The sequence below is a fragment of the Durio zibethinus genome, chromosome 14 (genome assembly GCF_047325235.1).
Source record: "Durio zibethinus cultivar Kanyao isolate XHJ-2024 chromosome 14, ASM4732523v1, whole genome shotgun sequence".
In the NCBI taxonomy this organism is placed as follows: Eukaryota; Viridiplantae; Streptophyta; class Magnoliopsida; order Malvales; family Malvaceae; genus Durio; species Durio zibethinus.
The window spans coordinates 15583200-15655288 of NC_143175.1; the positions used below are offsets into that span (position 1 = coordinate 15583200).

General features: G+C 30.4%; 1 protein-coding gene, 1 long non-coding RNA gene and 2 pseudogenes across 4 annotated transcripts; 1 reads left to right on the plus strand and 3 right to left on the minus strand.

Moving 5' to 3' along the window:
- Window positions 1-15124: 15124 nt before the first annotated feature.
- On the plus strand, window positions 15125-17493 carry LOC111294456 (uncharacterized). The gene is made up of 3 exons (XM_022887763.2): window positions 15125-15626; window positions 15718-16083; window positions 16647-17493. Exons 1-3 carry the CDS (start codon window positions 15324-15326, stop codon window positions 17265-17267), a joined length of 1290 nt encoding a protein of 429 aa, XP_022743498.2. The 5' UTR covers window positions 15125-15323; the 3' UTR covers window positions 17268-17493.
- Window positions 17494-18224: 731 nt separating this feature from the next.
- LOC149515082 (uncharacterized) lies at window positions 18225-20694 on the minus strand (annotated as a pseudogene).
- A 10652-nt stretch (window positions 20695-31346) lies between these two features.
- LOC111294826 (transcription factor MYB1-like) lies at window positions 31347-33432 on the minus strand (annotated as a pseudogene).
- Window positions 33433-33606: 174 nt separating this feature from the next.
- LOC111294917 (uncharacterized) lies at window positions 33607-39712 on the minus strand. 3 transcript variants are annotated; one of them, XR_016327613.1, is made up of 4 exons: window positions 39457-39712; window positions 39239-39388; window positions 38062-38178; window positions 33607-33912 (listed from the first exon to the last, which is right to left on the minus strand). It is a non-coding gene; the product is annotated as an uncharacterized LOC111294917 (long non-coding RNA). The 3 variants fall into 3 exon arrangements; XR_016327612.1 differs by lacking the exon at window positions 39239-39388 and having other exon boundaries at window positions 38062-38184; window positions 39457-39708; XR_002690751.2 differs by lacking the exon at window positions 39239-39388 and having other exon boundaries at window positions 39457-39706.
- Between the last annotated feature and the right edge of the window lie 32377 nt (window positions 39713-72089).

A 72089-nucleotide genomic window follows, 5' to 3' on the forward strand; every position in this document is an offset into this window, starting at 1 on the left:
TCATTACCTCATCCAAGTAGAATATTCACGAAACATTCATAAAACCATGCTAGAATGTCATTTTAATCATGTAAAAACATTTAACAAACATGTGACAAAGTAAAAAATGAAAAAAAAAACCATGAAAGTATAAACACAAGCCAAACACTATTCATAACTTACCAAAACTAACATTAAATGTGTACTAAACAAATAAACCAACATTCAAAGCTTCCATGTACATGATTTAAAGCAAGAGCACATTCAGAACAAGCCAATAAGATGTTCAGCCATGGTGGGAAAATGCTTGATTGAACCTCTAACTTGGTTTCAGTGGTGCATTTGTTTTTGTTAATTTATTCTTTTGATTTCTAGCCCAACTATTATTGAGTTGGTTGAATTTTGAACCAAGATTGCAATATATATATATATATATATAAACTTTCAAGAAAACAAAAAAAAAAAGAAAGCCAATGTGAAAATGATATGGAAAATGTGATGAGAATGTAATGAAAATGCAAGAAAAGAAAAAACATTCTACCTCATGCAAGTTTTCTTTAATTTTCTCTTTTTTTCTCTCTCTTTCTTTTTCATGTTTTTTTTTCTTTTCTTCTCCTTTATTATTTTTTTTATGTTTTTCCCAGTCTTTTTTTTTTTTGTTCTTCACATCTAAACTACCCCAAAATGAGAATGAAAATATCCCCCCAAGATTGAATGCTAGCCCTTAGATTATAAATGCATCTAATAGTCCAAAATACTACCTTGTTTTATTTGAAAAGAGCTAGCTTTTACCATTGGATCAAGCTCCCTAAGGTAATCTAATGGTCCATAATGCAGATTGCCAAAAATGGAATTTTTAATATTGTTGGGTTCAAGTGAAAAGGTAATTTTACCCCTTATTGGAAAGTTTTTAGTTTCCAGGCTATTTTCTTGGAAAACAAATGCTTCCTTATTCATTTTTGTGATTTTTAAGTACCAAACATCATGAAATATTACAAAACCAAGATCTGGAAAATTTTGTGAAAATTCAATATAAAAAAGTTTAAATTACGAAATTACCCCTAATTGGTATTTTGGTAATTTCACACCTCCTGAAATGTTGCCATAGTTTTCATTGCACCACAAATCTTCAAATATTATAAAAACATGATCTTAAAAGTTTCACAAAATTCTGACCTCAGAAGGTCAATTTACGAAAATACCTCTAAAGGGTATTTTTCAAAATTCACACCTTCCAAGGTGTGATCTTGGTTTTTAATGTATTAAAAATCATTAAAAATATTCAATTATGATCTAAAAGTTTCAAAAAAAATCTAACTATGAAAAAAATTGAATTACCAAAATACCCTTAATGGTATTTTGGTAATTTTACACTTTTTAAAGTGTAATCAAAGCTTTTAATGTTTTAGAAAAATAACAAATTTCAATTTAAAACCTCATTGATTCCAATTGGTTGTGAATTGTGCAAGTTGATCTAAATTTTATCCGTTTTGATTGTTTTTGATTAATTTTGAGCAAGTTAAACTTTATTTGACTAGACTTAACCAAGTTTGTCTTTGGGGCATTTAAGTCAAATTAGTCCCAATTTTAATTTCTAAAGCTTGTCAAAATCAAGGAAATTTTAGATTTTAAAGGCTTCACAAATAGTCAAAAATTACCCAAGCAAAATTAGGTGTTTAAAGTTATCATCTAGGAGGGTTCAAGATTCTTATCAATTTCAAAAGTAAATTAAAAGACTAGAGATTTACATCAAAGCCAACGATTCACAATTGAGAGACTTTGGATTCACATTAGAGTTAATGATTCACACTTGGATCCCATAATTCTCATTTGGAAAGGCTCAAGATTTTTATCAGTCTTGAAAGTAAATTAGAAAACTCGATATTCGCATCGAAGTCAATGATTCACAATTGGAAGACTTTGGATTCACAATTAGAGTTAACGGGTCACAATTGCAGAATTCTAGATTCACCACTAAAGTTTTTTGGATTCACATCAGATTCAATGATTCACAATTGTAAGACTCTAGATTCACAACTAAAGCTAATGATTCACAGTTACAGGATTTTGGATTCACAACTAGAGCAAATGATTCATAGTTGTAGGACTCTAGATTCATAACTAAAGTTTTTGGATTCACATCAGATTCAATGATTCATAATTGTTGGACTCTGGATTTGTAACTAAAGTAAACGATTCATAGTTGTAGAATTCTGGATTCATGACTAGAGTTTCTGGATTTACATCAGATTCAATGATTCATAGTTGTAAGACTTTGGATTCACATCATAGTTTTAAAGGCTTTAGTTCAAAAGATTTGTGCACATGAGTTTAAAGAATAAATAATGATTCAAACATTCATACGTGGAGTCAATAGGTGTTTCAAGGTTCAAAAATTACAAGATTCGTAAAAGTTTTAAAATTCACAAGACTTCAAAGATTCAAAAAAGTCAAATATTTGTAACTTGCAAAGATCTGCAAGAATCAAAGATTCACAAATTCTAAAGAATCGTAAAAGTCAAGGGTTTATAAATTTCAAAGATTCACAAGAATCAAAGATGTACAAATTTAAAAAATTTGCAAGAGTCACAGATTCATAAATATCAAAGATTTGCAATAAGGGTTAAAGATTCACAAATAAGTTATAATGATCCTTGCAATCATTAAAATGCAAATACAAAACCCTATTCTAAGAAAGCAAACATAGATGATAAACCATCAAGATGTGAAATGCCAATGACCTTTACCATAATGCATATGCAAATGTCTTTATCCAAATGTAGATATCTTTTCCAACATGTAAATGCAAAAATACACATGTAAAGATCTTGACCAATGATGGAAATAACATTCCCTTTTTATGATGTAATGCCTTTACAAAAATACAAATGTGAATACTTATCCCAACGATGACAACATTTCCCTTAAGGCTTTTTATGCAAATCTTTGATCTAATGGTGCAAAGACTTTTTAACTAAAATACAAATACAAGTATTTATCTTCATAATGCCACTATTTTTTACATAAGGGCACATGCAAGTTTCTATCCTAACAATGCAAGTGCCTTCTAACTAAAGTGCAAATGCTTATTTTATTGATGCAATTGCAGTGCAAATTCTTATTTCAATGATGCAATTGCTTTTTTCTATGATGATGATGATGCAAACTAAAAGATGCAAGTACCAAAATATTTTTTTTCTTTTTTATTTTTTTAATTTTGCTTGTTTCCCCTACTCATCTTATTAGTTCTTCAATTTCTCCGTAATGGATTTTCCTTTTCATTTCCTTGTACCATTCTCCTTATTCTTTCATCTATCTTTTTTATGGTATCTTTACCAGCTTCCATTCTCTTTTTAACTTAAGCAAGATTTCTTGACTTTCTTTCATTTTCACCTTCAATTTTTTTCTTTTTTCGATCTATCATCGATTCCAGACATACTACATACATATGATTATTTTCAATTTTAATGTATGCATTATGTAAGAAGACAAGCAACTATGTTACTTCTACTTAATGAGTGTATGAAAAAATCTATTTTTCTTCAAAATGTTTATTATTCACAGGAAAAACATTTTTAAAAAAATAAAAATCTGTCTAAATGATTTCTTTATTCACTATAAAATTCTTAACTAGTCATTCCAAAATTTTTAAAATTGTCCTACATAATTAAATTCCATAACCAAAGATAATGAAATTAGTAAATGAATATGACTTTAGAGTCTTTTAAAAATTGGTGTTCCCTAATAAAAATGAATAAGTAATAATTTCCTTTTCAAATTGATTGGGTAGTTTAGCACATTAAAAGCTTGGTTTATTCAATAGAGCTTCATAGTATGAAAGGAATAAGAGAGATGTAAACTTTTCCTCTAGGCTTACAAACGAAACATAATCTTCTAAAAGGTAAGAATTTTTTGAAAACCAAACATTGTGATACTGTTTTTAGTCTTAAAATATGGCATTCTAATAAATATCAAAGCTAGTCAAATGGGCTTAAGATTTTGAAAGGTCAGTTTATAATGGAAATGGGCTAAAAAAATTTTGATATCAATCCCTTTTAATTGATTTCAAACTTTTGGGATCTTGATATTTTTGGATCTTTCCAAATGGTTTAGATTACTTTCGGTTAGCATCTGTCTCACTTAGTATTAGGAGTGACTTTAAATCTTTCAAGGTTTGCTCTAAATTGCCCATTTTGTAGGGTGTTTTAACCCTAGAGCCACATGTGTTTTTTTTTTTTCCTTTCTTTTCTTCTTTTTGATTATTGCATTATACACTTAAAAATCCAAACTTATCCAACATCAATTAATGGTTCAAATTCGTAATTGGATAATAAAAGAAGATAAAAAGGTTCATAAGTTTTATAGTTGTTCTTCAAAGAGAAGATCTTCAATTTAATCATTTATGCTTGGTCCAATATAGACTTTTAAAAGGATGTAACATAGGTCAAAGTTCAAGGTTTTCAAAGCAAGGGATAGATAGGCCCAGAAAAAGTGTTTAAAGGTGACTAAACCAAATATTATCCTTTCTTATTTGAAGAAATCACTTTGGAGTATTTGTCATTTCATTTTCCCATACTTTCCACTCAACCATTTTATTCATTTTTTTCCTTTTGTTTTTTTTCTTCTCTTTTCTTCTTCATTTTTCTTTTTCACCTTTTTTTTTTTCATTTTTTCCCATTTCCAATTTTCTCATTCTTTCATATTTTTTTCTCTAAGTGGATTCAAAACTTTTAGGAACCTTTTCTTGGACATTTGCCTCATTAGATAAGGTTCATTCCTGGACTTCATCATAATTAACCCTTGAATACATCTTCTTTGATTTTTTTTTAATATCGTAGGTGATCATTGGTTAAGGTTCATTTAGAAAAAATTTTATTGGGCTTAAAGGGAAGTAAAGGATAAATTTCTCTATTTGTAAAATAATGATGAAAGATGGCCATTTATCATATCAAGCATAATTACTCAAATTTGAGGGGTAATTTTTTTTCAAGAAAAAACGTTTGAAGAAAGGTTTTTTTCTTAAAATTTTCATTGTTTGGTACTTCTTGGTATTTAATTTTTTTGAACATTGTCTAGTTTTCTCTCATTGGTTGTCACAATGTATGGTATTGGAGAACACGATCGTTGGATGATCGGGAATGAGAAAAAATAAGCGAGGTGCTAAAAAGTGTTTTCGATAAAAAAAAAAAAGAGTTGCAACGAATCTTTTTTAGAGTGTGATTGGCTACCTAAAAATTTATCTTTTTAATAAAATATTTAAAAGATTTAAAAGTTTTATAACAAGAAAAAAATTAAGGTATGGAAAAATCATATTTAGGGTTTGGGAGTCGATATGCATAGGGAAAGATTAGCACTTCCATAGCGTCAGTCGAAGACGGTATCAATTAATTATATGTTATCCTTAAACTTTGATAAAAATGGTCATATTCTAATGTTTAAGATTAATTCCTCATTCTTTTTTTTTATTTAAAAAAAAAACAAATCATTTTTTTCTTTTGAAAGGCAAAACATTTTTAATTAATTTTTTTTCTTGAAAAGCAAAACAATTTATTTTTTGATTAAAATGAAAATTTCCTAAGTATGAACATATCTTTTCCACTCTCTTATACTTGGTAGAGTTTCAAAAATATTTCTTGCTTAGGGATTTTCAATTTGTCCCACACAACCGATATAATACCTTACATAAATAATAGTCATTGAGAGTCTCCTATAGTTAGGCCAAATCTCAAAGGCTATATTTATTTGAGAGATTATCTTATTTTAAAATATTTTTCTTTGAAGAAACTTTATTTATAAAACTAATGAATGTATGCATGAACATAGTAATAATATGGATGCATGATGATTGAATACGAATGACAAAGTATAAAGGCAAAACAATTTAAAAATGAATGTAGCAACAAAATGAAATGAATGCAAGTGCATTAATGGGATCAAGGATTGGTTTTAAGGTTTGAGGGTTGATTCGGGTTTTAGGGTTTGGGGTAGGTTTAGGGTCTAGGGAATGGTTTTGGGATTTAGTTTAAGTTTAGGGTTTAAAGTTTAGGTTTAGAGTTTGGGGTTAGGATTTAGGTTTAGGGTTTGAGGTTTGGGTTTAGGTTTAGTGTTTAGAGTTTGGGTTTAGGGTTTAGGGTTTCATGGGTGGTTTAGAATTTCATGGAAAATATATGTGATGGAAACAAATAACAAAAATGCCATTGGTAAAAATGTAAATATTTGTGCAATGAAAATGCATGAGTAAAAATTACAAACTAGGGCAAATCTAAGAAATAAATTATAAACAAAACATGAAAGGGACAATGAGATAAAAATAGATCAAAATCAATAATTAAAAAAAAATCAAATACATGTTCCACTAATTTTTTTTATTTTGAAAATTCATGCAAATAAACACAAAATCAACAAAAAATCTACTAAACCCTCATTTTATTCATGAAAATTTTAAGCAAACACTTTGAAAACTTGAAGAACAATGCAAAAGCACAAACATTTTAAGATGAGTTAAACAACCTATAGCCATAAACTAATCAAGGAAGTTTTGTCCAAGCATAGGGAAGGCTTGGTCGAATACCCCCCATGGCATTCCACAAACATTGATTATTTTATTTGGCTACATTATACATGAAACATTCATAAAATTGTGATACAAAGACATTTTTACTAAAAAAGGAATTTCATCAAACATATAACAAACTAACAAGTGACGAAACGATAGAAATAAACACATATAGCCAAACACCAAACAGACACCACTAAACTAATCCAAATCCATGCAATTAACGATTGAAATAACAATCAAATCATTCATAAGCAAGATTAGAAGTAAGGAAAACATTAAGAATGGACTAAATGAGGTTTGGCTATGGAAGAGGCAAAGTTGATTGAATCTCTAAAGTTTGTCAACAATGGTGGATTTGTTTTTTTTTTCTTTGATCACTTGTCTCAACTCAAACTATCAACTAGTTGATTAAACTTTTGGATCAAATTTGAGTTTAAAAACACAAACAACTATGAATTTTCTTCAAGAAAAATAGAAAAAAAATAGAGAAAACAAATATAAAAATTCAACGGAATGTGATGAAATACAAGAAAGGAACTAAAAATTATACCTACAAGCAAGCAAGCCTCCAATTTTTTTCTCTCTTATTTTCTTGTATTTTTGTGAATCCTAGCTGTCTTCCCTCTTTCATGCTTCTTCCTTCCTTTTAGCCCCCCTCTGATGAAAAAAAATCTCATGCTTAATCCATGCAAACCTTTATATTAAAAAATCATTCAATAGCCATCTTTTCTCCCTTGTTTTTCTTGCAAGTAGCCAACTTTCATCATTAAATCCAACCTTATAAGATCATCTCATAGGCAAGAATGTTTACAGCGAAAGGTTGCATTTTTAATACTGTTAGAATCAAGTGAAAAGTATATTTTACCTCTTGTTATGTTTATTATAGCATTTGTTATGTTTTTTTAATAATTTTTCTATTATTTTTGTTATTATGATAATTTATTCAATTATTTTATAAAAAAATAAAATTGATAAAAATATATTTAAAGTGTATAATAAATTAATATTTGAAAATTAAAAAAAGAGACTTTGATTAGAAAATGATAATTTTTCTAAATAAATTCTTGAATTAAAATAATTAGTGACTCCATAATAATGTTCGAAAATTATTAATATCTTTTAATATGAGAATTAATTGAATATATAAAAATATATTGAAATACAATGTTGGCACATGAGTATTGATAAATTTCTCTATCGATATACCTAAGATACACCTAATACAAAAATCAAATGTTGCAAATATTTATAAAATATTTTTCAACTTTCTTTTTACAACGTTAAATATATTCAAATGAATGCAAATTTCAATTTTTAAAAGAAAAGAAAAGAAATGATATGTTAGATTAAGTTTGTAACTCTAAAATATTTTATTATAATTATAAAATGAATAAAAAATAATTATTAAAAAATAAAAATTAAATTAATATCTAATAAATTATTATAAATATATTTATTTATAAAATATTTTATTATTTCATTTACATATATAAAATAAAAAGTAAATATTCATAAATATATATAAAAACAAAATCCCGCAACGGGGGGGAACATTCTAGTAACCATGAAACGAAACTAAATTCTAAACTGGCTCACAAAATTGGCGATCCTACAGTAACAAGTTTTGTATACTTTTCTTTTTCTTAATTCTATTCAAGGCGTTTTAAGTTAAAGTTTCTTTGAAATGATTGAATCTTTATTTAGATTCAATTTTGAGCAACATTCATTGTCAAGATTATCAGTTAAAGCAACGAATACTGTCAAAGCCATTAATTTAAGCAACTGAAGATTTTTTTTTTTAATTTGAGAATAGAGATCGGATTGAATTAAAGCCGATAATTTGTGCAATAATTTATGTAATTGAATAATTGGTTCATGGAAAACACAAAAGAACAGCCCAATTTCCCTATGAAAATTGGCATTTTGCACACCTTATTATAGCGAATACAGGCAAATTAATCTAAGCATAAATATATGAAAACCTATATCAAAACATGCAAGTGAAAAATGCGAAAACAAAATTAACAAAAACCAATTTATAATTAAGAATTATGAATGGGTTAACGTTACAAATTATCTTTGAATTATATTAAAATATTTTATGTGGTATTTAAATTTTAAAAATATTTAATTTGATATTTGAATTATGAGTTTATTAATTTTTATTATATTTAAAAAGTTATTTGTACGTTAAATGTCATAATTAAAAGTTAACCGAAATAAATATTATATTAATTAATAAATTTATAATTTAAATATTATATTAAAGATTTTTAAAATTAAATATCATATTAAATATTTTAATATAGTTTAAAATCGTTCATAAGATTAACTCATTATGAATTGCCCTCTGTCTTCCATCTTAGCTCTAACACCTTCAACGTTAACATTCTCAGGCAACTCAAATTTCCTCGTAAACTTCCCTAGCTTTCTCTCCCTCCCATTATCAGCCTCTTCTCTATCCCTATTCTTCTGCCTCTCAAGTGCAAGAACTCAAGAGACGTACGATATTGTAGTCAAATATAGGTAAGGCACCGGTTGCAGCGATGAATATGCCGTGATTAGTGCTGAGGATTTGTCTTAATTCTTAATCAAAGCCATAAACGCGTTGCTCTTTGTGGGCAATCAAACATTATCAACTCATCTATAATTCTGTTTTTTTATTTTTAAATTAAAATCAAATAGTAATTTTTTGCCCATTATTTTTGTCAATAACTGGGGATCACTCATAATTATTTCATTGGATTCCTTTTTTGGAGAAAAATAATGTATTTTGGCTTATTATACCCTACACGAGTTGGCGCATGCTTTGTTGATCATGAATTTCAATTATTATTATTATTATTATGATTATTGTTTTTCAAAAACAATTGCATCATGAATTTATAATAAGATTTTTGTAACACTTGATCTCTCAAGATTTTGACTGGATTGTGAGTGATTTTATGCTTTTTGTCTCTCCCTTATCCCACCAAAGAGGCAGAACATGTGATGTTAAAAATATGTTGAATTCCTTTTATTCCAAAATTTCGTTCATTTAAATTTTTTTTTTTTTTTTTGGGATCGTTAATTGTTTAAGCATGAATATTTTAGCATTGAAAGATTGATTTATTCAATAAAATCCAAAAGAACCTACCTTGTTTCCTAAGTTAAATCATTTGACATAAGTACTTTAAATATTGAGGACTATTGCATCTACAAATCTTCTTCCCCTTTTGTTGCATTAAATAAAAAATATTAACCCGTATGCTATTATAATTTTTATTTTTTTTGCAAATGTATTAAAAATCTAAAATGATAGCTGCACGCATTTATCTTTAATAATGAAAATTATTCATCCCGCTGCTTTTATCATCTTATTATTTGTTTCACCTAATATAGCCATTAAATTATAAAAATTTCAGTTTATTTTTATTTTAAAAAAGTTTATGAACTATATGACAAAAATGTTGGGGAATACCACAACTCTGATATCATTTGTTGGGCTAAAAACTTTCAATCTAATCACACCAGCGGAAGCAAAATCAAACAATAAATCAAACACACAAGAAAAAATAATTTAACGTGGTTTGGTCCAATCAACTTACGTCCACGGATGAGAAATAATATCCACTAATTGTAGAGAATTACAAACATACATCAAATCATCAATCTCACTCAACAATCAATACTCATAAGACACTCTCAATCTCTTCTAGTCCTATGAAGTATTTTCAACCCAAATAAACTCAAATTCAAACCCTTATGCATCCTTTCAACATAACCAAACACATACCGATATGCTCTCATACATCATATTTATATGAACCATTTCAGTCTCTTCTAGTTCATTCACAAACAAACATACACACTCATAAAAGGTAGAGCCCAATACTCCTATGAAGTGTCTATCTCACAAAAAACTACAACTTTCTTACATATTTTTTTCATACCTAATCTTGTAAAGACTTCACCTATTTATAACCATACAAACTTATCCATTAAAAATCTCTTTCCTCTTAAAATTTTTTTCTTGTAAGTCAAATTTGCCTATTAAGAATTTTTTTCTTCTTTGAATTCTTCTATTATAAGTCAAACTTACCTATTAAAAATTTTTTTTCTTTTAGAATTCTTCTTTTACAAATTTTTTATCAATCAAACAATATATAACGAATTTCAAATAAATCTCTTACGAGTTTTGAGTCAATATTCTTAATAAAAAACTCTCTAAGTTACAAAAATGTTCTAACTGATAGAAGTAGTAAATATTAGGTGATTATATACAGAATTGGAGGAGAAGAACAAACATGTAATTCAAATCAGAACTGATATTTTATTTCGTTTAATTCTTTACTTGTTGTTTACACAGTAAAATCCAAAAATTATTTACAAAGATCCAGAAATCAGTAATGTAGGTCCCTCACTACCAACAATCCAAGACAAAGAATGTCTTACTACCTCTGAAGCTAGTTTGGCAGGGATACACGTATGCGTACATATATATATATACATGTATATCAATTTTTTTATATTAAAGTTTTATTTAGATGAATAGTAAAATTGATTATAATGAAATTAAAAATAATAATAATAATTATTATAACTGTAATTACAAAAAAAATATTATAATTACGATTAAAAATTTTAATTAAAAATTTATACTAAATAAATTTAATTAAAATTAATATTTGACCCAACAAATTTAATTACACCACATCGAAATCGCGATAGAATTCAAATGAATACCGAGAATCTTTGTAATAAAACAAAACCACAACCATGGATAAAAACCAAAAACCAAACCCCTGCCCCCCAAAAAAATTAAAATATTTCAATGAACGTGCATTCCATTATAGGATTTCAAGAGAGATTGGATTCATTCTCTTCAGCCACAATCCATATTTTCTCTCATTAAAAATAAAAATAAATTGATTAATAAGGGTTTAGAAATTCATGTGTCGTGATCCGAGATATAATTAGAGACTAATTTAATTAAACTATATGGGTTTTGATAAATGCGGGCAGATGAAGGAAAATTTAATGTATATTTTTCTCCCTAATCCCCATGGCCTCGACCTCAATCAAGATGTCTGTCGCATGCTCCGGCATAAGGCATGGTTCAGCCCACTTTTTCAATGGTGATCAAAGGTGTTAATGATGATAAAATTTAAAAGGCATTCTTATACAATTAACCTTCCTAAAGTTTTGGTTAAGATTTGCTGCTGTCAAAGAGAGCAATGTGTCAGAGTCAGAGTGTTCCTTTTCGTTTTTCTTTTCGTAATTTTTGAGGATCATATGCTTTTTGTTTATATGTATAATACATTGTTATATTTGAAGTGATCACTTAAACTTAAGTCAAATGAAATTTGGATAAAAATCTTAGTTTCACGCCCAAACTAATTCTTTGTATTGAGTTTATTATTTTTGATAAGACGAATCATGGGAATTCCAAGTTCTGTCGCAATTTTTTTTTTCTGAGCAAATGCATTTAAATTTTTATTTTTAAAAAGTTTCTCACAAAAATCCAATTTTGCGTAAAAATTTATTGTTATATTATATGTACACAATCTATAAATGTGTTATCAATTTAGTGATTTTGATTTTTTTAAAAACTATTTTTAGTTAATTATTTTTTTCGTTTGTTTAGTTAATCACTTTTAATTAACATCGAACAATCTTTCTCATAAAAAGTAAATAAAAGATTAGAACAAAGGAATTAATATAACCCTAACTATTTGAATTATTATGTTAAAATAATTTGGTCTAATATTGGGTATTGATTAGCTGTGAAAATTGAATTTCACTTAATTAAAGAAGTGGAGGAAATCAAGGTGAAAAAGATGGTGGAAAAATGGGATGTCAATATCTATATATATATATATATATATATATATATCTATATTTATATACACACTTGAGATAAAAACTAATCAAAAAGAAAGTATTTTGTACAATACGACCATACTAAATATTGTCGGACCCTTAATAGTCGAAGTAAGCTCACCTTATTGAGCAGGCTTTCATTTTCAAGCCTCAACCTTTGAAAGAAGTTCCTTTAAGAATAGATCAGAGATTTAATTAAACTAAAGAATTTCTATATTCTGTTACTTTTAATTGTCAAAATTTCTCATTGACTTTCAGACCTCTAATTTTCTCCAGACCCAGACGTAAGAAGCTTTTCAGATATGCTGATAAGCCTAGAAGATTTCAAAGATTTAAATTTGCAAGAAAGAAGAAAGATCCAAAGATCAAAAGTTCCAAATATTTTCTTTGTGGAAAACCAAGATATTTTTCAAAGAACTGCCCAAAGTCAAACAAAAAATCAGTGAAGATGATCCAAGACATTACTAATATCTCAGGTATCAATCTCTTAGATGATGATCTTGAATCAATTTTCTCCTTTGATGATGAGCAGAATGAAAGATCCCTGTTTATGATCAAACAGTTTGATGATGATGAGTTTACAGAATCAGACTACTCAGAATACTCAGATGATTTCACAGATGATCAACGTTATGAGTATATGTCAGTCCAAGAACTCCAAAAAATCCAAACTCTCCAACCTCCAAGATTGCCCTTAGCTTCAGTTCAGATCTTTCTTTACAAACATTTCCCTCCTATAACAGTCACAGTTTTTTTTTACACTGGTGCAGCCCAAACCATAGCAAACCCTCTTGTCTTACCCAAAAACCTTTGGACAAAACAGAAAACTTTCTTCAAAACCGCTGATGAGATTGTATTTTTTACAGATTTTATTAGCAACCCTGTTACCCTTTAAATCTTACCGGGTTGTCAAATAACTCAAAAGATTTTAGGATCTCCACTTCTCCAAAAAGACCTTGTTATTGGTTTTGATATCATTATCAGTATACCAGGTTTAAAGCTTAGTGAAAAAGGTATCAAGTTTGAAAGTTATTTTAGACCTTGAAAAAACCTTCCCAATCTCTTCACCCTAACCATTCAACCAGATGTTTTTCAAGAATTCAGACACAAGTTCATTCACTTTTTGTGTGCAGAAAATCATTTAGATTTCCTCCAAAAATGTGACCACCTACTTTGGAAAAACCCTGAATTTTTCATTTTCCTTCCCTTCAAAAGAGATGAAAATGTCAATCCTACAAAAGCTAGTCATTCAGGCATGAACTCAGCTCATTTCAAGCAAGCAATCCAAGAATGCTCCCTTCTCTAGGCTCAAGGATTAATTGAACCAACATCTTCTCTATGGGCATGTGAAGCATTTTATGTCAACAAACGTTCAAAACAAGTTCGTGAAAAATTAAGATTGGTAATTAATTACAAGCCTCTTAACATTTTCCTTGCAGATGATAAGTTTCCTCTTCCAGACAGAAAAACTTTGCTTGCAAATTTGGCAAATGCAAAAGTCTTCTCAAAATTTGACCTCAAAGCAGGATTTTGGCAACTAGGTATACATACATCCACAAGACAAATACAAACGACATTTTACATTCCTCAACACCATTTTCAGTGGACAGTAATACCTTTTGGATTAAAAGTTGCTCCTTTACTGTTCCAGAAAGCCATGACCAAGATATTGGCTCCAATTCTTGATAATGCTTTGATTTACATTAATGATATCTTACTGTTCTCTCCAGATGTCACATCTCATACACAGTTATTGGATAAGTTCCAGCAAATTGTTCAACAGTATGGGATAATGCTCTCAGAGAAAAAGATGATCATTGGTGCTACAGAAATTGATTTCTTAAACATGCATCTAAAAGATGGTCAGTACATAGCTCAACCTCACATTGCTCAGTCACTTGTAGATTTCCCTGATGAAAATCTTTCAAAGAAGCAAAATTATTAATACTATTAAATTAAAGGATCAAAACCATTTATTTATATCATCCCAATGTGAATGTCAGCTCCATTTTCTACCTGTTTTTAAGTCAAAAAACTTGGAAATGCTTTATTTCTTATAGATTTTTTAACTATATTTCTTATGGATTAAATACAGGAGTCTTAAGCAAACGATGAAAAACCAATACAGTTAGAACTTAAAAAAAAAAAGACACTTAATAAAATAAGCAAGAAAATGTCACTTATAGTCCTTGATATTTTGTTTTGGTTTCACTTTAATTCTTAATTTTTGATTTTTTATTTGAATTCTTAACTTTTTAAAATGATTTCATTTTGATCATTTTGTCAAATTGATTTATTAAAATCGACGTAATTCACGTTGTAAATTACATGGTACGTCATCCGAACATATATTCTTTTGATATTTAGTGAACTTTTTTCTCAATTGTTAAGAAAACAATGTAACCAGAAAAAGGAACCACAAATAGAATCACTTTAAAAGATTAAGGGTATAAATGTACAATTCAGAAGCTAGAGACTACAAGGAAATCAACACTAAAAAAAAATAAAAAGGACTATGAATAAAGTTTACCTCGTAATGAATGACTTAATCTGACATCATATGGATTTGGCGTTATAAAGCCAAAATAACAAGAGTAAGGTTTGTATTTATTTTAATTTGTTAATTAATCAAGATTTGTCAAATAAATTTTCATGAAACAAAGAGAGAGAGAGCGTGCAAACACGACTGAGACAAAAGCGGGCCACGTTAGAAGGGAGCCAAATGGTCGGTTGTTGATGTTCATTGTTCACCAGCTAGCTTCACCTTCTCTCTGTCTTTGAATCCAAGACTCTTTCTTTTGTACTTTGTTTCACTTCTCTCAAAGCAAAACCCCCATCGCTCCCTCTCTTTCCCTACTTCTCCTTTCTTTCTGTGCCATAAAATAATTAACATTTCTTTGCTTTGTTTTTTCCATTTTTTCTAATGAGGAAAGTTCGTCCAAATTTTGATCTTCCAGATGGTTTGGATACCGTCCTGGAAGTTCCAATCCCTGAAGAGATGTTTGTTTCAAACAAGAATGGTCACAGATCATGGCAGCACATGAAGTCATGGACGAATATGAAACCAAATTCCGAGAGGTCTCCAGCTTCCATGACAGCTCTTTTTGGAGGAAGAAGCACGGAGATTCAGCTTTTGCTTGGAGTCATTGGAGCTCCTTTGATCCCTCTTCCTATCAAGTATGACCATGACAATTCCATCAGCAAAAACATCAAGGATCATCCCATTGTAAGGCACCAATCAAGTTATTACTTAGAATTTAATCAAGGTTTAATATCAATCCTTTTTACAAACTTTTTTTTTTTTTTGGTATATTCAGGAATCTTCAATGGCAAAATACATAGTGAAGCAATACATAGCAGCTGTTGGTGGAGAGAAAGCTCTGAATTCTATAGACAGCATCTATGCAATGGGAAAGGTGAAAATGGCAGCATCAGAGTTCAGTGCTGGGGATGGCAGTCTGAATAACAAGATTGTTAAAGTGAGAAATTTAAGAAATGGTGGTGGAGAGGTGGGTGGTTTTGTGTTATGGCAGAAAAGGCCTGATCTTTGGTGCCTGGAATTGGTGGTTTCAGGCTGGAAAATCAGTGCAGGCAGTGATGGAAAAGTGGCCTGGAGACAGACCCCATGGCACCATTCTCATGCTTCCAGAGGCCCTCCTAGGCCTCTTAGGCGCTTCTTGCAGGTACCCAATCTCTTTCATATATCTCACTGTTAAAGCATCAAGCTCAGATTGTTCTGGAAAATGATTCCTGGGATTGATTAATTTTATTCTCATTATCTGTATTAAATGTTCTGATTCGACCTTTGGGGGTAATTACTATTTCTGGTTTTCACTGATTTTTATGGTTTTTGACCTTTCCTTTTTCTCTATATGTATTGGTTACCTTGTTTTCAGGTCTAGTTGAATCAAATAATCTATTTTTTACTTTTTGAAAATTTGGGCCAAAGTTTCATGTGAACAATTATTAATAAACTTTTGACCTTCTACTTAACATATGACCCACTTCAACGTGGTTTATGGCCCAGTAAGTTAGCTCCGCACACCATGTAGGTTCACTACACCGGTCCATTCCTTAACAAAATATCATATCAATAGTTTCTTACCCGTAAGGATCCTAACAACAGTTGCACATACCGAAAGGTCCAAAACCCAAATTGATTCAAAGGTCACTTGTCACTAGTCTGCATTTTTTCCCTGTTTCATTTTGATTTATTCACTAAAAATCATTGCATTCCACTTGCCAGGGTCTTGATCCAAGGTCAACAGCAAATTTGTTCTCCAATTCTGTTTGTGTTGGTGAAAAAACGATCAATGATGAGGATTGTTTCAACCTAAAACTAGAGGCTGAATCTTCAACACTAAGAACTAGAAGCAGCAGCAATGTAGAAATAATCCGGCACACAGTTTGGGGCTACTTCAGCCAAAGAACAGGCCTCTTAGTCCAACTCGAAGACTCTCATCTTCTAAGAATTAAAGCCCCTAGAAATGGCAGCATTTTTTGGGAAACCACAATGGAATCCTGGATTCAAGACTATAAAACCATAGATGGCATCAACATTGCACATGCTGGCAAGACATTGGTGTCATTGTTCAGGTTTGGAGAGAACTCTGAGAGTCATTCCAGGACAAGAATGGAAGAGGCTTCGACAATTGAAGAAGTGGATTTTAACATAAAGGGACTGGCTATTGATTGTTTCTTGCCTCCTGGTGACTTGAAGAAAGAAGAGGAAGGCTATGGGATTGTCTCAAGTAATATAAGGTTGCCATTCAAGCTTAGAAATGGTTCTACTAGGGTTAGTGGTTCCAAAATAGTTGCTATTGATGTTGATGAATGTGAGGAATCCTCGGATGATGAAGAGTTGTAAATTTGATTTCTATAATTTTGTAAATATTAACACTGCAAAATATGTATCTGTTTGCTGTGCAGATGAAATGCTAAATTTTGAGTTGTTCTACCATATTTTGTAAAAGTTCTACTTTACAATATTTTGTTGAAAACAATTTAAAAAAATGCAGTTCCCAAGATCGAGGACGTTCATTAAATCAAATGTTAAGAAAGTATGATAATCCGTGCTGCTGGGTTTAGCTTTATGCTTCTGAAACTTATAAATGGGAATGTCTAGTTTAGGAATCGATATATTTTGTCTTGAAAAATTGTGTTATATTTTGGAATTTGGATATACCATTTTCGGTATTGAATCCTTCCCTTGAAGGGTTTTCGGTATGTTTTAGTTCCAATGTCTCCTAGTATTTTTAATATGTTCTTATGCATAAGCAATTTCTTTACTTGTTAGTTTTCTTTGTTTCGTACATCTGGCTAAGTTTTAGAATGGCATAATGCTAAAAATAATAAAAAAAATAAAAAAAAGCCTTCAAATTACACTAAAATGTTCGATTAAACCCTATTCTTTAACTTGAAGCAATTTAACCCTCAATCTATTAGTATTTTGTTTTTAGTACTGAATAGTATCAGAATCCGTGACAACATATGTACATCTCATTCACATACTGAACTCACAAACTTCCAAATTGCTTATCACATTTAAGAAGAGGTCAAAAGGAAGCAATAATGAAGGAAAGGAGAAGACGTACGATTGTACAAATGCTGCAATGCAAATATCAATTAAATGAGTTTGATAACATTCCTTGTGTGAAATAAATCCAACAAAAAACACAGCATAAATTACACAGGTTGTTCAAGCTCTGATACTAATATGAACAGTAACTATCGGTGAGATGGAGTGCCATCATAAATAGAGAGGCTTGTCCACTTTTTGCTCGTCACATCTAAAACGACCCTCACAAAATTTTGCTATAGGCTTTCACGTTGGTATATTGAAGTGAAAGAAAGAGCCAAGAGACTACAAAAGCAAACACAATACAAGCTAGCAGGAAATTTAGAAACCAGTGACCCTGCCATAAGCTTCGTGTTGTGATAGGAGCTACTCTGGAATCATTTACCTCGTTCCACTGCTCAGTCATGTTTGTCTCATTTGCAGCAGCAACATTTCGAGCAGTTGATCCACAAATCTCACAAGTTCTAAGAATAGGCAATTAGAAGAAAAATTATTATAACAATAGAAGCTTATAAGATACAGAATGTTCATCAAAGGAATGTATATTGCAAAATATAGTATGGGAATTAATGGATCAAGACATATAAGATAAACATACAAATTAGGCAAAACAAATTAAAAAAAAAAGGTAACATTCAAAAAATTCTGCAATGCAACTGGAAATTCGTCATGGATACCATTTAATATTCTATTAAAGCAAACTCAGGCACAATGAAAACTTTTTTCGAAAATAACTTTTATAATGCGTAGGATACAATATATCCAATGTTTCATAGTGATAATTCATCACCTCTGGTGACCACAGCCACTGCAAAATTGTTTCGTATACACACACCCAAAAAAATCCCTCACTAAACAAATTAAACTCATAGTTAGAGCCCTGGTCTTCTTTCTTCACCCTTCTTACATACATTGAAGAGAGGTGTTTGATGGTATGAAAATTCACTTTCAAATTTAAACCACTGAGGGAGCAAGTTCATATTGGCTGCCATGTATTAGCTGCTTATATCTATCTTCAATCCAACTTAATTAGAAAAACCAAAACATAGAAAAGAGGCCTGTCAACTAATGCCTTAGACAAAGGTGGTGGAAGAGATTGAGAGCAACATCTATGTGATGTTGGGCAATCAACGTGTTCAGTATCATGCCTTTTTCTATCAAATAAACTTGAAAATAATGGACCATATTCAGACTGAATTCAAAGAAAGACAACAATGAAATATTTTGAGCGCATCAATTTAATTGTTAGGATACCATAAAAATGCAAAAATATGCTGATGAATTGACTGTTTCCAATCAATTAATGTGAATCCTTTGTTGACAACTAGCAAATTATCAAATTCTTCATTGTCATAAATAATGCATATGAATCTATGATGCAACAGCACTTATCATAATTATATAGATAAATCTCAAGTGTACAGCATTTTCATATTCAGCTAAAACCTTTCTTTATTCGATTATTGCACCTTTGAAGCGAAACCAACTTTCTTTGGTTCATCTTTCTTGACAAGACAACATATTAAAACAACTTACGTTTTGGATTAAAAACGGCATGCTAAAGCATATAAAAAAAGATGCAAAAAGTGGCCTTGTTGATGTAGGTTCATAAAGTTTTAAACAGCAGCATTCTGGGTTAAAAAAAAAAAAAAAGGAAACAAAGCATTCATCTATTGATATATTTTAAATATCAACATAAAAACAGAATGGGAAAAGAATAATTCTCAGAGCTGTAACTAAATGAAAAAAAAATTCTGGTGATTCCATATTTTGATTTATGCTTAACATTTGATTCCCCTTATTTAGTATATGACAAGCCTTTAAGCTTTTCTTTTTATTCCAACAAAGCAGAGATGTTATTCTTGTTTAGATTCCGACTATTGTATTTTTTGCATTAAGCACAGTCCTCTAGCCTGCATTTACAAAAAAAGATTCCTCCACATTTTCTCACTGAACAAACCAAAAGGCATAGAAGTCAAAAGCCAAGAACATCAGCACAAAAAATAAGCCATTACTACCTCAAAAAGCAGCCATGGATCCAGCTGACCAATTTTACAATTTACAATCTTCAAGGGAATATAGTGCACAGTTTTGATAAGCCTTGCATTTCCAGTGATATTTCATTCCCAAATTCCTAAAATTTAAGCAGTTGGTACTCTACACTCTACAGCAAGAATAAAAGTTCCAGAAACACAACATATCCAGAAGAATAAATCACAACAATAAAGACAAAAACACTGGGATAACATTCCAGAAACCTATAAACAAACAAACTGCCTAAGAAACTAAAAGAAATAAAGAAGCAAAATCTTCATTACGTCTATTACTTACCCCGTTTCCCATAATTTTGAACCATGCCTCAGCACAATGTTTATGGGCAGCAGCCAAATTATCCTTACAAGAACAACCCAACTCTATAGGAACACCAGATTCTTGATTAGTTGGGTCCAAGCCGAGAGGGCAAATCCCGCAATCTCTCTCCACTTTTGCCAGATGTTTCAGTCACCCCAGACTCCAGATCCACTTCCGGAAAAGAAGTCTCTAACACAGAAGATCCCTTCTCCTTGATGATCTCAGTTGTCCCACAGTCTTCGTCAGTTGAAGAAGAGGAACACCTGCTGCCTTCTTGTTCCTCATTATCTGTCTGGTTTGCTTGCTCTTCTTCTCCATCGACATCAATGACAATTCATTGGGTTTGTTTTGGTAAACCTTACATTTGTAAGACCCAGAGAATGAACCTTCATGTAATTGTTCTCACAGACAAAGATCATCAAATGTCTGACAACAGGTTTGAGAACCCAGCCCTCGAGTTAAACTATGTTTAGCCTCTCACACATGAAGTAAACTCCAGTTGACAGTTATGTGATTTTTACTAAAGATATTGAACAACCAGGGTAGTACTGTTTAAGAGTGGTAGCACTGCCTTAGCAACTGATTTTTCCCGGCTGTCCTCTACTGTGTCTTGCTTGTCAGTTCGGAACAGGACATGAAAGAGAGAGAAAAACTAATGCAAGGAAAGATCTCATGTAGAAAATGTACATAGAATGAAAGGGAAGTGTAGAAAAATATGGTTTTTCTGTGTTTTTTTTTATTTGTTAACAGAAGAAGATGATATTTTTACCTAGTGTTTCCTATCAATGATATTTTAGTAATATTTTGATAATATTTTAACATAATAATATTATTTTAATAATATTTTAAATTAATTTTATATTTATTTAAAGAATATTAAATATTAATTTGATATTAAATTAAAAAATATTGGATATTGATTTAGTTGATTATAAGAAATGATTTAATCATTATTTTTATTTATTATGCTTTTCTATTTTATAATAGTTTACTTCTATATAAATAAGTTTTAATCTTTATTATAAAACATAAGTCATTATAATAATGTTTTCATCATTTTCTTTATAGTATTAAGCGATTTCATGATTCATTTCGAAGGTAAATAATATTAAAATAACTAATATTTGTTAATTTTTATTATTGGTTGATTTTCATTTCTAATTTTATTTTTGTTTCTGTGCTTCAATTTTTTTTTTTTAGTTTCTCTTCTCATATTCAAGATTCATCTTTTATATCAATATTCAAAACTTTTCTTATCTCCATTTCATTTTTTTAGAGCTTAATGACATGTATTTAATAAGAAAATGTAAAACCAATTTCAATTATCTTTGATGAAAATAACTACAATAAGTGGACCACTGCTATGCAAAGTTATCTAAAGATAATGAAATTATAGCTTGTTGTTACCAAAGAACATAAAGTACCAAAAAAAAAAAGAAAAATTCGATTATAAATTTGCAGATCAACTAAAGGAATGGAAAAGTGAGAATTATCGAATTCTGACATAGTTCATTATCACCACTGTTTCTTCTATCAATGTACATTTGGGCGATTTGAACTTGCTAAAGATGCTTGAGATTTTTTTGCCACACAGTATAGCTCTATTATCATTGCTCATCAATATCATATTTTGATCACTTTATCTCACTTTCATCAATAATTAGGTCAGTCGATTGATGATTTTCATTCTAATATGCAACATTTATGGGATATGCTTGAAAATTTTGAGCCAAAATTCAAGGATTAAACTGATGCTAATAATTTTATTACTTATCAAAATCAAGTTTATTTTATTCAATTTTTAATGGCACTTCGATATGAATTTGAGAATACTAGGTCCTTACTTTCGCACCGACATTCCTTACCAATTATGGATAATGCCATTATGGAATTGATATATGAAGAAACTTAGTTGGTATGAGCCAAACCCATAGTGCCGATACTATTATCACTGTTGCTCCTCAAAAAAATACTAGCTCTACTTTTCATAAGTCTTATTCACGATATGGGAAGACTAATCATCCTATTCATAAATATAAAGCTAAATATCATTGTAACAATACTATAATTCATGATTCTTTCACTAATAAGATTGTTGCAGTAACAACCACTGAACTAAACACTTTTGATCTTTTTCTGAGACCATTATAATCTGTACCATTGATTTTCAAACTTTGCTCAATCAAGTATTATCTCAATCTCATGTTCTTGGTATGTTTGCTATCACATTAGGTAATATTTGACTGTTTGATACTACCTGTGAAAATCATATGACTACTAATCTTTTTTTGTTCAAGAGCAAGATACTTGTACCTAATGATCCAATCATTAAAATAATAAATGGATCTATCTTAAAAGCTAACCACATTAGTGATATTGAAACCTTAAAACTGTGTATATCTAACACTTATGTTGTTCCTAATCTTATCTTAAATTTGCTTTCTGTTGGCTAACTTTGTGACTTTGATCTTGATTTGCATTTTTCACAATAATATGGTTGTATTGTGTAAGATCCTGAAATAGGTCAAAAAGTTGGGACAAGGCATAAGGTTGGAACATTGTTTGAGCTTAAAACTTTGAAAATTCCATAACATTTGATTACTACTGCTACCTCTTAAACAATCAACTCTTCAGTTTCTTTAGATTTATGGCATTTTAGGCTAGGACATGCATTTATATCTCGAATAAAGTCACTTGCTTCTACTGGTGTCTTAGGTAATGTTTCTCATAATATTTTTTTTATTATTTATCTTGTCAACTTGGAAAGCAAAGTGCTTTACCATTTAATAAAAGTGATTCTATCTCATTTGCTCCTTTTGATTTAGTCCATTCTGATACTTGGGTTCCTACTTCCACACAAATCTTAAAAGGTTCACTTTACTTTGTTATATTTATTAATGATTTCTCTTGTTATACTTGGATATATTTATTCAAACAAAGAACTGAACTTTTATCAATTTTTTGTGAATTCAATAACATGATACAAACTCAATTTTTGAGAAAAATAAAAATCTTCAAGCCTAACAAGCTGCTGAATGTACAAAAATTGAGTTTCATATCTTATTAAAGGATGATGGGACTTTTCATCGTAGGTCTTGCTCATATACTTCACAGCAAAATGGTCAATCTAAAAGAAAACATTGTTATATTCTTGACACAGTTTGTGCCTTTCTCATTTTCTTTTTCCTTATTGAACATTTTTTGGGTGAAGTCACTCTTACTGCTATTTACACTATTAATTGTGTTCTCACACCAATATTAGGCACATAATCTCCCTATGAGTGTCTATACAATAAGGTACCTGATTATCATTCTCTCAAAGTTTTTGGATGTACTTGCTTTGTTTTACTTTTTACTCATGAAAGGACTAAACTTGAACCTAAGGCTAGATTGTGTTGTTTTTTAGGTTATGGCATAGAACATAAGGGGTATAGCTATTATGATCCAATATCTAAATGTCTTTGCATCTCAAGACATGTATTTTTTTAAGAACATAAAAAGTTCACCAGTGTGTTCTCATTCATGTTCTTCTTTATATATTTTTACAAATTCATCTTTTGATTTTTCTTCAAATGAAGAGACTATTATAAACACTTCTGACTCAAATAGTGATCCATCTTTTTTCATTCCTATTATGTCTGATATGATTGAAGCTTTTATTGATACAATTGTCCATTCACCATACATACTGCCTCAACTTCATTGTTCCACCCAAGTAAGGGAACCTAACATTCAATTTTATGATTTTCACTGTTATTATACTTTAGCCACATTACATGAACCTTATAATTTTTTTAAAGCTGTCTCTAATCCTTTGTGGCAGCAACCAATAGCAGAAGAGCTTCAAGCTCTTAAAAAAACTCATACTTAGGATATTATTGAATGACTTTTTGATAAGTCAGTAATTGATTGTAAGTGGGTCTACAAGATCAAAACTCAATCTAATGGGTTTGTGGAACATTACAAAGCTCATCTTATTGCTCGAAGATTTACACAAGAATATGGCATTGACTATAAAGAGACTTTTACCCTAATTGCATATCTCACATCTGTTCGTTCACTATTAGCTGTTGTTGCAACTAGAAAGTGGCCAACCTTTCAAATGAATGTTAAAAATACCTTTTTGAATGATAATCTTGTCGAGAAAGTCTATATGAAACCACCCTCTAGTTCATCTATACCTTTCAACATGATCAATCACTTTCAACGTGCTCTATATGATCTTAAGCAAGCCTTTAGAACTTGGTTATCAAAATTAGTACCACTATTACACAACTTAGTTTTTGCATCTAGTAATCATGATTTTGCTCTTTTTACTCAACTTATTAAAAATAGTACTACTCTTTTCTTACTTTATGTAGATGACACGATCACTATTGATAATAAAGCTAATGGTATTCAAAATCTAAAGAATTTTCTTCATTATAAGTTTGAGATGAAAGATCTTAGTCCTTTGAGTTATTTTTTAGGCCTTGAAGTCATTAGTGATTTTACTGGCTTACATTTGTCTCAAACAAAGTATACTTCTAATCTTATTGCTCGAGCAGGTTTAACTAATAGCAAGATTGCATCATCACCACTTAAACAAAATTTGAAGCTCTCTCTTTCTGAGGGTATACCATTTCCACCCCTTATTTATATCAAACTTTGGTGAGTAGTCTCGTATAATGCTATTCATCTGGTTAGTCAATTTTTGTGTACTTTTCGATTTACTCATTTTGTTGTTGTCCTTCAGATCTTATGATATGTCAAAGGTACTATGTTCCATGATTTGCATTTTTCCTTTAGTTCCTCTTTGGACTTGCATTGTTATTATAATGTCGATTGGGCAAGAGATCCTACTGATTGTCATTCTACCATAGGCTATTGTTTCTTTCTTGATTCTTCTTTTATTTGTTAGCAAAGTAAAAAATAAACTATGATGTTCGACTCTAGCATTGAAACTAAGTATTGAGCTCTTGTAGATGCCACATGAGAACTTCTATGGTTACGAAGGCTACTTTAAGATATGAGTGTTTCTCATCATTCCAATACTCCTATATTTTATGATAATCAAAATGCCATTCAAATAACTCATAATGATGTTTTTTATGAGTGTACTAAACATATTGAAATTAATTATCACTTCATTCGTCACCATCTGCTTGCTCAAACTCTTCGACTTGTTCCTATTATCAGTGCTAATAAAAAAATAGATATCTTTACCTAATCACATCCATCTGGTCAATTTCTTATCCAAATTTTCAAACTTAAGTTGGCCTCTACATTACCATTTTGAGTTTACAAAAGGGTGTTAATGATATTATAATAATATTATGGTAATATTCTAGATTGATTTGATATTTATTTAGAGAATATTAGATATTGATTTGATATTGATTTAGAGAATATTAAATATTGATTTAGTTGATTATAGAAATTGATTTAATCATTATTTTTATTTATTGTATTTTCTATTTTATAGCATTTTACCTCGTATAAATAGGCTTTAAGCCTCATTATAAAATACAAGCCATTACAATAAAGTTTTCATCATTTTCTTCTTTTTCATTTACCTTTGATTAGCTTATAGTGTGAGAAAATGACATGGAAAACCTGGGCACTAAATCATTGTTAGAAAGAGGAAAAAGAAAAAAAAAAGTTGGAGATTTCAGACGATGATTTTTTTTTATTGAAGTGATTGTATTGAACTTGTTGTTTTGTCTTCAGACAGTACACAAATAAAAAAATGTGTCAAAAGTAGATATGCAAGTATTTGTATTTGTTTGGTTGCCTTTTTTATTGGTATGGTTTTTTTAATTATGCATGGATTTAGATAAAACATCGCAAGAATTAGGTAAAAAGGAATTTAGGACTAGCAATCCATTTTTGTATGAAAAGTCAAAATTGTCCCTATTTTTTAAATAGAAAATTTCTAGTTATGTAATGTATTATTGGCTCCTTAAAAGCTCAGGCTTTGATGATTAGCACCTACTATTTATACATTTAATGACAATAACCTTGTAGGAAATGATCAAATTACCTCTTTTATGATTTCATAAAAATTTGATGTCTAGTCAAATTAACTATTATTTTCTCGTACCATAGTTATAACAATATTTTTTTTATAATTATTTATGATAATACCTCATATCATAATTACAAAAATATTTTTCTTTTAAATTGAATATTATGTTATTATATCATAATTACGAAAATACCTATTTTATTATAATTATTTACTATAATATTCTCTTATCATAATTATAAAAATATCCATTCTTTTATTATTGAATTACAGAAATACCCATTATTTTATTATTGATCAAAATTACTATAATATCTTCCTACCATAATTACGAAAATATATTTCTCCTATAATTGATTAAAATTATATAATATTGCTCTTATCATAATTACAAAAATACCTTTATGAATGCTTAATAGAAAGTTGACATATGGTACGTTGTTTCAAAATCAATAACATATATTAAAATAATCCCGTTGATAATTACTACAATAACCCTTTATTTATTTAATATGATGTCGATATGTGTCCAAATTTATTATAATGCCTTTCTACCATAACTATGAAAATACTTATCTTCTTATAATTAATAAAAATTACTATATTACCCTCCTATTATAATTACAAAAATGCCCATTCATATATAATTGATTAAAATTACTAATGAATACCTCTCCTACCAAAATTACAAAAATACCACTATCATAATTGGCTAAGAATTACTATAATACCTTTTATATTATAATTACGAAAATGCTTTTATGAGTATTTCATGAGAAGTTGACATATGATAATTTGTTTCAAAATTACTATAAAACCTCTATTAAATTATATATTAAATTTTAACATAATATAAAATTAACCACATATTAAATTATGAAAATATCATTACAATTGCTTTATAAAAATTTGGCATGTGATATTTTATTTAAAAATTACTATACTACTCATATTAAATTACATATGAAATTTTAACATAATATAAAATTAATTTCATATTAAATTACTAAAATACCTTTACCATTGCTTCATAAAAATTTGACATGTGAAATTTTATTTAAAATTTACTATAATACCCTTATTAAATTACTTATTAAATTTTAAATAACATATATTAAAACAATTCCTATTGAAATTATTATAACACCCTTTTATTTATTTGATATGATTTTGACATGTATCTAAATTTACTATAATGCCTTTTTACCATAATTATGAAAATACCTCTATTATTATAATTAGCCAAAATTATTATAGTACCCTTTTACCATAATTACATAAATGCTCTTCCAACTATAATTGATCAAAATTACTATAATGTCATCTTACTATAATTACAAAATATCCCTTCTATCATATTTGACCAAAATTAGTACAATAACTGTCATACTATACTTACGAAAATGCCACTTCTACTAAAAGTAACCAAAAATACTATAACACCCTTTAAACCATAATTATGTAAATGCTCTTATGAGTGCTTCATAAGTTGACATAGGAACACCAAGAACTTTGTCCAGACTCTTAATTAATCTAAGGATTTCCTTTAATTCTCACTCTACCAGAATCTCATGCTAGGCATTTAGTTTTAAATGAAAGGGTTAGGTTTACTGTTTCAACCATAATTAAATCTCATACTAACACGTGGGCATATGTTAATGACCAGATAAATCTTGAGGGTTAAAAGCAAGCAAACCATATGTGGGAACATTTTCAATAATAATGTATCACATGAATTACATGTAATAGTAAAAAGTTACATTTTTTTAAAAGACATGATTATTTGTTAAGAATTATGTTTCAAAAATTGTTTATGTTTAAATAAACACACATTTGAACTGTTATGTCTATATAAATAAACATTTATTTGGATGGTCATGTCTATATAAAGAGATGTTTATTTTATTATAAATAGATCTATGATTTTAGAAACTATAACAACAATTTTCAGATATAGCAATTTATGTTATATTCTCCCTCTATTGGTCAAATAAATTTCAAATTACTTTTATAAAGTTTTGTTGCAGAAATTTTTTATAGAAGATCGATAATCCTGATTATATGCCGGTGAATGGTCAGTGCATTGATTTCATCAATGCAAAACACAATCAGTCCTTGGGCTTCATTGATCTTTGAGACTTATTGCCAATAACACTTTTACATACCAATTAATCAAATGGCGGGGGCGAATAAAACCTTAAGAAAAGTTGATTGTTACACGCCTTGAAGCCTTTCCTCAATTTCTCATGTTTTTCCAAACCCTACATTCTAACAATCATAAGGTTTTATTTTCATAATTTTATGAGAAATTTTCATCCAAGACAATGATAGTAGACCAAGACAAATTCATTTAGGGATTGAAGCAAAAGCTAAAATCAAGGCTTATTTATTTGGAACTTCACATAAATTCACAAGCTACGTTTTTATATTTTTAGATTTCTTGGAATAACTTTTGTTTAGTGATTAAAACATCACACTTATTAATGGCCAATTAGTCTCGAAAATTGGATATCGAGTTATCATAAAAATTCTTAAGCCCATACCAATGATGGCTTATTGCTAGAAAATGAATTATAAGGAAAAATATTAAAATGAAATTGATCAAAGATAAAAGAGGTTGTTGATTATTTGTCTTTGCTCTTAAAAAGAGTAATTAAGAAGTGGCACAATCACGTTGCATGTTTGCGTAATTATTTGTGTTTGATTCAAAGGATTTATTGTTAATTCTGTGATTATCTATCTATATTGACATGATAATTAAGTTAAATGGTAAATGTGCATAAAAAAATATTGATGTTTCATGGATTAATTGTTGGATACATAATAAACCAAATGCAATTTTATTATATGCAATGAACATATAACATGAAGAAGAGTTGCTGGAGATAAAGTAAAATACATTAAATATGTATATCTATGGTGTCCCTAATCTCTATATTATGTAAAATTTTACACTAGTATTTCTATTTAAAATTTAGCCAACAATTTGGGCTAAATGGGATATTGGTTAAAAGAAAAGACATGTCATTAAAAATATTGAGGCAATTGCCTATTACCAACAATTTGAAACATGCTCACCAATGTCTAATTTATGAATTGAACAAGAACATACAACTTCAAGTATTTTCTAAAGGCATTTGACACAAGTGTGAGTTTAATATCAATTTGTAATGGTATGGAGAAAGTTTGCCATGTATTAAGAAAGCAAAATAAATTATTGTGAAGGCATTTGAAATTAGAGTTAAAGATACATTGGATTCTAATTTTACATTGGCATATTAGTCCGATGAGTAAAGTTTGAATTTAATATACACTTAAAAATATTCTTATGACCCATTTGAGTGGTGGACATGTTTTTTATTAAAGCCATAAGGCTAATAATGTCCATGATAAAAAGTGTATGTATGCATGATATTTAGATAGTCACCTGATAGATCCATACATTAATGGTCCTCTAATATGACAATTCTAAAATGATATATGACATATCCTTATGTATATATGTAACTTTTTGATGAAAAGTCATGTTATTTGAATGTGTATATATATATATATATATATTGTCATATATCTAATAAGTTTTTAGTTTTAAATTGACTATGATGAGCAACTATGGAAAATAGTAAAAATATTATTATGTTTCACCAAGGGATTTAAGGCCTTTTTACAATAAATAATTAGTGAAAAGACAATATGACGTATGTTTTATAATTTAGTGGTAATAACGTTGATTTCTTAGGATATTAATAAATATATAAAATGGACAAATGTGAAACCATCATGGCAAAAAAAAAGATAAAAGTAATCATTATGAACTAAAAGATTTTATGACAATTGTACGATGAATATCCTTAATAGTTGAATTACTATGGAAAGCATTCTTTAAAGAATATATATACATATATGGTGAGATGTTAGTATTATGAATCTACAAGATATAAAATATGAATAAGTTAAAATTTCACCACGCAGTATGAAAATTTAACATAACTATGTTGGAAATTTGGGGATGAGATTCAAGCCTATAATATAAAGTCACCTATAATAGAAACTTGACTCAACGCTTATTATAATGTCAAGTCTTAAGTTCAATGACCCAAAGTACATAATCTGTATATGATTGCAAGCACATAATCTTATATTTTTACCTAAAGAAAAGTGCTTGATACCTATAATGATAAGAGAATGATGAGGTTTTACTCTTAATAGACCCATAACATAAATACGTTAGAGTATTATAATTATAGGAACACTCTTAATAGGAGTCTACCTATGTGAGTGTGAAGCATGGTTGCTTATTAAGATTTCACGAGCTTGGCTCTAACAAAACTCATGAAAAGAGGATACAGACACATGGCCAAAATAATATCTTTGAATATTGAGCATTCATTAGGTGTTTATGTGAGATGAGTTCAATTAACCAAATGAAATTGCTTGTTCAAAACATAATCTACCATATAATTTCAGTTAACTTTAACTTCATTTATGCAATTAATTTTCAGGATTATCATAAATCTAGATTTTTTTGAAAATGGTAGAGGATTGTTGGAACATTTTCAACAATAATATCTCACATGAATTACATGTGATGGTAAAAAGTTATAATCATTTAAAATACATGATTATTTGTTAAGAATTATGTTTGAAAAATTGTGCATGTCTAAATAGTCACATATTTAAACTGTTATGTCTATGCAAATAAATATTTATTGGGATGGTCATGTTTATACAAAGAGATGTCTATTTTATTATAAATAGATCTCTGATTTTGAAAAGTATAATAATAATTTTCAGATACAATAATTTATGTTAAATTCTCTTTTCATTGTTCAAATAAATTTCATATTAGTTTTATAAAGTTTTGTTATAGAAATTTTTTATAGAAGACCAATAGTCCTATTATGTCGATGAATGCTTAGTTGATTGATTTCATCAATACAAAATGCAATCAATCATTAGGTTTCATTGTATCTTCAAGATTTATCGTCAATAACTCTTTTACATACCAATTAATCAAATGGTGGAGGTGAATAAAACTTAAGAAAAGTGACACCATTACATGCCTTAAAGCCTTTTCTCAATTTCTCATGTTTTTCCAAACCCCATGTTCTAACACCATATTGAGCACTATACCATAGCAAAACCTTCTGCATCAGAGCTAAACTGGAGAAGAGACTCCAGTCATGATATTTTGTTTGCACATACTCCAAACAAGTTCTTGGGTTGAGTAAACAGCCACAAACCCATGATTTTCATTAAAATAAGCTTTGTCCACTAATGTGGATCAAATCTAAATTCATAAACGAAAATTTTAATCGACTGAGTGTAACGGTGATGATAAATTGACAGCTAATGTAAACATATCGCATTCCTTGACAGGATAAGTTATCAACATATTTTGAGAAACATATTTTACATCTACACCTTAACAAAAACTCATGATCTCTTTGCCAGAGGTAAATAGAATCCCCATGAGATCAAAAAGGAGTTTTATATAATAAAAAAGGCAACTGAAACAATATTCCATTCCTCCCACGTCGAAAACAACAAAAAAAAAAAGTAACAATAAACTATCGATTAGTTTTAGCTCAAACTCTAATTCAGATCGCATTGTAAAAGTTTGTTCAGGCATCTAAGTTGGTAATAGTTTTGTCATCATGCCTGTCAACTTGCTTTGTCTATCATCAAAGCGCATATGGACACTCTTTACTTATAGATCCAATATCCTTATTTACATGCCAAAAGTGCCAATTTGAGACATTAGCTGACCGGTTGCATTGTTTGTTATCCTAACGCAACTGTTCTCAAGGCCTCTCTATGCGGGCAATATTATTCAAATAAGTTGCTATGGAGATCAATCCATGACTTAGAAAAAGCGGGGGAAGTAGCGGGCGGAAAAAGCAGGGACTCCTCATAGTCGATAAACTCAGGCCCCAATAATGAACTTTGAGAATGATCCCCCACAAGGAGTTGAACAGCAACCAAACCCACATTACTAAGGGCTAATAGGTTCATTGCTAAAATCTTCCAGGAGTTTTCCAATTCCCCAGCTTGGCTTGGAAGATTGAGTCAGAGGTTTTTGCATTATGATTGTACTTGACATTTCAGATTCAATTCTACAACTACTTGGAAGGTTATAATGGCTGAATGCACTAACACAGGCAATTGGGTAACAAAGAGTAGGATGGTCCTTTGATTCAGCGACATCTTAATTCTCTTTTGTTGGCGGAATGTCTTCTGGCAAGTCGGGTCTATCATCTATCACGACATTTGTTCCTTCAAGATGTTTGAAAGAGTTTATATCTCCAACTCACAGCGTTTCTTCTGAGAATGATTTTGCTCTCTCGAGGCTGCCTCACCGGTCGTGTTACCATGTTCTAGTTTAAACCTACCTAGCTCCATGCATCAACTACTTAATGTAGAATTCCAATGGTTCTTAATTGCATTATTAGTTCTATTTGGCAAAAGCTTTGCAATTGAATCCCATTTGTTGTCGTGGATTGCATGAGCTTAAATTATGATACAATCCTCCTCATTTGCAATGGTTTACATGCTAATGATTATGATTGCCGGTGAGTTTGCATCTTTGTAAAATATAAATTCTTTTGGTGTCATAAGAATTTGAATTCTATATCAAGTCATCTTTTCTAATAGTTGCGTAATGACAACAAAAAAAAAACTTTTTGACACACCTCAAAAAGGATCTCTCAGAATTTCATAATACAAAGACTAACTTTGGATACATCACCATTTGAAAAGAATAAAAAATGAAAAAAAACAAAATGAGTGACATCACCCTTCTTCCGTCAAAAGAATTTCATCTATTGTTTGAATTTTAAAACTTTATACATCTGTCTTGACCACAAATTTAGTAACACGAGACTGCCAAAAAAACAGTTCCAATAATCCTTTTATTTCTCTTTTATGAAAAGAATTTGGAATTATGAAGTGTTCCACTAAAGTTTAACAATTATGTAAAACAACCTTGAAGCTGTAAAAACAATCCCACTCTCTAATATTTTGCTCAATGTGATTATTTACACTTACATAAGACCATGGAACTCTGGTGTTAAGATCAGCCGGGAGAAGACGCATTGTTCTAAGTACGACATATAGAAGAAGAACATTATAAATAAAATGAACTGGCATTATGCTTGAGCCTCTACTGTCCTCGAGTAATTAATAAACAAAACAAAACCTTTTAAGAACTTGCAGCATGTTTTTGTGGGAGTGGTTGGGGATATCATCGCAGCTTTAACTCACTCCCAATGGCACCAAATTATACATATATTACACATGAGCAGGAAAAAGAGTGGCATCTGAACACGGAGACTTTTAAAACTACAAACATAGGACAAGAATAACAATCATCCTCTACATAACGGGAATCCTCATATATGCATCCTACCATGTACTTATTTAATGTTTTCTTGAATTAATTGTTTTGTTCAACAACGCACCAAATTCCACTAAGTACTAATAGATATCAAGGATTAAAAAAGCAGTAGAGTAGCCGCTATGAAACGTCACCATCTGCCATCATTATTGAGTAAAATACGGATGAGAATTTGAATCCTGGCAGAGACATCATTTCAATCAAATTCAACCTCAATCAAAATTAAATTAAGCATAAGTAAAGATAAACAAGTAACTCGACACCTCGAATAACCTTTTTTGTTGAAAATTTTCCATATTTGTATTGATTCTCTGAGATTCGAAATAACAAACTAGACGCAATAGTGAGACTTGAGGTTGAGAGAAAATAGCAGACAGTACACAGCAAAGATAACGAGAATTGAGAGATGAGAGAAAGAGGATGAGGGTTAGGGTTGGGGCTTGGAGAGAAAAATTAAGGAAGACATTGTCAGGAGATAAGAAAATGCGGTCAGTGGACTGGATAGAGGCAAAGACCAGAGAGAATGGATTGTTGTAAATGGATTGGGGATAATTTAAAGGTCTGATACATGGATTGGAGAGGGAAAGGATTGAGGTTAAGGAGGATGTGATGGAACCAGCTATGACAAACATTAACAAATTAATTATGGCTGATGTGAAGAAGAAAAGCTGTAATAAATAGCCGATAGCTGAGCCGAAGATAGTGGGAACGAAGCTAAAAGAGAAAGAAACAGAGCCAAAAAAGGAATTAACAACCGAATGGGAAGCAATAGCTGAATGGGACGCTGATAGGAGGTTATTAGCTGAATGGGGAGCCAACTATGAAGAAATTGTGTAATAGCTATCATTATGTTTGTCATGGATTGTCAGCATTTGCATAGGAGTGACAATTCTGTTATGAATGTCATGTCACGTCTAGGCTATAAATAAGAGTTTCCTTGTAACAAAGCAATTCAGGAAATGAATAGAAGCAAGTATTTTCTCTCACGCTCTCTTTCTTCCTTCTCTTTCTATCTTTTCATTCTAAACTTCTCTTTCTTATCTCTGTTAATTCTGATTTCATTTAAGTCATATTCAGTCTGTGACAAATTGGTATCAAATCTCCTTAAGATTCAAATTTCTTGAAGCTGGAAAAGTTTAAGAAACACTCATCAATGGCTGAAGGTACTAGAATGAATACCTTATCTGAACAATTGCAAACCATTCAACAACAACTAAGAAATATCTAGGCTAAGCTTATTGAGAATCAAGATAACATCAATAAAATGCAATCTACAGTTCCCAGGTGGTGGGAGGAGCAGAAAAAGGAGATTGAAGCCAAACTTGATGAAAATCATAACAACATCAACAAGATGCTTGAATCCCTGTTGTAGAGAGAACTATCAACAACCCAGATTGATCCAAGAGGAGATATCAATGCTACCAGTTCTCAGTCAACATCTATATTACCAACTAGAAGAGAAGATAAAAAACCAATCGAAATTACTGTGATTGATGAGCATGGTAGATATAATTATAAACCCGATAAACCTGATATATTACACAAATATCAACTAGACCATAATCAAAACAACTCTCAACAAAATGTGTTCCCTGTTAAAAACAATGATCTTACTCTTGGATTTGGTTTATTAATAAGTAGTAATGTTTTTACTCCAAAGCCTAAGATTGAGCTTCTAGTGTTTGATGGTAACAACCCAAGGGGATGGATAAGGAAATGTCAAAAATATTTTACTATTTTTGTTAGAGCTGAATATAAAAAATTAGAGGTGGCAGCGATATATCTAGTTGGTAAGGCAAAGGTTTGGTTTGATGATTACCTAATGCAGAACCCTAAGCTTACTTGGCAAGAATTTGTTACTGTTCTATGCTAAAGGTTTTGTGATAAAACTTGTCTGATGTCATAGAGGAATTTAACAAGATAACTAAAAAATCTACTGTGAAATATTATCAGAAAAGATTTGAAGAACCTGCACCTTACATGCTTCAAACTAATCCTTACCTTGATGAAGCCTTTTTTGTTTCCAGCTTTATGAGTGGGCTAAAAGATGAACTTAAACCTAGAGTTAAGGCAAATCAGCCTTTAACCTTAGCTGCAGCTTTTAAACAAGCTAAGTTACATGAGTTGTCTCTGGAATTGGAGAATGGAAATCACAAAACACTCACCAAACCAAGATTCGCACCAAAAACAAATCAACCTCCTAAAACCTCTTGTAGCTCTTGGAACCACACACAAAAGGTACCTAATAGCACTCCAACTACTCGAAGACAAACTCCTATGGAGGAAAGAAGAATGCAGAATATATGCAATAAATGTGGAGAGAAACTTTTTCCTGGTCATGTGTGTAAGAATAATCAATTTAATTCAATCACAGTAGATGAGTTAACAGAAAAAACAAGGGAAGTAGTAGGAAAGATTAATGACATTGGACAATATATAGTAGGTGAACATGAGCAAGCTGATGATAATCTTGAAATCTCTATTAATGCCTTAACGGGAAGTGTGGGACACAAACTCTTAGAATTAAAGGTAGTATAGGGGGAAGCCTTTGCCTATATTGATTGATAGTGGCAACACCTGCAGTTTTTTTACTCCAATATGGGGGGCGGAATTGCTACACACCAATCTTTTGGCCATTACTGTAGCAAATAGCAAAAAATTGTATAACACTGCTAAGCGGTAGTTGAGGACACTAATTCACTCATGATCTTAGAGTTCTATCTAGGGAGGTAATGACATGTTGCTTGGAGTGGATTGGATGAAGAGATATGCCCATTGGTGTTTGATTTTAATGAGATGCCAGTAACTTTCCAAAAAGAAGGACAAAAGGTTACTAAAGGGAGAAAACAAACCTGCAAGTTTAAAACTGATTTCTGGAAAGAAGTTACAAAGGCTAGTTGGCAAGGATTCTGAAGTGTTGGGAAAGCTGTAAATGATATGTCTAGAGGTGAATGAAGTTGTTCAGCCTTTAATATATCCTATTGTAGTGATTGGTAAAAGGATAGTGATGAAAAACAATCAAACAGTGACTCAACCATTGGTAACCAAGTCTGATTTGGGGCCTGAAAATGTAACATGGGAAGATCATACGGTGTTGAGGTTCCAATTTCCATATTTTGATCCTTGAGGACAAGGATCCTTTGAAGGGGAAGGTAATGTAATGGAAACTACTAAGAAAAACATTAACAAAGGCTCTAACAAACAACTGGTAGCTTAGTTGAAGACAGTGGGGATGAAGGTAAAAGAGAAAGAAACAGAACCAAAAGAGGAATTAACAGCTGAATAGGAAGCAGATAGGGAGTCAGTAGCTGAATAGGAAGCTGATGGGAGGTTAGTAACTGAATGAAAAGCGAACTATGAAGAAATTGTGTAATAGTTGTCATCACGTTTGTTATGGATTGTCAGCATTTGCATAGGCGTGGAAATTCTATTATGAATATTATGTCACGCGTTAGGCTATAAATAAGAGCTCCCTTGTAACAAACCAATTTAGGAAATGAATAATAGAAGCAAATATTTTCTCTCACGCTTTTTTTCTTCTTTCTCTGTTCTATCTTCTCGTTCTAAACTTCTTATCTTTGTTAATTCTATTTTCATTTTAGTAAGTCACATTCAGTCTGTGACAGAGGATTGCGAGAAATAAGAACTTAAAAGAGAAAGGGAGAAGACACGGGTGTGGACTAATTTCTTTTAACATACTAGAAAATTCATCTTTGTTATATGTGTATAGCCGACACTAATTGGTATTTTTCGTAAACGCTGAAAATCTTTAATAGTATTTATAAACGTCATTAAATATTAAAAAAAATGTCACTAAAAACTTAAATTCCTTTAATGTATGCTTCATGATATTTTGATATATTGTTTTAGTTTTTATTTGAAATTTTCAAAAAATTAAAATTCTTTTAATTCATGATTAGAATTTGAGAAAAATAAATTTAATGGATAAAGCAACACATTTTTTTCTTCCGAAAAGAAACAATATATCTTTAAAAATGAAAAATATATAAGTAATTTCGATGCTGAAATGCAAATTCAACTTTCAAGAATGAGTAACAGTTAATGCTGAAAACAATGTTAATATTTAAATTTCGTTGCTCATGAATATCATACAGGAACACATCAAATATATATAAACAATTGTACAGCACGGTATTAGTAACTTTGAAACATCATCCTAATGATTTTTGAAACTGTAGCATTTTAGGAATAAAGCACTTACCGACAAAGGCTAGCAGCATATAAAATACAATAATAAAGACTTGCAAAATAACAAATCTGTAATAGCATGAAAATCATTCCAATATTTAAATAAATTCCCAACTCACCTTTCATTTGATCATCAATACAACAATCACCACATGACTCAACTTCATCTTACTTGCCCAACAATTGCCTTCTTATCATTTTTTTTTTCCCATGAGTGTAACTCTAGTCTGCACCAACTGAAGCTGCCATAATCAGATTAATACAATCACCAATATAAAAAACCAAAAAAGATATCTTTCCTCTTCACTATTTGAATTCACAATGATTCTCAATTCACTAATATCATAAACAGAACTTATCCCTAACAAATTCTCAAATACTAAAATCCCATAAACACAAATTCTTAAATACTGAAATCCCATAAACATGTTCAAATATGCTCGTCTTATATCAGTCAAAATCTTCCCTCAAAATTTTCCAGGTCCCCTCCTATCCCTTGGACAACGAAAGATAGAGTTGGGTTCACAATCAGAGTTTCATGGTCAAAAGTAAACTCATATGGTGAAGACCTTTTTCAAGCTATATCGCATACGCAGAATCTATTCCCCCTAATCATAAATGTTTCTCTTTAAATGTTTTTCTGGTTCTCTCATTTTAAATTGAAAGCAAATAATCCTGTTAATAAATAACAAACAAAAATGCAGTAAAGAGAAATAAAGTAAGGTTTTTAGTGTCCAAACTCACCACGTAAGGAGAGTTTTCAATTCCATCATCACAAATTACTTGTGCAAGGACTCTTTGCACAGAATAATAGGAATAAGGAAGTTGTGAATAGGTTGAAGTCAACTTATTCACTTTCACCAACAATGAATTAAACCATCAGTTGGATTAAATCAAAGATCCTATGGTTGGTTATAGAGCTTGAAAGACTCAATAAGCATAATCAACACTCCAATTTTAAGCATATTCAAACCCCATCAAGGCCACAGTCCACCTAGTTTACAGTCATATTAAAATTCCCCCCCAAGTTTACTCTGCCGACAAGAACTTAAACTAATTCATCAACTAAACAAATCCAATTTTCTTGCAAAGAGTTACAACTGGCTGTTTTGATCATTCCTATTGCTTCATAATGGTATCTTTGAAAGTATCCTCTAATTGCCTTATTACAACTGGTATGAACTGCTAAATGGGTTTTTTTTTTTTTTAATTTCAAAATATAAAAGGCAAATTGTGAGGGAACAATTGCAGCCAACTCTATGATAGGCACAACCACAATATAAAAAATGCATTTACCCTCAAAGGTAGAGATGTATTTTTAATTCCACTCGATTATCCCTTGGAGATGAATTTTCATAACCTGTATCTTGGTTCAACTCTCCATTAATTATAGCCAAAACAGGGGAATACTTTTAGCTTCGTGTTTGCCACAATCTTAAGAACAAGCTGCCAATAAAAGATAATAAAAATTCATGGAAACACAAACAACAATCATTGCATCATAAAATTCTTACCATTTCGGGAGTAGTGCCTTCCTCAATTGTCCGAAAAGGAACTACTTTACTTTGGATGAAAAACCTGTCTTTGTACATCAAGTTAGGCAGAGCAACATGATGGGCTTACATTGTAACCACAGCAGCCTAAAAAAGGATCAAAATCATTGTCTATGATATAGAATTATAGTTCTAAGCTAAAAACTAAATAGCTAGACAACAAGAAATCCTATTATTTATGTTACTTGAAGCCACACCACATATGATAAAAATCCAAATTATATACATACTGTATATTTCACAAACATACTTAATTTAAAGAAAAAAAGAGTTAAATATAATAATGGCCTTGAAACTATATAGATTTTGTTAGTTTGGTACATAAAAAAATAAAAACTATCACATTAGCACTTTAACTGTCACTATGTTATCATGTTCGTATCTTGAACTAATGTCTTTAGTTTTTAATGTTGATACAGCATAAATATCTAACGAGATGCTAACACATATAAAAATAGTTCAATTAATGACATATCAACATAAAAAGAAAATTTCAAAAAAAATTTTAAAATACTAAAAAATTCTAAAAATTTTTTTAAAAAATGTTAAAAAATTAAAAAATATGAAATATTTTTAAAATATATAAAAATTACGATAATTCTAAAAATAAAAAAAAAAATGAAAAGCTTAATACAAACATATAAAAAAATGAAAATTTTAATAAAAATTAAATTTTCTTAAAATTTCAAAAAAATACAAAAACTTGAAAAAACTAAACATTAAAAAAAATCCATAATTTTTTTGAAAATATTTTAAAATTGAAAAAAAAATAAAATCTTTTGAAAATTAAAAAAAAATTAGAAATTTTTTTAAAAATTTTTGAAAAAATAAATAATTTTAAAAATCTAAAACATTTTTAAAAATTTTAAAAATTCTGAAAAATAAAAAAACTTAAAAATTTCATAGAAATCCAAAAGAATTGAAAATTTTTATAAAAAATTCAAAAATATATAAAAAAAATTAAAATTGCAAGATTCAAAAAATAAAAATTTTCAAAAATTTTTAAAACTTTTTTAAAATTTTTTTAAATTTTAGATTTTTAAAAAAGTTTTGTATTTTATATTTTATATTTTAAATATTTTTAAGTTTTGATTTTTTTTTTGAATTTTTTTGGATTTTTTATCAAAATTTTATATTTTATATTTTTTAAGTTTCCTTAATTTTTATTTTTTAAAAATATTTCAATTTGTAATTTTTAAAAAAATTTTAAAAATATTTCATTTTTTAAAATTTTAATAATTATTTTAGAATCATTTTAGGATTTTTAAAAATATTTTAAAATTTTTGAAAATTTCTTTTAATACTGTAGATATCCGTTTTTGTCCGACCTATTTGGGCCCATTATGGCTCAAGCCCAATGTAGCTCATTTTGGTCCATGCCCAATTGGACCCATTCTGGTCAAGCCCACCATAACCCATTTTGGTCTAATTAAATACTTTTACTATTATTATTATTATTATTATTATTATTATTTATTTTTTTGTTTTTTTTTTCAATCTGTATATGAATGGGGATCAGGATCATAATCCTTCGGGTCAACACAGAATCAAATTAATACTGCTAAAATTTTAGACCTAAAATCTCATCTCAACATAATGTAATCCCAAGAATCAAGCCTGGGATTGATTATGTCCGTTTCCTGAATTGATCTTAGGTTGCCTATAAATTGGACCTAATTTGCAGAGCAAGAACACACAGAGAAAACACAAGGAGAATGGAGAGAAAATTTTGCTAGTAGGAGTTTTTGGGATTTGATCTTGGGGTTTTATAGTTAATTTGTGGATTCTTGCAGTGAATTCAAGTTTCTGGGGTGAATTCAGGATTGTAGAAGGTTCAGAGTTGGCTTAGAATCATCTGAGAATTTTTTTGAATTTTTTTAGATTTTTTGGGTTTGGTTTAATTTTTCGGCGAAGTATAAATTTTTCGATGAAGTTTTCAGCGATCGATTGAATTTTTTGATCACATTCCAGCCAACTTTCTAGAAATCGATGATTTTTCAATTTTCGGTTGAATTTTTTGACAACTTTTTCAAAAATTGATGAATTTTTCAGCTCTGGTTGAAGTTTTCGATAGAGATTTCTAGAGAGAAGGCAAAGCTTCTCGGTCCAGAGAGAGAGAGAGCAAAAGGAATTTTGAAGCAAAGACGTGAAAATTGCCTTATATAGCTGCCTGAAATGACACCGTTTTGGTAAGTCAGGATCTGCGCGTCGACCCAAATACCCATACGCTGACCCACGTCCTGACCTGACCCGATCACAGGTTTTTTTTTTTCATTTTCATTTTATTTTCTAATTTTATTTTATTTTATTTTATTTTTAACCCATTTTTTTATTTTTTTATTTTTTTAAAAAATATAAAAAAATAAAGAAATGTAAAAAAATAATAATAAAAATTACATCTGCCACTGATATATTTTTTGGAAACATATTTAAAAAAAAAGGGAAAAATTCTTTCTAATAACAAAATTAATTACTTATTATCAAATTATTTGGCAAATTATAAAAATGAGCAAGGCTTGGATAATTCGAAATCAAACTGGTACTATCCATTGGATGGGCGTTTTGGGGGTGTTATAACATTTTTCATGCACAATCGACTTCCAAACTGACCTCTGTTTTGCATATCAATTTTAGGTGACCAATCACATCTAACCAAAAAAGATTGGTGGCGACTCTTTTTCATTTAAAGTCTAGTGGTAAGTCCAAGGATATATACGTTATGACAGCTTGACGACTCCACTGGGGACATTATGAGAGAGTTAAGCCAGTAAAAGATTTCTTATTATCCAGGCCTTGTCTAACAAATTTGAATTTACTTATTTCCATTGTTTATATCTACTTTATTACTATTTATTTATCTGCCCTATTATTCAATATTTATATTTGCCTAAATATCTTCTTATTATATTTGTCATTCATTTGCATGTGCATAAATAAGCCCTCCACCCAGGCTCTACCCTTAGGAAGGAGTGAAGTACCTATACCCTTATGAGATTTTATGTTTTCATATGGGCCTGTGAAACATTCCCATTTAGATTGAACCTTTTCCGCTTAAAAGCCTATGTTGGGTGAGGATTACGATGCCTTACTAGTCTGTAATGGACCGTGATGTAGGGAATAATTTAGGAACCTTTTAGAATTAACCCAAACCACATATAGTTGACTTTAGAAGGCCAACCTAGATAGAGCTTATTTCCCACCCTTTGTATATAACCCAAAATTTTAGGTTATGTTGTTATCCTAACTATTATGTTCTATAGAAACTGAAGTGACTAACTAATTTCTTTATCTTCTTTTATTTCTTTTTGCACATATTCATGAACATGTTCACAAACTACATAGTACTCTTACCCCAAAGATATTTCAACAAAAGACTTCATGGATTTCATAAAATGTTAGGTTTGTGTCCATCTATGCTGTTCAAATGTGATTCTCCTATAAAGGTGAAGATTGAATAAAAAAAGAGACAGCTGGAAGAAGGATACTGTTTGCCACCTGGCCATGTCCTTACATTATTAGGAAAAGTCCACTTACTCCTCAAGCACAATAACTTAAAAAGTCTCTCAGACATATGGAGTAGTATGACCCCTTCAAGGTAGGAGGCCTACTGTGAGAAGTTTGGACATACAGCATATCTCTTATCAGTGGAGTTGACTACTCACTAATTAGGGCAATGATACAGTTTTAAGATCCCTCATACCAGTGTTTTATCTTTAATAAGGTTGATCTAATACCAATAATTAAAGAGTACTCGACTTTGATGGGTATGCATCTATTGTATCCAGACAGAATATACATGAAGAAACATAAATTAAGAAGTCACATGAAGCTTAGTCAAATGCTAGGGGTGGGAAAAGAGACTATAGATTCATACATTCGAGAGAAAGATGATCACAAAGGTATTCCATGGGGGGTCCTCTGAGATTTCATTATCAAGATCCAGACGATGACAAGGGAATGAATGCATTTGCTCTGGCCATATATAGGTTGGTCATCTTCTCCAAGGTCTTAAGACATATTGAGATAGAAGTGGTGGATCTGTTTGAGCAGATTGAAAAAAACTGTAACCCTTCACTAGTTATTCTGGCAAAAACTATCAGATCTTTAAGTTTTTATAAGCAGATGGGCAAAGCACGTTTCATGGGTTGCATACCCTTATTATATGTAAGGATGAAGAGCCATTTTGAATGCAAGAAAAGTGTCTTTACCAAACTTTATTTTCACACTCAGAATCTTATTAGAGAATTCTATCAGAGCATTTGGACAGATGTAAGAACTCAAAAGAAGTGAAAATGTCTACTACAAAAACTCATTGCTAGTAACGTAAGATGGTTAGCTCTATGGATGGGCAGAGAACCTATGCTATACTAATGTAGAGATGAGACAGGGTCCCACTTCTAGGCCTATGGGGAATAACAAATTATGCCCCATTAATGGTAAAGAGGCAACATGGAGCTGAATAGTTTATTCCTATGACCCACAAGCTCGATCAATTCGACTGCTCATATAAGGAGCTTGAACCCTTCTAAAAGATTGAAAGCATAATTAAAGCATGGAAGAAGCCTAAGAGAGTAAGCATATGACCATTCACTGATCGAGTCATTCAGGGGTATTTGGTTTGGAGAGATAAGAGAGGTAAGGAGATTACATTTGAACCTCAGGATCATCACTTACCAGTGGGTCAAAAGTCTAATAAACAACTTTCAGAATTAGAGCATGAGATGGAAAAGAAGAAACTAAGACAAGAGGTCTAAAAGTTGTAGGAAGAAAAGGACCAATGGCAAAACAAAACGAAGAAACTAGAAGTCCAAGCCCATAAAATTTTCAAAGAATACAATAAGGCCTAAAAAATTGTTAGAGAACGGGATGACGCCTTAAAAGAGCTAAAAGAGTTACAATAGGAGCATAAGAGGTTATGCATACAAGTGCAAGCCAAAAAAATAAACAATACTGAGTTGGCTCATGAAAATGAAGAGTTAAAAAAGAGAACGACCACATAGAAAATGCTTTCATAGAGGTTATGCAGAAGAACTAATGGCTGAAGCTAAGAGAATGAAAAAATTATGTTAGAACCCTTACAGAAAAGCACAAGAAATTATCTCATCAAGTGTGGTGCGATAAAAGAAAAAGGTTAGGAAGACAGAAATACATAAAGCACCTCACTGCTCAGATAAGCAAGGTCGTGATCCAAGCAAGCGAGATGGTAGAAAAGGCTGAGACTTTGAGAGCTTTGATCACACCAGCAAGGGAGCATGAACAAAAATTATTGAACTTTATTGAGAGAGCTAAGGATCATTATGAGCAAGTTAGGCATTTTTATAGAAGAACAATATTAGGTTTGATGTAAAATAAATTTCTATGGAATAAATGAAAGTTTTTTTTTGTTGGATCCTTTTAAAGGGGTAAATATTTTTGTTTTCTTTTATTTTTTGCTTTTTTTCATTTGCATCACATTCACTCATGCATACATTATCATAGCATTGTCATTAAATCTTTAATTATGATACTAAGGTGCAAAAATAGCTTCTCATCAATATAACACTCGAACTTGAGCTAGAAAGATGGAACAAGATAATACAAGTCACTTTAAAAAGATAAAGAAAGCCCAAGAAGCATTAGAAGGAAAGCTGAGCCAAATTCTAGAGGCCTTGGAAAAGATAAATAGGGGAAAATTAGTGGAAGAAGATACTTCACAGGAAACTATTAATTCGACATATCCTCCATGTTTCGGCCCATCATAAAATCAAACTTCATCGTTCTTTCAGCCTCAACAGATGGTTTTTTCAAAGTACAACTACTTAGGAATAACTTATACACCAGATCATGAGAATGTCCAAAGCTATGATAATCCTATCTTTGTCAAGAAAGTAACTGAGCCTATTCAACTCCCTATTACAGATGAAGTAAAAAAGAAAGAAAAGCCACAGGCATTTATGCCCTTAGAGGACTCTAAAACTGATCAAGCTATGAGTAAACTTGAAGAAAGACTAAGGGCTATAGAGAGAATAGACTTCTATGGATCCATGGATGCAGTGGAACTTTGCCTAGTACCAGATGTAGTGATGCCACTAAAATTTAAAATACTAGAGTTTGAAAAGTACGATGATACCAAGTGTCTTATCACACATATCATCATATATTGTCATAAATTATGGCACATGCCAGTAATGAAAAACTATTTATGCACGTGTTTCAAGATAATTTGATTGGATCTACAACTAGATGATATGTCTAACCAGATGAGACTCGTATTAAGACATGAAAAGATTTGACCAGATCTTTTATCAACCAGTATGATCACATCATTGATATGGCTCCCTACCGTCTTTCTTTACAAGCCATGGAAAATAAGATGTCTGAATCCTTCAAACAATATGCTTAAATGTGGCAAGATATGGCTGCCCAAGTACAACCCCCTTTAATAGAGAAAGAAACCATTGTGTTATTTATAAGCACTTTAAAGTCACCTTATTATAAGAAGATGATCGAGAATGTAATTAAAAATTTTACAAACATGGTGATTTCGGGAGAGATCATTAAAAATGTCATAAAAAATGGCAAGCTCGAAGGAGGTGAGTCTTTCAAGAGAGCACCAAAAAAAAAGTGAGACTCAGGCTGTAAGTCTTGAGGGGCAATAATTTAGAAGTTACTCTCAGCCTACTTACCTCACATACCATCACATAGTAAGTCATACTTCTGCATCTCCATACCAGTCAACTACTCGACCATCTTATCAATATTCTTTTAGCTCTTTTATTCATCCAATCAGCATCATAAATAATATCAGAGAACACGAACCAAAGAAATACCAACTTTTGACCCTATACCTATAAGTTACACAGAGCTATATCAAGAGTCTACAAAAACCATTTAATAGCTCATGTCCCTGTAAAACCACTTGAACCTTCTTACCCTAAGTGATATGACTCCAATGCCCATTGTGACTATCATTTCAGAATGGCAAGATATTGTACTAAAAACTATATCATTTTTAACTATAAGGTATAAAATTTGATTAAAGAAAGGTTGATAAGCTTTGATACTAATGGGGGTTTTGCATCTAGCATCAATGAGAACCCTTTACCCAGCCATACAGTCAATGCTTTAGGCAAAAATGAGAAACATATGAAGAAGAGGGTAGAAGAGTTTAAAATGCCATTTGACCAACTATATAAAGCCTTATTTATGGTTAGGATGATACAACCAGTGGTTCCATAAGCTCATATGGTGAAACACATACCAAATCAAAGGTGTAAATATCATAGTGGGGCATCTGGTCATTCGATCGATGTCTACAAACAATTCTATGGTGAAGTTCAAAAACTGATGGACTCTTACCAAATAGAGCTATATAAAAAGTCAAAAGTCTTAAAAGACATCAAGATAGCTATGACAGATAGGTAGGTACCAAAACCTGTCACTATACGCTATAAAGAAAAGTCATCATTGGCTGGGAATAAGTTTGTTCCCAAATCAATATCCCTCAAGGTTTCATATCCATTCCCTTATAAAGATAACAAAGTAGTGCCTTGGAATTATGAATATAGAATAACAACTCAATGATAGCAAAAAGATGTGCCAAAAGTTAAAATTACCCATATAATAGGAGTAAAAGGCATAACTAGAAGTGGGAGATGTTACACTTCAGAAACCTTGAATAAGTCAAAAAAAAGGAAGGAAAAGCATACTAAACCAAAAATTTCAAAGAAAGGTACATGAAAACTTGTGATTAAAAAAAGGCTTGCGAGTTCCTAAAACTAGTCAAACACAGTGAGTATTTTGTGGTTGAGCAATTGAATAAGATGTCAATCAAAATTTCTCTATTATCACTTCTCTTGAACTCTGAACCACATCATAATGCCTTGTTAAAGGTATTGAATCAAGCTTATGTGGCCCATAATGTCGTCGTAGAGTATGTGAATCATTTGGAAGGTAATCTGATAGTGCCACACCATATCTTCTTTAGTGATGATGAGATTATACTAGAAGGTAAAAGAAACACCAAGGTATTGCATATCACTATTAAATGCAAAGGCCATATAATAGCTAAGGTCCTTGTTGATAATGGGTTAGCTATCAATGTTATGCCCATGTCCACTTTGGCAAAGTTACCTTTTGATATGTCTTATATCCAGAACAGTCAAATGGTAGTCTGAGCATTAGATGGGACTAGACGAGAAGTATTAAGAGATGTTGAGATACCTATACAAATTGGCCCATGCATTTTCAATATAAAATTTTAAATTATGGATATTTCTTTGTCATACAACTGCTTATTAGAAAGACCGTAGATCTATAAGGCAGACGTTATTCCTTCTTCATTGCACTAAAAAATCAAGCTCAATGTAGAAGGGAAATTGGTGATTATGGCTAGGGAGAAAGATTTGCTGGTAACCCAACCCACAAATGCCCTATATGTAGAAGTGACAAAAAAAATCATTAAAGTGCTCATACAGATCTTTTGAACCTGTTAATGAGTTGGGTGAAGGGCTTAAATCTAGTCAAATTATGATTAATCAGATGGTCAATAAGGGTTGAAGTATTGGGTTTGATTTGGGTAAGAACCTTCAAGGGATGAGAGAATTTCCAAAGCTTGAGGATAATAGTGGCAGAACAGGATTAGGTTATGAGATGGAGGGAGTACCAAGCCTCAACAATAAGACAAAGAATGAATTGATAGTTGTTCCTCACTTAAATGAGATTTTCACTCTTAGAGGATAGATGTTTCCAAAAGTTGAAGAGGATGCAAAAAAATAACCAAAGTGAGAGGAAGTTTTTACCAAGCTATCCATTCATATGGTGGATGATGGAAGCCATGGTTTACCCTTGCCCGTCGGGATATGAATTGTAAAATTGGAGGGTCATCCAAATACCTATTGTTTCTAATTTTCCTTCAATGTAATCACATATCTTGATCACTTATGCCTAAAAGCATTAGGATGAAATCTCATGTTTGGGTCTTTTATTTTTCATTATTTCAATAAAAGTACGAGCATGCATTTTGTTCATTTCTTCCATTCTATTCATTTCACCATCAAAATCTCTTGCCAATATTTCCAATTGTATTAACTTTCAGGTCCCTAAATAAATGCAAAGATAATCATAATAATAATCTGGGGTATAACTTTGAAAATTTAATTAATACCGATGAACTCGATACTGAAGAAGATTCTAAGAAATATACTTTGTCTTTAGATTTAATGAGGCTAATTGAATAGAAAGATAAATCTATTAAGTCTCATCAAGAAGTGATCAAATCGATCAATTTGGGTGATCTCGAAAATAAAAAAAAAGTCAAGATTGATACTTCACTTTCAGTTATTGATTGACAGCGGTTAGAGGATTTACTCCGAGAATTTATGATTGTCTTTGCTTGGACTTACCAAGATATGCCTAGACTCAGCACTGAAATAGTGAAGCATAAGTTACCATTGAAGTCAGAATGCAAATCGATACAGCAAAAACTAAGAAGAATGAAATCATAGATGCTGTTGAAAATCAAAGAAAAAGTTAAAAAGTAATTTGATGCAGGCTTTTTGTAAGTGGTCAAGTATCCTGAATGGGTGGCTAATATTGTACCTATTCCCAAAAAGGATGACAAGGTACGAATGTGTATACACTATAGAAATTTGAACAAAGCTAGCCTTAAGGATAATTTTTTTATCACATATCGATACTTTGATGGATAATATGGGCTAGCATTCAATATTCTTTTTCATGGATGGATTTTCTAGGTACAATCAGATAAAAATAGCTTCGGATGACATAGAAAGACTACTTTTATCACCATGTGGGGGACCTTTTACTATAAAGTTATGCTCTTAGGGCTAAAGAATGCTGGGACAACCTATCAAAGGGCTATAGTGACACTCTTCCATGATATGATGCATAAGAAGATTGAGGTGTATGTGGACGACATGATTATCAAGTCTTGAAAAGTATAAGATCATGTAATTAACCTTAAAAAGTTATTTGAAAGGTTACGAAAGTTTCAACTTATGCTGAATCCAGCTAAAAGTACATTTGGAGTCAAGTCAAGAAAGTTGTTGGGATTTATAGTCAGCGAAAGAGGGATAGAAGTAGATCCAGACAAATTTGGGCTATTCAGAATCTATTTTCACCAAGTATGCAAAAGAAAGTTCACGGTTTCTTGGGCATATTGAATTATATTTCTCAATTCATTTCTCAACTCACCCTTAAATATGACCCCATTTTTGAACTTCTTCAAAAGAATAATCCCAAGGAGTGGAATGAACAATGTGAAGAAGCTTTCGATAAGATCAAGCGATACTTATCAAATCTTCCAATATTAACACCTTCTATCCCAAGAAAATCACTAATTTTATACCTAGTGGTACATGAGGGCTCGATAGGATATGTGTTGGGCGAACAAGATAAATCCAGTAAAATAAAAAAAAACTATTTATTATTTGAGCAAAAAATTCATAGAATATGAGTCTAAGTATTCATCACTAGAGAAAATATGTTATGTTTTGGCTTAAACGGCTAAAAGGCTCAGGCAGTACATGTTGTACCATACTACTTTGCTTATAGCTAAATTGGATCCCATCAAATATATCTTCAATAAGCCTTCACTATCAAGAAGAATTGTAACATGGCAAGTATTACTTTTTGAATATGACATAGCATATGTTAGTCAAAATGCCATCACAGGAAGTGTCATTGTTGAATTCTTGACAGAAAAGACCGCTGAAGATGATGAACCCATGAAGTTTGATTTTCCATATGAAGAATTAATGGCCATCTTAGAATAAAAAAAAGATGATGATGATGAAGAAACATGGTGGATGTATTTTGATAGGGCCGCTAATGCCATACAGCATAAGATTATAGTAGTTTTGATATCTCCAACGGAGCACTACTATCATGTTCAGCAAGATTAAATTTTAACTATACCAATAATGTCGCTGAGTATGAAGCTTGTGTCATGAGGCTACATACAGCTTTAGACAAGAAGATTAAAATATTAAAGATGTTTGGAGACTCAGCTCTACTCATTTATCAATTAAAAAGTGAATGGAAGACAAGTGATTCCAAACTCATCCCTTATCAAAAATACATTTTAGAGCTATGCAAATGATTTAAAATAATTCGATTTGAACACTTGCCTTGGGAAAAAAATTAGATTGTATATGCCTTGGCTACCTTGGCCGTTATGGTACAAATCAATGATACCGCTAAAATCTAGCCTATCAAGTTGGATATCAAAGATATGCCAATACATTGTGCCAACTTGGAATAAAAGGAGGATGGCTGCCCTTGGTATTATGATATCATGCAGTATTTAAAAAATTAGTAGTATCTAAACTAAGCAACAGAAAATGATAAGAGAGTCTTACAAAGATTGGCCATGGGATTCTTTCTAAATGGGGAAATTTTATGTAAAAAAGGTAAAGACCAAGTATTACTCCATTGTGTAAATATATCTAAAGCTAAAAGAATTGTTGAAGAGATGCACAATGGTGTATGTAGGGCACATGCAAATGGACATATGATGGCAAGACAGGTCATGCGAGCTAGATATTATTAGTTGACAATGGAAAAAGATTGCATCGATTATGCTCGAAAGTGCCATAAATGCCAGATTTATGTTGACAAAATTCATGCTCCACCTAGTGCTTTGTATGTCATAGCACCACCTTGGCCATTTTTCTATATGAGGCATAAATGTCATTGGCCCTATTACACCGAAGGCTTTCAATGAAATAGATTCATTTTTATAATGATTGACTACTTCACCAAATGGATCAAGGCAGCCTCCTTCACAGCAGTGACTAGATCATTGGTCTTTAAATTTATCAAAAGAGAAATAATTTATAGATATGAGCTTTCAAAAATAATCATATCTAACAATGCAAAAAATTTGAATAGCAAGATGATGTAAGAATTATGTGTTCAGTTCAAGATCAAGCACCATAATTTAGCCTCATATCGCTAAAAAATGAATGAGACAGTGGAAGTGGCAAACAAGAATATTAAAAGAATTATGGAAAAGATGAATAAAATGTATAAGGATTGGCACGAGAAATTATCTTTTGCTTTACATGGTATCGAACTTCTGTACGTACCTCTACTGAGGCAACTCTCTTCTCCTTTGTTTATGGGATCGAAGCTATATTGCCAATAGAAGTAAAAATCCTACCTATAAGGGTCTTAAGAGAAATGAGATTAGAAGAAGCTAAATGAATTCAAAAACACTATGAGCAATTAAACTTTATTGAGGAAAGGAGGTTGATGGCCCTATGCCATGGCTAGTTATATCAAAGGAAAATGATGAGAGCTCATGATAAAAAGATCAGACCTCGTTAGTAGAGAGAGAGTTGGTGTTGAAAAGGATTTTACAAAGTCATCATGATGATAGAAAAAAATGGACTCCAAATTAGGATGGGCCTTATGTGGTAAAAAGAACTTTTTTTTAAAGAGCCTTGATCTTGTTGGAGATGGATAGAGATGAACTTTTTAGTCCTGTCAACTCAGACGTAGTGAAGAAGTATTTTGCTTGACTTTCCAAAAAAAGAAAAAAAAAGAAAAATATCAAATTAAAAACCCGAAAAGGCAATTTAAACTATAAAAAGGGGGAGAGATTCGAGTTGAAAACCTGAAAGGGCAACTTTGAACTAAAAGAAGGATTAGAAATCTAAAAGGCAACTAAAATTGGCATATCAAGGACGATAAATTTTGAAAAGCTTCAAAGTGTGGGGGCATCAAGTTTTGATTGAGTTTTTGAAGAAGATCTGAAATTTATTATCATGATTATCTAATCATTTATCTTGGGGCACTGCTACCCCAAAATAACCACCCTTGTACATTCTTCTTCCTTTACACCATCATTTGTAATTAATTATCCAAATAAATGAAAACCATCCTATCATTCTCTAAATCCTATACATTGCTCTTTATGTCTTGCCATAAATGAAAGAAATACGTAACTTGCATCCTCATGCTTTGAAATTGGGGTAATGATTAATAATTGAACAAAATCATAAAAAGTGTGTTATTCTGAAGGATTGAAGTGGATAAAGGCAAAATATGAGCCCTACAAAAAAAAAAAAAAGGAAATTTGACTTTTGTGGCTTTTTTTAACAGACAGGCAAATGAAAAAGTTCCTTTACCAAAAACATGCCTTCAGGCTGATGAAAAATGGTTTCCTTGCATGACTTCAGGCTAATGAAAGATGGTTTCTTTGCCAAAAATGCACCTCCAGGTTAATGAAAAATAGCTTATTTGCCAAATGTACAGGGAAGTTTCTCTATTAAAATGCACAGTAAAGGTGAACATGCAGAATGATATTTGATAGTTTCTCTATTAAAGGTGTACATAAATGAGAATTCAAAAGCCTTAGTACCACAATTAAAAATTTATTTGTATCCTAGATAAGGCATGCATTTGTATTATCTCATTCACTTGATCTTGGCTCTGTCAAGATCATTTTGCAAGATTCATGGTTCTATCCCGATCATTCATTTTTTACCTTGACTTGGTCCTGGTCGTTTTATTTTGACTCATGGTTTCATCCTGATTGTTTAATTTTGGCTCAATCCAAATCATTTCTTATGATTCGTGGTTTCATCCCGATTATTCATTTTCAACATCGACTCAATCCTGGTCATTTTATTTTGATTTTTGATTTCGTCCAGGTCGTTTGATTTTGGCTTAGTCTAAATCATTTTTTATGATTTGTGGTTTCGTCCTGATCATTCATTTTTTGACCTCGACTTGATCCTGGTTATTTTATTTTGATTCGTGATTTTGTCCCGATCATTTGATCTTGGCTCAGTCCAGATCATTTCTTATGATTCATGATTCCGTCTTGGTCATTCATTTTTAACCTCAACTCAGTCCTGGTCATTTTATTTTGACTCGTGGTTTCATCTTAGTCGTTTGATATTGGCTCGATCCAAATCATTTCTTATAATTCATGGTTCTATCTTGATCATTCATTTTTTGACCTCGACTCAGTCTTGATCATTTTATTTTAATTCATGGTTTCATCCCGATCATTTGATCTTGGCTCAGTCCAGATCATTTCTTATGATTCATGGTTCTATCCCGATCATTCATTTTCTACCTCGACTCGGTCCTGGTCTTTTTATTTTGACTTGTGATTTCATCCCGGTCGCTTGATCTTGGCTCAATCTAAATCATTTTTTATGATTGTGGTTTCGTCCCAATTATTCATTTTTTACCTCGATTCGATCTTGAGCGTTTCATTTAACTTGTGATTTAATCTCAGTCACTTGACCTTAATTCAGTCCCTGTCGTTTTTCAAAATTGAGGCTAGAGTGGGTGTCTAAGTCTTTGCAGCATCCTTATCTAACAAAGATGTGTAAAGAGGGACAGCTGTAGACACTCATTTTTATCCGAGCATAATTAGGCCCATTTTGGCTTGAGCCCAATTAGGCCCATTTTGGTCTATGCCCAATTAGGCCCATTCTGGTCAGGCCCGCCATAACCCATTATGGTCCAATTAAATACTTTTACTATTATTATTATTATTATTATTTATTTTTTTGTTTCTTTTTTTTTCAATCTGCACGTGAATGGGGATCAGGATCATAATCCTTCATGTCAACATAGAATCAAATTAATACTACTAAAATTTTAGACCTAAAATCTAGTCTGGACAGAATGCAATCCCAGGAATCAAGCCTAGGATTGAGTCTATCTGTTTTTCGAATTGATCCCAAGCTGCCTATACATTGGACCTAATCTGCAAAGTAAGAACGCATAGAGAAAACATAAGGAGAATGGAGAGAAAATTGTTAGAGAAATTCTAAGAAAATTTTGGCAATAGAGGTTTTTGGGATTTGATCTTGGGGTTTTGGAGTTAATTTGTGGATTTTGGAGGTGAATTCAAGTTTCTGGGGTGAATTCAGAGTTGTAAAAGGTTCAGAGAGGGCTTAAAATCATCTGAAAATTTTTTTGGAGTTTTTTTAGGTTTGGTTAAATTTTTCAGTGATGTATGAATTTTCTAATGAAGTTTTCAATGATCGATTGAATTTTCTAATCACATTCTAGCCAACTTCCCAGAAACCAACGGTTTTCTAGTTTTCGGTTGAATTTTTTGACAATTTTTTCAGAAATCGATGAATTTTTTGGCTTCGGTTGAAGTTTTTGATGGAGATTTCTAAAGAAAAGGCAGGGCTTCTCGATCTAGAGAGAGAGAGCAAAAGGAATTCTGAAGCAAAGGCGTGGAAATTGGTTTATATAGCTGCCTGGAACGATGCTTTTTTGGTAAGCCAAGATCCGCGCATTGACCTGAAGACTCGCGCGTTGACCTGTGTCCTGACTCGACCCGATTGCAGGTTTTTTTTTTCATTTTTATTTTATTTTTTGATTTTATTTTATTTTTAACCCTTTTTTATTTTTTATTTTCTTTTAAAAAATATATAAAAAATAAGGAAATGTAAAAAAAAAATAATAACAAAAATTACCTCTACCACTTATATCTTTTTTGGAAACATATTTTCAAAAAAAAAAAAAAAGGAAAAATTCTTTCTAATAACAAAATTAATTACTCATTATCAAATTATTTGGTAAATTATAAAAATGAGCAAGGCTTGGATAATTTGAAATCAAATTGTTATCATCTCTTAGATGGGCATTTTAGGGGTGCTGTAACCTTCTCCATGCACAATCGACTTCTGAACCTAACTTCTGTTTTGCAGATCAATTTCAGGTGGCCAATCACACATAACCAAAAAATATTGGTGATGACTCCTTTTTATTTCAAGTCTAGCAGTAGGTCCACGATCTATACGTTATGACAAATATTAGCGTAGCATTGATGAGTGACACCGATTAAATTTTTTTTACACATGACAATATTTTATTTGATATTAATGATATGTTAGTAAATTGATTGACAGTATTAATCTCATGTACCAAAGTGAATGAGAAAATGAAAGTTAAAGTATCAAACTGATAATTTTATTTACTTACGTATTAAAGTAATAAAAAGTGTATAATTGAAATGTCATTTTTTATTTAACCAAAAAAAAAAAAAAAACCAACTTTGGGCAAGGTATAAGTAAAAAGACATACATGTCGACTAAACCTTATGGTTTGAAAGTAATTTAATCTACAAAACAGTTATTCATTCAATTTAAACCATCATTAAAGCAAAAAAACCATCCTTGTATATCTATCTTACCTAGTCCAATTATGATAGTCTATCCCGAAAAAACCCACACCACCAACAACAAAAAGAACTAAAACTAAAAATCATCAATTACCCGTAAACATTAGAAATATTCAAAACTGATTGTTGTAGCAGGAGCTATCGATATTCAGCAAACACAATCCAACAATATAATGGTTGATTCAATAGTAAGTATACATCTAAATGAATGCCAATCAAGAAGGCATAAGATAGAGAGGACATAAAGGAAAACTATGGAATCTGCAACAAAGATTCAAAAAACAAAACGAAAAGTAATTTGTAATTGCAGAGCAAAAAGGCATCAACAATAAAAATAATGCTGTCAAGCAAAATGGCCGCTAAGCATAAATGGCTAAGGAAAGAGCCAAGTCCCCGAAAATTAAAAAAAAAAAAAAAGAATTGAAGGTCAATGTGGAAGTCTTTGGAAGATACTAAAATACATTTAATTAAAAAATTTTTAAAAATAATTTTTCTATCCAACAAAATGAAATGAAATTTTCTCCTTTCTTTAATAATGTTCAATCTGGTGATTGAGAAAATCTGATTTCCACATCCCTCCTTCATCATTCTCTTGAGTTTCTCAGACAAATAAATAAATAAAGAAAAATGAACTGAAAATGAAAAAAAATTCAAGCAAACAACATCCAAAATCAAAACACGTTCTCTTTTTCTTTTTTTTTTTTCCTTTTTTTATTTGTTTTGTAATACGGAACCCAACTGGCAAAGGATATGGCGTGGGAACGCCACAGTAGCTACATCTGCGTTGAGTATCATTTTAACTACAGGAGGTGGATCATGAAAGATATTCATATCTGGAGATTGATTGAGACTCCTTTTGGCCATTCAATCTGCCGCAAAATTCTTTTCTCTAGGCACATAGTGAATAGTCCATTCCCAGCTACCCTTGAGCACCTCTAGAATGGCGATGATTATGCCGGACCCCTTATCTTCTCTCTTATATTTTTCAGTTCTTTCCCTTGGTAGCAGAAGTTGATGCTTGACCCTGATCTGATCTCGGCAAGTGCTAGATAGTGTCGCTGTTCCTCTTTTCCCGTTATTACCTGTTTTTGACTTCATGCTATTATCTATGCGTGTCTTTCTTTCAGGCAACATTCTCTTGCTCGGCCATTTGATCTTTCCCCATTTCTTTTCTGCATATCTCTCTCATCCTCTGGATTTTCTCTCCCCTTTCGGCTCTCTCGTTTGTCTCTCATCTTCTCTCGCCGACTTTCACTTCCTCGCTCAACCCAAAATTTACTACAATCTCAATGACACCTTTAACAACTTTATCATTCTATTAATGTCCTTTATTGGACAGATGTTAGACTAATAAAACGTCTACAATGAACCTGGGGCAAAAATATATATGTTAGATGTTAGATGTCTAGGGAATTTAGCTAGCTCCTTTTCTTTCTTAATTTTGGGAGGAAGTTTTTTATTGGGGGAAAATTTTGTTGTATAATTTAGATGAAAAATAAATAAAATTAAATGATTATATATTGATTTTATTAATTATTAATTAATAATTTTTTATTTAAATTTTAGTAATGATTTTTTTTTGTTTTGGTATTTATATTGTTATTATTTTTTAGCATTAAATTAGTTCTTCTTATTATTTTTTTATGTAATTAAAAAACAATGAAAAGACATCGATTGTATCTATGCTTATATATTATCCCCTAAGGATGCATGTTCGGCACCTGTTTATCTTATATAATTATTAATTTACCCTTTGATATTATAAAATTATTATTATATTTTTAATTAAAATAAAAAATAACTTATACAAAAATTAAAAAAAAATCATCTAAATAAAAAAATATTTATACTTTATATATTAAAAGTATTCAAGTTTTTTCCAACGGTGGCGAAGCTTTGAAATCTTTATTACTTATTAAGGGTTGTTTTAAATTTATTTCTTTAAATGGGTACTCTATGCCACATCACTGCCATGTGATACAGATTAAAACATTGAAAATTTGACTATGTTACCATTTTTGCTCTCATTTTCTTGATCACTCATTGACCCCGTCTGAGGCTGAAGCTAAATGTCCTTTGACTGGACAGCATCAATTTTACTATCCAGTAAATGAACAAGCCACAGGTGGTCTTCCTCAGATCCCTTTTAGAAGAATCATAGGCAGATTCTAATGATCTGTTGAAATGGACTATCCAGCACAAGATTTTACTTGCTTATATCTAGTACAAGAGGTAGGTGATGTCTGTAGGGATGCTCACAGTTTCTTGAGCTCTATGCATTCAGCAGTCTGCAACAAAGTATGCCTGTAAATGTGAACAAATTTTCTCATCACTTGCATTCCATTGTGATGGCTATTATTTTCTAGACTTCCCATACTATTTTTTTTTTCTCTTTCTTTAAGTTGTAACTCAAATACTAAATCTGCAAATCTAGTCTTCTTCCATCACTCAAATCGGCCTGGGATCTAATTTAAATAAATCCAAAAAAATCCTGCTCTTTCTTTATTAAATTAGCATATTATTTTTTGTCATTAAACAAATCAGATGTTTTAATGATAGATTTTGAGAAAATTTACACTTTACGAAGAAATATCGAAATTTCAAAATTAATAAAAATGTGAAATTTTCCTTTGATTGGTCAATCCTTAAAGCATTATCCCTCATAATCACGAATATGAACTTATTTTTTCGATTCTTCATTTAATTGCAGAAATAAAAAAATTAAATTACATGAGAAAATTATAAGCAGAATTTTAAGAGAATATTTGCAGTTGAGTGTCCTAATCTGCGAGGCCTAGCGGCATCAGGCCACTCCGTAAAAGACCTATGATTGGCATCTACAATTTCACTGATTTTCGTGGCTAGGTCACTAGCTGATAGAGATGGCATAGTTCCTCCTTTAGACATCAATATGCTTTTAGCTATTGGTTCTGATTTGTAGTTAAGACATGTAAGAGGAAGACAAATAAGTATATTTATAAAATAAAAAAATAGAAAAATCTGACATGATAATGATTGGCTTGAAGTACATCGTCTAAGGAAATAAATTTAAAACAAGCCTTATCCTAAAGCAAAGATTTTAATGCACTCCACCCTTCGAAAAAACTCAAAAAGTATTCCCTAAGGATGCTTGTTTGACACTTATTTATTTTATACAATTTATTATTTTACCTTTTTATATTATAAAATTATTATTTTATTTTTAATTAAAATAAAAAATAAATTAAATTATATACTTAAAATTTAAAATATAAAAAATCATCTAAATAAAAAAATTATCTTCCAAAAAACTAAAAAAAAAAAAACACAAAAACATCAAAATATAAAAATTTTCATAAAAATCATGTCCTAAAATAATAAAAAGAAGGATCTGGATTATCTAAAAAATAATTTTCAAAAAAATTTAAGCAACACAAACCACTATCAATAAAATCAATCAACACAACTAACTATAATTAAAAAAATTCCCACAAAAAATTTTTAGATTTGAAATTTTTTCAAATTTTTAAAAAAATTCAAAAACATTTCATTATCACAAGCCAAAAATCACCACCAACACAATCAACCAATACATACTAAAATAAAAAAGACAAAATAGAAAACTTAGATTTAAAGTTTTTTTAAAATATTTTTATTTAAAAAAAAAAAACAAAATACAAAACATAAGACAGTAATATAAAGATAAACCACCGCCAGCTGTGACTTATAGAGGCATGGCAATAGTGGGAGTTAGGGTTTTTTTTTTTTTACAAAATGAAGAATTTTTAGTGAAAGGTAAGAAAATGAAGTAAGGAAAAGGAGAAAGCAAAGAAAGAAGGATAAAAAGACACAACCATTAGAAGCTTATGGTAGCAATAGTGGCTGTCAGAGATGGAAACGTTTGTAGGTTTTAAAGGGGGTGTGGTTTGAATAGAGAGGAGTTAGCTCTAAAATCCAAAACGTGATATGTTTGGTCGGCAAGAGGTGGAAGAAAAATAAAGGAAGACAGGGCATTCAGTGTTTCTTCTCTTTTTATGTCAACCAGGCTTGAAATGTATTTGGTTTTAAGATTGATTTGTTGTCTGCCCAAATAAAAGGATTATTACCTTTTGGGCCTTTTTTAATTTTAGAAAGTTGACCTTACTTGATTTTATTTTTAGTTTAGCTGACTTGAATTTCAATTTTATAAAATTCATGCTATTGAAAAGGGTTTTTAATATTTTTACTAATTAATTGAATAGGAATGTTGCATGTCACTTATTATTAGGAAATAATCTTATCTTCATAACATCAAATCACCTAACTAAAATACCCCAATTGTTTGTTTGTTATCTCTTACCACTTAAGAGACTCTTAAATTAAGGTAGTTTTGATTTAGGAAAACAAAATAGAAAAAAATTAAAAGAGAAAATGGATTAAGTTTAAGCTCAATCAAGAGTTTCTCTATATGCCCCGAGTGATCAAGCCTAATGGACTATATCCATTTTTTTAAAGACCTAACAATTTTAAAAATATAATCTTTAGCCCTTTAATTTAATTTGATTATTATTCATTATGTTTTATTGAGTCTTTTAATGTAAATCAAAAATTTTATTGGATTTACTAAATAAAAGTAAAAGTTAAAAAATAATAATCATATAATATGACTATTGAAAATTCATTAATAATAGAAATTTTTAAGAAATGTGTAGCAATGCTTTTCAAGAAAGAAATTGAAATGAGGAATAATACAATTAGAAGAGACCCAAGAATTATTTCAATATTTGATTAATTTTAAAAAAATTAATAAAGAGAAAGATAGAAAAATAAAAATGAAAAATATTAAATAAATACAAATTACATGATATAAGTTTAAAAGAATACAAATTACAAGAGATATTTCTAAAATTCCATTAATGTTTAGAGAATTTATAAATATTTTACTTGCTATTAAATAAAATGGAAAAATTGTCAACATAAAAAAAATAGTAAAAAGAGAGTACAATAAAAAAAAATTACAAAAATAATATATTTTTATTTCCAATATTAATTCATTGTATTTTATTTAATATTATATCTCTCTAATTAATTTTTTATGTATAAACATCGGTAACACGAACAAAGCAGGGCATTAACACTAGCAAAAAATTGAAGGTTACATCCATGGCATTCATTCACTATCAAAAATAAAAGGAACACTATAGGAAAATGATTTTTTAGTGGCAGTTTTTTAGAGATGTTTCACTAATAAATATAGTAAAGTTTCGTGTTTTTATAAAATTAGTAATATTTATATTTAAAAATGTCACTAAATGCATCCTTTTGCTGCGTTTGAATACCGCAATAAAATTATCAAAATTTATTAAATATAAAATATTTTCTTTAAAAGAAATGTTTTGGTGGCATTTCCATAAAAAAAATGCCTTATTTATAAATTTCGCAATGTTTATAGCATAAATGCCACTAACTCGTTTCTCCTAACTAGAAATGCATTGTTTTGTTCTTGTATAGTAGAGTAAAAATGCTGCTAAAAGAAAAAAAGGTTAGTGATATTTTTTCAATAAACGTCACAATAAAATTATCAAAATTTATTAAATATAAAATATAATTTTACTTAAAAGAAACGTGTTAGTAGCATTTTCATTAAAAAAAAAAAATGCGGCTCTATGTCTTGATTTTTTATAAATTTTGTGACATTATAATATAAACACCACTAAATAGTTTTTCCAAGTACAAACGCATCGTTTTGTTCTTGAATGGTAGCTTTTTAAGTAAAACGTCGCTAAAAGAAAGAAATTTAGTGACGTTTCATCAAGAAACGCCGTTAAATTTCCTCTAAATTTCAAACACTGGACTTCTTTCTGTCATTTCTGCTTTTCTTTCCTCCTACACTTTTCTCCCAATTCTGCTCGTTCTGGGTCAATTTCTTAATATTTTCTATCGATTTTGCAAAGTATTAGTCAATTTTCGGTCAAATTTCCTCTCATTTTCTTCTATTTCTGCAAAGTTCCAATAAGCTTTCTTGCATTTTGGGTCAAATCCCTAAAGTTTTCAGTAGTTCCAAGTGGGTCAAATCCTTAAAGTTCCTATCTCATTTCTTGTGTTTTTGCTGCTGTTCAAGCTCCAGAGGTCAGTTCCATTCATTCCCCTATTTTCTTGAACCCCACTTCTTTACACCTTCCTTTTTTGTATCAGCCCACCTCTGGTGAAATAAAATTCTACTTCTGCGTAGGCTTTTGACATTCAAAATTTGAATAAGCAAGACTTTGGTTGTAGAATATAGACGTTAAAGCTGCTAGTGGTTTGAATTCTACTGGTATAGGTAAGCTTTGAGTTGTGTGGAAGCCTTTGATTTCATGCTTTCTTTCATTTTGTGCTATTTGTAATGTCTTACTAGCTTGTGAAAATTGGTTAGCATTTGCAGATGCAATGCCAGATAAGCACTAGAAAATCCTTATACCCGATAAGAATAATCATGTTTCTCGATATATTCTTTATTTTCCATTACAAAATCATCATAAAAAAAGGTGAAGGAGAAGACGAGCCATTGCCATGAACATTTTGGGCAATTTGCTGAAAATAGCAAACCTGCTGCCTACCAATGGCAGTCACTGTTTGCTGCTATTAGGGTGCTCCTCCAGCACTGTTTTCTTCTTTAAGAAAAAAATTCTTAGTCTTTCCTTTAATTTTTTCCTTTTATGGAGCTAGTGTTAGGGTTTAGTTTAGAGAGCTTTAAACGTGATTTTCCTTTATTTTATTTATTTTTTTAGTTTTTGAGATGTTTGTATTTATTCCTCTTTAGCTTTATTGCTGTTACATTTTTCTTTTATGGCAAGAGAAGGATAGTTAAAGAAGGCTATGAGGATGAGAAATCATCCATGAGGGATATTCTTGACTTGACTCTTCATTTGCAATTTTTATTTTCTAATCTGTTCGCTGCACTTGTGAATTCCATTTCAGCGACTGCACTTGATCAATTTGCTTGCTGTCTTGGTTTATTTCTTAGCTATTTACTTTACTCTGCTCCCAACTCTTTGATGTTTAAAATCCTTTAATGATCCTCCTAATCTCCTATGTTCGTGGGATGCTGCATTTCTTTAAAAAGGCAATAATGGATTTTAGGATGCAGAAGGAAGTAGCCTTTTTTCATCTTGAAGTTTTTAAAAAATTCAAAATTCATGATGTCCTTGATTTTTATTTTTTTTTTATGATGTTATATCTAAAAATTCAAGTTTCATTAATGAATGAAAGCATTTTCTTAAAAAACATTAGTTTTTGTTATAATTGAGACATAGAGCTTCTTTTTTTATTATTATTTATTACCTATTTTATTTGCATATTTAATCCTTAATCGGAAACATAAAACTTCACTAATTAAATAAACTACCATTAAAACACATAATTATTGGTAAGTTTCTAATGCAAATGTTAAGGTAATGTTGGGTTGGAGTGAAAGCCACCATTGCAAATGTACACTCTTTGCATTTCATGTGTGAATGCATAATATTAGTTATAAATTCATTCAACTTTGATTAACTTGGATGAAAATTTTTCATCCAAGTGTTGATTAGAAATGCAACTTATTTGTCAAACCAACAAACAAAATAAAAAGAAAAACAATAATTGTGTGTAATGTAATTGAAACTTTTGTTCCTTATTAGACATAAACCTTTAAACATTTAAATCACGAAGGAATACAAATCAAATTTTGTTCCTTATTAGACATAAAGAACAAAATCCCATTTATTATTATTTTTTTGTAGTTTAATATTGAAATTCAAGTTGACCCAAGTTTCTCAATGTAAAAACAAATAGGAATATTTTGATGATTTTCTTTAATTCATTAATTGTATTTGGGAGTCAACAATATTGAAACTTACCTTTGCAAACAAAAACAAAATACTTATTACTCTTGCAGTCTTACATTTATAACTTTTCTTGTTTCACAAAAAAAAAAAAAATCCTTTTAATAGCCTGGTGGGCCAGAAAACAGCGGCATAATAGATTTTTTAATAAAATAGTCCAATAAAGCCCAAAATGACTTAGAGTTAGCCCCTTTAAGCTATACCTTTGAAACCTTAAAGCACAAAGTCAAATTCTTTCTCTTTTGCCCTAAGAAAAAGGCTTGTTTTGAAGAATGGTACTAGTGAAGTACAGGTGTTAACTTGTGAATGATATATAAAGTTACTTGTACTACTTTTAAAAGATAGTATATCATTAAAATAATTACATTAGATTTAGGTTTCGTGGGAGAAAAATTTTTTGTTTATTTTTAATTTTTTTCATTTTTTTAATATTAATTTGTAACAATATTAACTATGTTTTTTTTGTTTTTGTCAATTTTCAATTTGAGATTAGAGTTAACTTGTGATGTATAATAGCAAAACTTCATTAAAGAAAAAATATTATCTGGTAATCCTTATTATTTATATGGCTATATTTTTATGTATTGTTTAAGCATGCTTTATAGATGGATATATTGGTTTTACTATCTTTTTCATAAGGATAAGATTGACATAATTTTGAAAATGCCTTTAAGTTGATGTAGAAAGCATTTTAAGATAGGTATATCCTATCGGGAATGAGAAATGCTATGGAAAAATTCCTTGAGAGGACCAGGTTTGAGATTAACCATACCTAGAAAGGTTAAAGGGGTCAACGATATTATGTAATGGATGATCTGGGGGGCTAGCATCTTCTTCCATAGCTTTCCCCTTGTTCAAGTTCTTTAGGGCTTCTAAGATTTTACTTAACTCCCCTCGAACCTTTTTTAGGCCTTTTTTATTTTCTTAAAGTGACTTGCATACTCTTGCTTCATTCTTTTGGTTTAAGCTTAAGTGTTGTACTAATGGCAAGTGGTCTGAATTGGATTCCTAAATGGTGGAACTATCATTGAACCTTATGTACCATAATTTTAAAATTAATGGGCTTATTCATGACCTAATATGATCAAAAACTAATCATGAATAGATACAATGCTTGAGAGATAATGTTTTCCCCTTTCAAAAATTTCAACAAAAAAGAGCCTTCATTTGTTCCATAGAATCAAACTAGACATTTAATGGGTTTCATGAAAGTTTTTTCTAAAAATAGCTTTAAGGCAAGTATTTTATGCATGTTTATGAATATGCAAATAAGAAAAACAAGCAAAGAAATTGGATAGTTAGCTTATATAAAAGTAAGTCTATTAGATTAAATAGAATAGAATAATATGATCTTAAGCTTTGGGTAAATTCTAAAGGGTAAAAGAAATATGGCTCTACCTATAGGTTAGGCTCATAAGGCTGACTATATGTGATTTGGGTTAGCTCTAAAGGTTTCTAAATTGTTCCTCACATCATTATCCATCACATACTCATAAGGCATCCCAATCTTCGCCCATAATAGATTATGAGCAGAAAAGATTCAATTTGAGTGAGAGTATTTAGCTAGCCACTATAGAGACATTATAACCTCATAAAAACATAGGTATTATACTCCTACCTAGAGAGACAAAGTTTAGGTAAAAAGCTCAAGTTATGTATATGCACATGAATGATATAATAAATATTTTTTTAAAATAAATAAATAAGAAAGAAAACAAATCTTCTAAAAAAACCAAATTTATTAAGCTTTGAATAACATAAATTTATTTGCTAGCTTGAATCTTGGCTAATCTCAACGAAGTTGCCAAACTGTCATAACGTACAAGTCCATGAGCTTGATCACTAGACATAAACTTAAGGGTCACTATCAATTTTTTTTTTTTTGTTTAGCTTCGATTGGCCACTTACTAAATCTGTCCCATTTTAAAGAGAAGTTCTAAGCTTGACTTGAGTATCTTTAAAAAATAGATTCTAGTTTATGAAACTAAACTAGGTCTGAGAGTATGATTATATGTAAGAAAGGTTATATCACCCTAATAACGCCTATCAAACGATGATACTAGCTATTTTTATGTTATATATTAAACCTTAAAAAATTTTATATATATTGGAAATTATTCTTAACCAACTCTAATATTTTAACAAAAATTTAAGAAAACTCCTTCACCTTAAGAGTATACAAAAAAATAATTATTTCTTTTATAAAGGCTTCACCGTTGGATCTTTAACACTTATCTTATTATTTATGAAATTTCAAAAAAATTTAATTTTAAGAAAAAATTAATATTTTAACTTTTTCACCAAAATATTGGCATTGTTTTAAAAAAAATTGATATTTCAATTTTTCCTCAAATCTTTGAAATTATTTTCATTTTAAGAAAAATGGATATTTTATCTTTTTCCTCATAGTTTTGAAATTATTTTTGTTTAAAAAAAATTTGATATTTCACCTTTTTCCTCCAAACATTTTTGCAATTATTTTTATTTTAAGAAAAAAATTAATATTTTAAAATTTTCCTCATTTCTCAAAATTATTTTTTATATATAAGAAAAAATTGATATTTTAATTTTTTTTTCAATTTTAAAAATTATTTTTATTATTTTTTAATAAAAATTTCACCCCAACAAATATAAATTAAAAAAATAACATAAAAAATATAAAAACTCCAATTCGACTCAGCTTAGGGAAAGGCTCAGCTACAAGAACAAATTTGATTCATGGCTTACTTTTGGCTCGAAAACAGCTTACATTTGGCTTGAAGGGCTGGAACGGGTCTCGATCGAGTTGGGTCATCCGTGGATCAACATGCAGAGCTTTGAACCGAGTTAAAAGGAACCCAATTCTTTTCTCCCAAAACTATACCATTTTACATGTTGTATAAAGTACCTTTCTCTTGTTTTCCCTCATTTTTCATTTTACTTTTCTCTCTCTTCACTATATTTTCTCTACGTTCTTTTTATATTCCAAAAGAAAATGGCCAGAAGGTTAAAGCCTTCTAAATACCAGCAACATCCTACCACCGTCACTACCCCTCACTACCACTCGCTGGCCGTCCACTGGTGACCAGAGCTATCCCAAAAAATCTCCACAAGCTCATCTTAGTGTCATTTTCCACATGTTCTAGTTGGTTCCATAAACACATTGGATTTACGTAGATCTGGACTCAAAGATCACAATTTCTTTCCCTAGAATCTACCTCGTCGTTGCTCCAGCTACTACTAATTCGAGGTATGTTCTTCCTCAGGTCCTTGATTATCTCGTCACCGATTTTAAAGATGCGAAATAACCTAAATCAACCTTGATTAGGAATCTTAGACAGGAAGCCTTTCTTTTTTGTTTTATTTTTTTGATTACTTGTGTGATTTTGATTTTGGTGCCAGTGATGACTAGAAACCAAGATGTTTCTAGTAGTAAGGATTGGTGTCTCAACAGCCAATGCATGGGTTGGTGACTAGCTTATTTTTTAGCTTTATTTGTTTGCAGGTGTGGATTGACTTCAATGATTAATAGGTATGGTGATGAATGGTTTCTAGAACCTCGTATTTTGGTCTGATTATGGGTTTTGGGCTATCTAATACGAGTTGGATTGTTGGTGTTTTGGATTGTATCTTAATTGCCTAGTGGTACATTGTAGATCCTTCTTACTCTTTGTTTTTTTTTTTTTTTTTTTTTTTGCCTTCTAAGAATTCAGTGTAGCTGGAATTGTGGTTGCTTCTCTGTTTGTATATCGTTTTCAAGGCTAGGTTTGGTGATGGTTTGTGTTTCATGGGTTCAGTTAGTTGGTGCTAAGGTTGAGTTCGCAGTTGTGGTTGGTACTAAAGTCTTGGTTGGGATTGGGATTATGGTTGTTGGATTGTTGGCAATAGGAATGAAGGTAAATTTATGACAGTTTGAGAGTGCTGATGAGCTAGCAATTACTCACTGATTGTTGAATCTTGCTTGCTTTCTTCTTTTTATTTTTTGCTACTGTGATTCTACCTGCTCTCTATTTTCTCCTCTAATTTTTGTGTGTCTTTCTCTATTGAATCCTTATTCATAAGGAAATATCAATAACAACTTCATCCAATTCAAATTTTGAATTATCACAAACTTAAATTTATCCTCAAAACAAATTTCAACACAAATCCAATTCCGATAAGGCAAGCATAACAATCAAGAAATTTTCATATGTCAAGCTTCTCGATTTTTCCCTTTTCTTTATAAACAATAATAAATAAAATAAAATAAAATAAAGATAAAATAAATGAATAAAATAAATAATAAAGATAAAATAAAAATAAAGATTTATACAATGATAAAAATAAAATATAAAATAATGATAAGCACATTTATAAATATGAAGATAAAAATAACAAATAAAAAATGAGATAAAATATAAAATTGGATCTTTTAGGCCTAAAACTAAATCAAACCCGATTGACTTAGATCTCCGGTTAAATGGAATGTCAACAAGTAGCCAAGAAAAAAGTGGTATAAAAGGGAGGAAAAAAGAGAGAGAAAAAAAAAAGAAAATTTTGGGAAGCTTTTTAGTTTACTATATTTTTCATATATTTTCATATCCATTTCCATATTTTTCATATTGTTTTTCTTTGATTTTTTAGTTTTTTTTAAGAGAAAACAACTTCTTTCATAGTTATTTGCCTCGATAACTCCAAGCTTAATCCAAAATTTCAATCAACTAATTAATAGTTATAGTTTGAAGCAAAAGAGATCAAGGGATAGCAAAATCCACCATTAAAAGAATTTATGTGAGGTTAGGACAAACTTCCCTCCTCTATGGCCAAACCTCCCTCAGGTCCATTTTAATGTTTTCCTTCCTTTAAATAATTTATTTTGATGATTTGAATGTTATATTGTATGGTATTTGCATGCTTGTTGATTGTTTTTATAGTTTGCATGATTTGTTCGATTAATTTTTATATTTCTAATGTTTTCTTTTTAAAAAGTTTACTACATGTTTCATAAACATCCTTATGTAATAAAATGCCATCATATGTAAGTTTTCTAAGTGTTTAATGCATGTTGTAGCTAAATAAAAGGTTGCATGATTGTGGAAATGCCATGGGGAGTATTCGAGCAAGGCATTCTCTATTACTTGGCCAAAACTACCAAGCTTGTTTCTGTGGCCAAATGTTGATTATTTCATACTTGTTTGCTTGTGATCCTAGCTATTTCTCTATGTTTGATATGTGTTTAATGAAATCCTCAATGAATAAAAATGTGGAGTTGTCAAATTTTTGGTAGATTTTACTTTGCTTGCAGGTGTTTGGCCATTAAGGTTTCGGTCAAGCCCTTGATCATGGCTTGGTGGAACCTTTCTTAGCTTTTACACCCTTAAGCCACCATGCAAACCCTAAACCCCTAAACCACAGAAAACCCTAAACCCCAAACATCTAACCCTAAACCATAACCAAAACCTTAAACCTAAACTAAACCCTAAAAATAAACACCCAAACCCTAAAGCAAACCTTAAACCAATCCTAAACCCTAAACCTAACCTAAACCCTAAAAACTCAAACCAATCCTCAAACTCTAAAACTAACACTTGATTCCATTCATGCAATTGCATCTCACTTTACTTTATTGTTATATGCATTCTTAAGTTGTTATGCATTTACATTTCATCATTTATGTTCGACTTTCATGCATAAATTATATATTGTAGTGTTTATACATAACATGCATATGTTTTATAAAAGAGGTATTTTTAAGAAAAGTGTTTTAAAATAAGGTTATATTTCAAGTAAAAATAACATTTGAGATCTTGCCTAAATATAAGAGGACTCTCAATGGTTTTACATGAAGTATCTTAGTTTTTATGGGACAATTTGAAAACTCCTAAAGTTAGAGGCATTTTCTAAGCTCTGCCTAAATATAAGAAGTAAAGGAAGTGTCTCGATACTTAAGATTTTTCATCTTGATCCAAAAATAAATTATTTTTTATTTTTAAAAAAATTAAAATGATTTGCTTTCTAAAGTAATTTAAAAAGTTTCAATTTTTAGAATAAATAAGTAAAAGAAATGAATTAAGTTATAAACATTATAATGGGGCCATTTTTACTAAAATTCAAGGATAACATGCAATCGATTTGTACCATTTTCAACTAGCACTATAAGGTGCTAATCCTTCTTTACGAGTAATCGACTCCGGGATCTAACTCTAATTTTGTAAATCATAAATTTTTTTAATGAATTTTAAACTTTTTGTTAAAAGTTTTATTAAAAAGATAAAATATTAGGTTACCAATCATACCCTAAAAAAGATTGGTAGCAACTCTTCAATTTTTTATTTTTCTTTAAAAATGCTTTTTACCTAAATTCTTTCCACATCCAACAGTCGGGTTCCCAAACTCACACATTGCGATAGCTTAGCAACTCCATTCGGGATACATTTTCTGAGAGTCAAGTCAAATATTGATTAAATGTTATTCTAAGTTTTAGCTTAATGGTCCTAGTTAGTGTTTAATCTTAATTTCTTAATCCTAATTTTTTTGTTTTCTAAAAAAATGAAAATTTCAAAAAATAAATAAATAAAAAAGAAAATTTTTTAACTTTAATTTTCTTGATTTCAAAGAGAATAAAATTTGAAAAAAAAAAGTCAAAAAATTGTTTTACATTTCATGCACAGTTTTATTATGTTATTTACTTTATATTGCTATTATTTATCTTGTATTAATAATTGTAAGGCATTTAGGATAGGGGTATTTTAGTAAAAATATGAAAGGTTTGTACATTTCTTCACACTCACTCACATTTACATTATATGTGTGAGCTCTATATTCGAGCTCTATCCTTTTTTAGAAGGAAATAACGTAGCTACGTTCTCGTGAAGTGAAAACCTCTACAATGGCTTATGAAACACTCTCACTCAAATTGAACGCTTTTTGTTCAAAGCCTGTAATGGGTGAAAATCGAGGTGCCTCATTAGTTTGTGATGGTTAATGATGTGAGAAACAATTTGTAAACCTTTAGATGTATTAATTCTCAACCTAGCATATAGTGAACCTTAAAGGGCAAGCTTTAGGTAGAGTTCTGTCAACCTTTTTGTAGAAATTATTAGAATTAGTACACATGAGGAACACTATGATGCAATCTATATTTGGGGGTAATAATGGTGTAAATAAAACTAAAATTTTGAAATAAAAGAAATAAATAATAAAAGAAAAACATTTTTTCAAAAATTTTCTTTTGACATGCAGTTCATTTTGTTTTATGTTTGTACAAAATTTACATCTTCAAGAAATATTTTAAAATAAAAAAAAACTTTAGTGTTATCAAACAAACATGAAAACAAAAAACAACAAAAAAATATGTGTTCTCATGAATTTTTCCTTTTTCTAAAAAAAGAAAAAAATTTTGAGTTTGAATGATGTTTCATCCTTTGCATTTCATTTGATCCTTTTTACATACATTCTTATCATATTAGAAATAATAAGGTAGTACATGCACTCCACCTTATGCACAACTTAATGGTAGTATTGATTTCATTGGATTTGCATAACACATGATTTGCATTTTATGTAAACATATCTCATGCATATACTATGTTAGTGTATTTCATATAGGTATGTTTCATCAATCATATACATACATCTCATTACTCATGTAGTAAGTTATTATATTTTATGCATGCAAATTCATGAATGATATGATTCTATAAAATATTTATTGTACATATTACATTTTATGTGAACACATCTTACCACCATTGTAACATAATGTTCCATCCCAACCATACACATTTACATAAGTGGTATGATTTTTGTGACTTAGGCATTGTATGTATGTAGATATTCATCTTCTAAGCATCCATGCATCTCATTAGTGTTTTCCACCATTCATGCATCAATGATTATGTCGGCACATTCATCATTATGAAAAATAGAATTGATCTCATTTTTTTTTTTAAATAAGGGTTAAATAGTGTTGATTTCATGCTAAATCTTTTGTGAGTAGTTTTGTTCCCAACATAAAAAATTATAGGGCCAAAATAGAAAAGATTGAATAGGCTCAAAAAATGATAAAAAAAAAAAGGTTGTGAAAATATAATAGTGTATTGAAAGATAGTTAATGGAGTTGAAATAGATATTGTCAGGGCTCTCAAAAAAAAATTGTTGAAACATCTAGGGTAAGGGAAGAAGTTATTGTTAAAGAATCATTATACCCACATGGGTTCACATATCCTTATGTTAAAAATCTCCATCCTACACAAGTATCACCAGCAAACCATTAACCCTACCCTTATAGTGGTACTTCTTCTAAACCATCCTTGGTTTAGGTAAATGTTAATCCCAAGTTTACTCTTTATGATCTGATCATAATACCTAACCTAGATGATTTCAAGGAACAAGAAAAATGGAAGCATATGCTAGAGTCAATTGAGAACACTGAGATGAAAAACAAGTATACTTTGCTGGAAAAGAGACTTAGGGTAGTAAAAGAAAGCAATGTCTTCGTGAATATTGATACAAATAAACTTAGCCTAGTTTCTGACTTGGTTATCTTACCAAAGTTTAAAGTTCCTAACTTCAAAAAGTATAATAGAACAAAGTACCCTTCCACATATATTACAATGATCTATAGGATAATGACTGATCATACCCACAAT

Bases quoted from the DNA above. Each gene is read 5' to 3' on its own strand.
- LOC111294456 (XM_022887763.2), top strand. From the start codon at position 15,324: ATGAGGAAAGTTCGTCCAAATTTTGATCTTCCAGATGGTTTGGATACC. The intron at 15,627-15,717 runs GTAAGGCACCAA...TGGTATATTCAG, and splicing joins ACATCAAGGATCATCCCATT to GAATCTTCAATGGCAAAATA. The intron at 16,084-16,646 runs GTACCCAATCTC...TCCACTTGCCAG, and splicing joins CTCTTAGGCGCTTCTTGCAG to GGTCTTGATCCAAGGTCAAC.